This window comes from Lagopus muta, chromosome 2 (genome assembly GCF_023343835.1).
Source record: "Lagopus muta isolate bLagMut1 chromosome 2, bLagMut1 primary, whole genome shotgun sequence".
NCBI lineage: Eukaryota > Metazoa > Chordata > Aves > Galliformes > Phasianidae > Lagopus > Lagopus muta.
In genome coordinates this window covers 22844481-22915852 of record NC_064434.1, presented here as the reverse complement: position 1 = coordinate 22915852, position 71372 = coordinate 22844481, and the positions used below count along the sequence as shown (strand labels likewise).

Sequence of the window (71372 nt, the reverse complement as noted above, 5' to 3'; positions counted from 1 at the left end):
CATGCAGCATAGTGCATTTTGAAAAGCTGGCCTGTTTTTCTGTGCCTGAAAGGAATACAAAGAGTTCCTATTTTTTTTTTTTTTTTTCCCTCCAAGTAGTTTAGTAATTAGAAAAACAAAAAGTGAGGAAATGCAAACCACTGAACAGGAGAAATCTTTGTCGGGTTGCAGATCTGACATACTGGAAGTTGGATTCAAAATACAAAAGTTAAGAAACAAAAATATTGCAAAAAAGCCAAAACCTCGTATGAGAATTTCCCCCTGCAGCATCACATATGGTGCGTGTTTTGCCATTTAACTCCCAGAGCCAAATGAGTCGCATGACAACCTAAACATGACTAAACAGTGGAAAGTAACATCAGTCATCTTGTGTTGTGCAGTGGTTTCCCTGTACCACCTCACGGTGTGTTTTGGTGTTAAGCCGAAGAGTCAAATTGTGCGTTAACTGAGTGTCCTCTGGGATGGCAGTACCAGTCACCTTCTGCAATGAATCACAGAGAGGAATCAGCAACGCAATAAAACGCATGATTAACACTGAACTTTGGATGCAGGAAAGAAATTGCTTCCCGCAACCTGCGTACGTCCAACACATCACTTCAGAAAACACTTCCTCGCGCAGTAACTTCTAATGACACGCATGCACCTACCCGGCCATAAATGTTCACACCATCTGTTCTTGTTACAGTTGAGCTCTCAAGCCAACTTTCAAGTCAGGCTGACAACAGTTCACATGGCTCTGATCCATCAGCTCTTTTGCAGCTAGTAATTCATTTGCAGAAAGAACTACTCAGCCAGCACAGTATTTCCTTTTCACTGAGATCTGTCACAGACAGCACCAATCTCAGCCAAACTCAGTAGCCAAAAATACTGCACCAACGAACGCTCATCTATTTCTAAAATATTTTAACTAATGTGATTTTTCTGTTTTTCAGACCATTTCTTTCCAGTTTTCCTCTCTTCCAAGGCTTGCAAATGTGCATGGCATTATATGGTTCACAGATTATTTTTTTTTTCTCCAGAAACTGCCTAGAGACTCATTACGCATCAGTTATATTGTCAGATAGCATTAAAAGCACCAAACTAATAAAGGGTAGATACAAAATGCAGATAGTTACAGGGAGGTGAGGTGACAGCTGAAGGTTCTTCTGTGACAAAGAGTCAATGTGATATTACAGTGTAACAAAAACAAGGCTTCCTTTTGCACTATTTCTTCTCCTAGCGTTCAGTTACAGCCCTCTCCTATTTACAAGGCTGCACAGCCATGCCCCGGCCCAGCCCACCCGTCACACACCTCAGAGCGCATTCTGCACATATACGAGGAATACAAGGAAGCAAAAATAGCTGACAGTTGCTCTAATTTGTTAACACTGATTCACTCTTTCTAGACCACTGGGTCATAAGGCTGCTTAAAGGTGACCCAGCAGGCCCTGACCTTCTTTGAGAATTGCTAAGTTCACCAGGATACAAGAAAACAGCCAAAATCCAACCCGTTTTCATACCACCGTGGCTTAGGACAATATAAGCAGCATCAGCAACTTAACAACAGAATGACAAACCCATATGGTTTCTAACAACATATTTTAAACTACAGTTTCTCCCAGCATCCTTTTCTGAATTTCTCTCCATCAGTAACAAAACATTCATTTACTAGAAGCAAAATGAGAAACACAAGCATTCGGACTCTTGTTAATGACAGGCAAAGAGGGGAATAGAAAGAAAGAACTGGATTTTAACCCAGAGGTACCTTTTCTGGGACAGATAGGAGTTCTCTTTTCTCTCACTCTCTTTTTCTTTTTAAATTCTAAGCATTTTGGAGAGCTCAGGGAAAGAAATCAACATAGTGACAGAGAAAAAAATAGGGTTTAAAGCATTCTACAAACTGGAAAATAAAGCAGGCTCTCAGAAAGGCAGGACTAAAGCCCAGCATTACTTTATTGTTGTATTTCTACCACTGCCTCTCTTCTGCTCATTCCCTCCTGTCCATTTGGAACTTCAGCTAAATCCACGCATCACACAGAAAAGCATTCTGTGAGACACAGACAGCAGCTTCAGAGACAGAAAAACGCTACCAACCCAGCTGTGTAGATCCTGTGATACGACAGCACAAAAATCAAAGAAATTAACTTTGCAGCTCACCATTTCGAGACAAATCCAGTTCCACCAGCTGCATGAAATTCGCTATTTCTGGAGGGAGCCGCTGGATTTCATTATCACTTAGTCCAAGTTTCCGTAACTTCACAAGTTGGAAGAAAGGCTGAAAGAAAGAGAAACTCAGTGTCAGAAGACATTTGTAAAACTCACACGAATGCGATAAGCGATGAGCAACAACGCAACGTGGAAGTTACACTGGAAGCTGCTCACCTCATTTGAGCTGAAGTTATTGCTTAGAATTGGTTATGCTTCTTTAAGTCCTCTTTCAGAACTGCATCAGAATGAATGCTTTAATTTTTACATGCGAACACTAACTGCAAAGCTAGCCAGTAAAGATCATAGCAGATTTATGCTAGTGAAATCCAGAGTGCCTGCTTCAAAATCATTAATGGGGTGAGGTTATCCATCAGGGTAATTAAAAGCATCCTAATTACACACCAGGGCTCATTAGGAAGTTAATGCACAGAGACACTTCTAAAGGATGATCCAGAAAACCCACACAGAGGGGCTGCCAAGGTCTTTGTAACAGGCGACTGCAGGAACCAACTAGGTTATGGAGCTGCTCTCCCCCAGGAACACCTCCTTTCCAGTCTCATAAATCCCACGTTCCCGTCTGGAGACTGGCCCCATTTCAGAAGGACTAATGAAAGTTGTGTGTGATGCACATGACTTCAAGCCTCTCCAGCACAAAGAGGAACCAAATCACCATCTGGCTCTATGATCAGCTTCTCCAGCCTCTCACATAGGCGTATGTACAGCCATGTTTCTGCAGTCTATGTCCAAGGGTGACAGCGGATACTGCAACAATTGCTTACCAACTGCTGGCACAAAACAGGGATGAACAGTACACGCAAAGCAGGCAGGACACTAACTCACCCCCAAGCTACGTCCTGGCAGCCCTCAGGAAAAAGGAGCCATCAAATGACACCAGCCAAGTATGCAAAGGGCATCTTCACTGCACAGACTCATAGGCACTGCAAGTCACATCAGCCTTGCACTGCACTTATCAGGTGCAGAAGCAGCTGCTAATTGAGAGACAAAAAATGGTCTCTAAAAAGCTACTAAGACACAGGCATCTCTGGTGAGGGCCAAGAGCCCGTATCACAGCTTTTCTCTCTTCCAGACAGGCATTTGAAAAAGCCCAAAGCCCCATTCCTGGAGGTGTTCAAGGCCAGGTTGGATGCGGCCCTGGGCAGCCTGGTCTAGTATTAAATGGGGAGGTTGGTGACCCTGCCCGTGGCAGGAGGTTGGAGATTCATGATCCTTCAGATCCCTTCCAACCCTGGCCATTCTGTCATTCTGTGACTTGACAAAGTGACTGCAAGTGGTGGGGATCTGGGCAGAAATCCGTACTGTTAACTACACGGAGTCTTGATGTTGAGTTCCGTGTCCCTGGGCTGCACAGACATTTCTGCACAGCAGTCAAAACTGGCCCACTTGATTACCTGTGATCCATTCTTGGAAATGAGCATCTCCATTTTGTGGGAGGTTTTTTGTTTTGTTTTTTGTTGGTTGGGGTTTCTTTTTCTTTCTCTGTTGTAAGTGCTGGAGCGCACATAGCGCATATCACAATTCATAATTACATTTTCCTATCGTTAACATCTTCTAAACCAAAGGCATTCTTTTTTGCTGAATGTTCGTTAATGTGATAAAACCAACAGTCAGACAGAAGCCTAGAAAAGCACTTAAAGACACATTTGTTAAAACACAGCAGGATTACATTCCACAGAAGAGATCCCAATCTGTCCTAGTATAGTCCAAAAAATTCTTGGCAAGACCTACTGAAAAGGTGTCTCACTGCAGAGTTTTTTCTCAGCCAGTTTGTAGCTGCTGAGCCATGCAACAAACATCGATGTGCTGATAAAAACCTTCTCATATGCAACAGTTGTCCTTGCAAGAGATCCTTCACAATCACAAATGAGAAAAAATAGAAGAACACAATAAAAAGACAGAAGATTAAGAGACAAAATGATCATTAAAAAGATATTGAGAGGTGAGGATCCACTGGAAGGCTTGCAAGCCCTCACCTCACCCACTGTCAGGGATGGATGCATTTATTTACTGGACGTGCAAAGCACAACTGTGCAACAAACAAATTACACAACCTCTACCTCTAAAGGCACTCTTGGTTCTGTAACAGACCACTTAAAATAAATGCAAACCGGGAGCCCTGTTTCTAGCTTGCATGACAATTTCTAATGCATGACACCATTTTGTTGATCAAATCATAAAGTGCAGTTATGTGAATGGAGTTTCTTTGAACTTCGTGCTTTCTTGGCTTTTTTTTTCCTTTAAACTACAGAACATAACGACCCCTGCCTGCTCAGTACATCCTACTCCCTTGCAGTAACTGCTCATCCTTTATCCAAGGCACAACATGAATGCTCTTGAGCACTACTGCAGTCAAGCAATAACTCCTTTCTGCTGTATTTGTTTCACCTGTCAAAAAGTCCACAGGGAAGAGAGGGAATCAAGAGCGTGTGGAATAGAGTTCAGCAACTGTAAATATATATAGCAATATTTGTTATGGCTTCACCATTCAGAAATGCCTACACCAATCAGAAATGTTTTCCAATGTATTACATCAAACAGAATTCAGTTTCTATTTGAAAAGCTGTAACAGCTGAAACTCATTGCAGCTCCTGCATTGAGGCAATCCAGGGCACAGCAGAACATCCCCACAACATGCTGTAATAGCAGGGTTTGACTGCAGACCCGATGTCTCTATGGGTATCTTGGCAAGACTTTTAATACTGCTCAGTTAAGCCAGCCTAATTAACAGCGCTTCAATGAGACAAATAATTCCATGAGCATCAGCACTAACAGAGCCTACAACTTTCTATTTAGCAGCAATTTCCAGCCTTAAATTGAAGCTTTTCTTACTATCAAAGAACATATAGAGGTTTCTCTTATACATCTTGAATGGAGCCATTTTCTCACTGGAAAACTAATCAAGCCTCATCCACTCAGCCCTACATTTAAAAATAAATACAAAATAAAACCACGCCAACACTTCATTCTGGCAAAATTGGGTTCATGTCAGCCAATGGAAGAAGAAAGAAAACAGAAACAGACTGAAGAGATAAGCAAGCAACTCACAGAAAGAGCAGCTCATGTGAGCAGAGGGGTTTGTTTGTTACAATGCAAGTGGCACTCTTGATTCTACAAAGGAAAGTTAACAGAATTAAGCCAAACCGGCTGGATTGATAGAACTCAAGATTTTCCCTCGGGAAAGTGGCCAAAACGATGCTCACTCCTTGAATGAACACTTGTGCAACAAAAACATGAATGCCCAAAAACGCTGCCTGAATTCTTCAGCACCTTTCCTCAAAAAAAAAAAAAGATGGAAACAGCTGTCAACTGAAATCAAAAACACAGCAGGGCAGGAACACCTACTTGGAGCTACAGCTGTGTAAGGGGAGGAGCAGCATTTCAGTGCTAGAGCCTTCTAGTACTAGAGACACAGCAAAGCAAAACTCCATTTGGCACAGGTAGCACAAATAAATGATAGCAGTTTGAAGCAGAAGGTCATTACTAGCAGTAAAGACAACAAACATTAGAGACAAATGTAATCTACCGACTAATTTTCAGCAGAAGTGAGAATGAGAGGGAGAGGAGGAGCGCTGCAAATTATCTCCAGGGTTGCAGGGTTGTATTTACACAGGAGAAAGATTTATTTACTTACATATTCTGTTGTCGCATGCACTTGAGCTGTTGCTGACATGCTTAAAAGTTTTAAGTGCTTGCTTTTATGTCACATTTCCCTTTGACACCACGCTGTCTCTGCTTGTGAGAATTCATCAGTGGTACTACAGTACCTTACCAGGTCCTGATTCTTACTTTACACATTTTCCAAAGTTGTCAGTGACCAGCTAAAGGATATCTAAAAGAGTAATGCCTTTGCCATGAGGGAGTCAGCTTGTCCATCAAGGTCCCCCAGGGCCTTTTTCTTCAAAGCTGCTTTCCAGCTGATTGGCCCCCATACAGCCTGTACAGCAGCACAGGTGAATCCTCCCCAGGGGCAGAACTCTGCATTTCTCTTTACTGAGCTTCACAAGGTTCCTCTCTGTCCATTTCTCCAGCCTGCCAAGGTCCCTATGGATCGCAGAACAATCCACTGATGGATCAGCCCCTCCTCCCAGTTCTGTCTCATTTGCAAACTTGCTGATGGAGCACTCTGTCCCATCACTCAGGTTATTAATGAAGATGTTAAGTATTATTGACCTCAGTATCAATGTCTGGTTACACCACTAGGGAATTACCTCCCCCTGGACTTTATAGCACGGATGACTGTTCCTTGAGTCTGGCAAGTCAGCCCTTTTTCAGTCCACCTCACCGTTCACTTATTCAGTCCATACTTTCTCAACTTGTCCATGAGGATATGGGAGACAGCGCTGAAAGCCTGGCTAAAGTCAAGACAAGCAACATCCACTGCTCACCCCAGCCACCAAGCCATTCATCTCACTGTAGAAAGCTATCAGGTTGATGAAGCACAATTTCCCCTCCATAACTCCACACCATCTTCTTGTCCTTTATCTGGCTGGAGCTGGTTTCCAGAAGGATTTTCACCATTACCCCCATAGGTGAGGCTGATCAGCCCGTAGTTTCCAACTCCTATCTTCAAGAAGGAAGATGTGGTATTACCTTTATTCTGGTTCTCTGGAATCTCCCCTGATTACTGAGACCTTCTAAAGATAACCAAGAGTGGCTTTACAGTAAAACTAGCCAGCTCACTCAGCATTTGTGGGTCCATCCTGCCAGGTCCCATGCACTTGTCTATGTTCACACTATTTAAACGTTCCCTAACCTGATCGTCCTCCACTAAAAGCAGTTCCTCTTTTCTCCAGACTTTTCCCACTGATCTCAGGGACCCAGGATTGCTGAAGACCAGCCGTAACAGGAGACCAAGACAAAGATGGCTTTCAGTACCTCTGCTTTTTCTGTGTCCTCTGTCACCATTTCAGCATTCTCTTTGCCACACTCAAAAGCAAATTTTCCCTAGTCTGTCTTTTGCTGCTGATATACTTACTGATTATCATTTTGTCCTTATTAGCCCTTCCTAGATTCAATTCCAAATGGGCTTTGACCTTCTTAACTACATACAGTGTTCCTGGGGCACTCCCCTGTCAACTGTCAACACTCCATCCTCCTCTACGCTTCCTTTTTGTCTGAGTGTTTCAGGAGCACCTGTTCATCTACACAGACTTCCTACCACTTTTGCTTGTTTTCCTGCTCATCGGAACGGTCTTCCTGAGCTTACAGAAGGCGACCAATGAAAATTAACTCTCTCTCCCATACCCCGCTCCTGTCCAGGATGGTCTCCCACAGACTGTTCCAGGCACATTTCTGAACATGCCAAAATCTGCTCTCCTAGAGCCAATATTCATCCACTGCAACAGTCCAGCCATGTCAGATACCACACATCTCCACAATACCAATGAGATCTATCAATTTCAAAAAGCAAATAAAATTTACTAGATTTACACTTTGAGAAGGGACAGTTACAACCTATATACATACAAACCTAAAAAGAAGTTTAGAATATCAGTTCATTCCACACCAGAATACCAGCTGTCAACCAAGCTGCGTCAGGAAAGAAATATGGCAGAACGGTGAAATTCAGTCTAAGAGATATTTTCTAAAAACAAGGAGTGGTATGAGAAGAACAGAGTGCCCTTCTTCTTAAAGAGCTTTCACAAGATTCTGGTATGATAACAGCACCCTGGATTTCAACACCCCGTGTAATAAAGAGATGCAGACACTGCCCAAGCTGAACGCTAAGCGGCTGCTCACGTTTCTCCAACACAGAAACTGGAGCATGCGAGGTGGCCACTGTCTAACCAGGTCCCTTGTGGAAGTGGTCTCACATCAGTCGAAGACCGGCACAGAGAAGCACTGGCATAGAACAGTGAAATTGGCATAGAACATAAAATTACAGATACAGCTATGGGTAAGCTAAAAAAAGTGAAATGACTGAGTTACATCAGATTAGGTCTACAAATCCTACATATAAACAATCCCCAAAAGAAGAAAGAGTTCAGCAGACCTTTAAGCTAAACTGAGTGCATACATAAAATTTTGCCTCTTTTTTTTCCCCCCCATTGGAGTTTTCACGTAAGCAACATCTGCTCAAAGTCTCATGAGAAAGTGGTCTTTTTCCTTTGAGAAAGCACCACAGTTTTGCTGTTAGACAAAACAGCAGCAAAACAAGAGACAAATTACTTCCACTACTCACCAGTGAGAAGAACACCGATGATTTAAGATAAAAGCTAAAATAAAATATTGCTGTCATGGGTTCTTAAGAAACTTCAATTTTCTAGGAAATAGGAGGAAAAAAACAATGCTGAGGTCCAGTTTGCTACAGCAAATTCAGAGACAGAGAGCAATTAAGCTGACAGGATGTACTGGCCCTTAAATTCTGATGCTCAGGAACAGAAGACAACGCTTAATTGACCACGGGCTGATCTATAGAATTGAAAGCACCCCATTTTTACCTGATGCTTTTCATCAGGTTAGCTATTGAAATGCATTGTGCAGAATGTGTTATTTTCTTCTATCAAAGCAATTTGCCAGAAAGCTTATTCTTCAGTGAAGTATAGCTCTTGACACGTAGCAAATGATATACTACACATTACAGCTTAGCCTTCAAGTTTTCACTCACAAGGAAAATAAAAATGGTTTAGGTTTAAAAAGAAAAACACAGACTACATTTTTTAAGTTGCTCTGAGCTCACAGGTGCCCACACAATACGTTTTTCCCAGTCAAATTAGATACAGCAAATATTCACTGGAAGGCTCTTGGATGGAATACTGCACACCCAACACAGGAGGAATTTTTTAACAAGAGCCATACTCTTCAACTGGCCCTAAACAAAGGCCTTATTTTTAAGTCTGAAGGGTGCAGCTCTTTAATTTTTCTTGTAAAGCACAAGCAGTGAGAAGCATGTTGACAGCTAGAAATTGCTGTTCTGTGGGAAAATATCCACAACTGCCAAGAAAGGATATAGAGACCTCAGTATTGAGGAAAACCACCAGAAGCTTAACGGGCACAGCCTGCTCCTCCAGCACATCCCACCAGGCTGGCTCATCCTGCAGGAAGGGCAAGAGGAGACGATGGAACCTGCAAGGCGGCAGAGGAAGGGGAGGGAGCAGAGGGAGAGAGAGCAGAGCCCAAAGAAAGAAAACATCTTCAAGGGCAGTCAAGAATCAGGCACAGAAGGGATGTGAGGGAGAGGAAGCAAGGAGCAGAAAGAGCGTTTAGACTGAAGGAAGTAAGCAAGATCCTGGGACATCCAAGGACATGGCAGGAAGGGAAAATATGCGTGGGCAGGGCAAGGAGCCTGAGACACCAGTGGTAGCAGCTAAGAAAGGTCACTGTCAACACAAACATGGGCAAGTTCTCTAGCAGGCTGCTGAGTAATGAAGCAGAACGGTTAGGGAGGCCTGGGAAAGGAAGAGGAGTGCTGAAATGGGAAACCAAAAGGATCCCTGTGCAACAGCAAGATGATAATTATTTATTTTTTTTATTGAGTTGCTGTAAAAATTATTAATTTGTGTTCCTGGGAGGATGATGGGTATATATTTAAAGAAAAAGAAAAAAAAAAAGTAGGGAAAAAGGGGGTCTCATCTTGGTTCATGTGTGCCTTAATACAGAAAAGGAGAAAACGAAGCAAGGAGCAGAAATAATGGGGGGGCATTCAAAGTTGTAGAACGGCTCTGGGCGGAAGGGATGTCAAAGATCACCTCGCTCCAACTGCCTCCTGTGCGCAGGGCTGCTGACTGCTACACCAAGCAGCAGCTCAGGCTGCCCAGGCCCCATCCAGCCCGGCCTCGAGCAGCTCCAGGGTCGGGGCACCCACAGCCGCCCAGCGGCCCGTGCCCGAGCCTCACCGCCCGCTCCGTGACAAACTGCCCCGACACCTGATCTCCATCTCCCCGCCTCTACTTTAAAACCATTCCCTCCCCGTGTAAAAAGCCGATCTCCCTCCTGCCAGAAGCTCCCTTTAAAGTACTGGAAGGCCACAACGAGTTTTTCCCGAACCCTCCTCTTCTCCGGACCGCACGAGCCCAGCTCCCTCAGCCTCCCTTCACAGGAGCGGCGCTCCAGCCCTCGGACCATCCTCGCGTCCCTCCTCCGGACCCACTCCATAACTCCACGTGTCTCTCGCTCTGGGCGCCCCACACCCGCACGCAGCACTCCAGGAGGGCCCCGCACGGCTGACCCTCGCTCTCCCGGCGCGGCGCGGCGGCCACCTGCCGGGCTGCTCACCTGCGCCCTCCCTCCGCCGCGCTCGAGCGACGCGGCGGCTCTGGAACCGGTTTCGTCCCGCCCGCCCCTTCCCCTCCCCGCGCTCACCTTGGGCAGCTCGCGGAGCTGGTTGGCGTCCAGCAGCAGCTCCTCCAGGCTGCGGCTGTAGCGGTAAATCTCCTCGGGCACGGCGGCCAGAGAGCAGTGCCGCTTGTCGATGGACTCCACGTGACGGTTGCACCGCCACAGGGGGATGCAGTGGAACATCGCCGCGGAGCGCGCCGCCCCGCCGGGGGGACGGGCCGCTGGGGGCCGCGGGGCGGGCGACGCCGCTCACCGCCGCCCCCTCCCCGCCGGCCGCTCGCCGCCGCGGGTCCCGGCGAGACGGCGGCAACGCGCATCCAGCGCGCCCCGGCGGAGGGAAGCGGCCCCGGGCGAGCGCGCCGCCGGCCCCGGGAAGCGGGGGGGAGAACGGCGGGCGGGAGCCGGAGCGCGGCGGGAGCAGCCCCCTATTGTCCCTCGGCGAGCCGCTGCCGGCCCCGCAGGGGCGTCGCGGGGCGCCGGGCGCTGCGCTGCTGGCGGACGCCGCGCATTCCCGCGCCTGACCCGGAACACGGCGGCCGCTCCCCCCTCCCTCTCTCTCTCCCTCCCCTCCTCCCCCGTCCCGGCTGACATCAGCGGGGCCGGGCCCCGCCGCCCCGCCCCGGCTCCGGGCCGCGCCGCCGCAACTTTCCGCGGTCCCGCCGCCCTTATCCCGCGGCGGAGGCGCAGGACGAGCGGTGCGAAGGAGCCGCGGTGCCCGCAGGCCGCCCCGCCCGCCCCCGTTGCCCGCCTTTGGCCCTGCCCGCGGCGCCCGCCAACCTCACCGAGCGTCTGTGGGTCGCGTCAGTTTTCAACTATTCGAGCACAGAGTTATGAGGAAAGCGGTGTAGTAAAAGTGGAAAGTGGTGCACTGAAAGTACGGGATGCTGTTTGGAGCCATGGCTGATCTTGTTCAAAAAAAAAAAAAAAAAAGAAAGAAAGAAAAAAAGAAAAGGCAGAAATCAAAATGCTACACTTAAGGCTTTCTGAAACAAGAGCCCTATCCAGCCTAACTTGGAATGACTCCAGGGACGGGGCACCCACTGCCTATCTGGGCAACCTGTTCCACTGCTCACACCCTCACTGTAACAAACTTCTGCCTTATTTCCAGCCTAAATCTCCCCTCTTTTAGTTTGAAATCATTTCACTCACCCTATCACAACAGACCCTGCTAAAGAGTCCTTCCCCTCCTTTTAGATACTGAAAAGCAACTATCAAGTCTCCCTGGAGCTTTCTCTTCTCCATGGCCTTGGAGGGTCTCCATTGTTGGTTCTGTAATGCCAGTTTGGGAACGCACACGGTGATGTAAAATAGACTTGAAAACATGCATCTGACATCAGAGCTTCTCTTGAAGTAGTTCTATTTTCTTGCATAATGATAACTGCATGCATTTACAGGAACGGGGCGGAAGGAGAAGTTTATCATAGCAGCCTCTGCCCTTCTGCCCCTGTGTGCTATTGCAATAAGTAGTCATAAAATCACTCTTTTTTTTTTCCCTAAACAAACTGATAAGTCTAGCAGGCTACGTTTGTTTAATTTCTGTGGACACTGCAGTGATCTGCCTAGTTTAGGGCATTTTTGGACTGCGTGTACTGTTCCAGTTTGCTGTCCTACAAACCAATGAACTTTTCAAAAGTTACCCTTTGTGTGTATTATTATATAATAATATCTGAACCAATATAATCAGTAATTAAAATAAATATGTGGAAACTCCCTGTGTATCTAAGTAAAGAATACAAAAAAGTCAGAGTGGAAAGGACTGTGAACATCTCTGACTTGATAACAACTAAGCTGAAGAGCTGTTTAGAAATCAGCAGGAAGTGATCAGCTGTACTGAATTCTGACCATGCTGCGATTAAAGATGTGTGTTGGAGAGAAAGGGTCAGTGTTTCAGCATACATTTAATCCAATGTGGGTGCACAAATCGTTTATAGCACATGAAAACGAAAGCTGTGATTGATCTTTCTCATCCTGCACGTGAAAAGATCTTCACCTGCGGACTTTGAGAGGAGTGTGATCCACTGCAAGTCTGTGGTTAAACTCATGGTGTGGAAACAGGCATCAAGGAGGCCGGGAGGCAAACTGTTGTTGAGGAAGCAGTATTCTCACAGCTGAAAGCAACACCCTGAATTTCAGCTTGCAAATAAACCCATCCAGTTTGGGTAGGTGTAATGAGTTACTGGTCTCTGCTGTTCTGAGAATCAGCAGAATCAGATTGCCCCAGTGAGCAACCAGAGGATGACAGTACATTGACAGGATTTGTACAGGCACATATGTGACAAACTTCTTCACAGGGTAATTGTGCCCCGCAGGGATAAGAGAAGCACTGCCTGCTCTGACAGCAGCAATCCTGCTGTTTTACACAGATGAGTGGCACACCAAAGTGTGGCTCACCTACAGAAGGAAGCATGGGCTGTCCTCTCCCAGTTCTGCCTGGCTCCAACTGCCATTTGATAGCCATTTGGTTTGCTTCCATTTTATTTTAAGGTTTTTTTAATCTAAGTCCTTTTCTTTCTTCTCCAGTTCTCTCCTCTTTTTTGCTTCTTAGGGTACTTCCGTACTTTTATATATTGTTTGCCTTGACTTTATTTACTCGAGACAGCTAGGTTTTGTCTTACAACTCTCCCAGCAATGCCCTGAGCCTTTGAGGTGTATGGAATCTGTAAGAGAGGCAATGCCACAGACATTTTTTGGTAGAGAAATGAATGCCTGCAGCAGGTTCTTTCTCAGCAAGCTGCTTTACTCAGCCTCAGGAAGACACGATCAGACTTCTCCAAACTCAGCTTTGGAGGGGAACAGATGAACTCTGGTTCACCATGATGCCATGGTTCACATTTTTTTCTATTGTTCACACTGCAATCAGGCAACCCACACCAGGTTTTGTGTCCATCACCGTTGCTCTGCTAAAGTGCATGAAGGTGCATATAAACATAGGAGAAAAACATCCTTTTTCTTCTAAAGAGGATGTACTCCTGAGGGCTGGCTACACCCCAGTTACTTACAGCACATGTACAAGGAGCAATCTCACCTACACAGGACTGCCAGAAGGGCTGTGCTGCGTGTAAGGGATCACCTTCACAGCTGGAAATGGCAGCAGGTACTTGCTGCACGTGCTGTCGTGTCAGAACTGAAATCTGGGAGACAGGTTATAACTGAAAACTTAATATCTTTTGGAACATCAGACAAACATCCTACAACCACTACCAGTTTGGTCTGGGAATATGGGTAAGAACATCAGTCCTTGTATGTGCTTGCCAACAAATATATATATATATAAAACTACTTTTCTGTGATTTTAAGGACCTCAGACAATGAAATGTAAAATACAGATAAGGTGAAGCTGACCTCAGGAGCATTCTTCCCACTTATCATTCAGGAGAAGTGAGAGCAAAGTCACACTGCAGATCCCCTCCTTGGCACCGGTTATGCACAACTGCTCTCTGATTTTCCAAAAGGAACACTCCTTTTGTTTGCAATTCAAGCAACCATCGTCAAGTTTTGAATTCCTTATGTTCCTTGAGTTCCTTGAGGCCCTGGTTTCGGTGAATGTGAAGAAGATGACTGCTGCTACAGCAAAAGCAGGAATAACTGAGTCAGGACACTAAAGAGCATTTTGGAGTATGGAGGGGGAGAAAAAAAAAGAGAGAGAATGGAGAGAAATAGCTTTTAGCATCATCAAAGTTTAAGTAGTTCATAAAATTCAGAGTTTAATACTCACTTAAATTAACAATAAGAAAATAATGAAAAGGAAAAAAAAGCACACCAAGTTCCTGAAGCTACTTCTGCATTAAGGCCTTCTTCCCTCCCGCAGCCAGGTGTCCCAGTGCCCTCAGAGAGGAGGAGATGCAATTACAGAGCATGAAGAAGCAGGGGCCAAACAAGAAAGGCACAAAGAAAGGAGAAGGAGAGACTCACAGACTGCATGTGATAGCAGCAGTCCAGGCTGCAGTAATCTAACCAGCGACCTCAGTACAGACTTTAATGCCACTGGAGGAGGAGTTAGCCACCTTGTGAACATCCAACGTGAGTACTGCTAAACTGCCAGCAAGCAGAGCTGCTGTGCCTAAAAAGAGCTGCTACAGTGCTGCAGTTCTCTAGCACTGACATACTCCTCTCAGTTTTGCTGGGTGAGGACTCCAACCACACTTATTCCTCGGTTTTTGTTTGAACTGTTTAGAAGGGGGCTGTACAAGCAGCAGGTGGGTGGAAGTACGAAGCATTCCTGTGTTGATGGTAGCTACAAAGACCGCAATGAATTCTGGTTACCTCGTCACAAGCATCACATCCACAAAGTTTTTGTGCGCCTGAAATAATTGGTATGGAATAATGTTAATGTACCATTGTTACAAAGATATCCCTATGAGTTCCAATGAATTACCATCTGCTAATGCAAAGCCTCAGTGGCACATGCTGCCAGCGGTGCATTTAACACATTCAGTGTGTTTTTGTAGTGCTATAAATAGCAATCACTTTGAGCAATAGCTGCTGCATCTCTTCTCTCCTCCTCTCCACTCCCACCCCCAAACAAATCGCTCACGTCACCTTTTATTTGAACACAATGAGCTGTAATCACATGAGGTATTACTTTGCTTTAATCCTATTTGCTTCAGTTTGGTTTGTAAGGAGTGGCCAATAATATGCGGTTCCATTGTATTCTATGGTTTCTTATTTCGCACCAACTTTCATCCTCTTTGGCCAGAAGAACAAATTAATAGGTTCTGGCTGGTAAGGAGAAGCCTGTGACTGGGGATATATTTTTTTTTCCCTTTCATTCTTTCTTTTTTTTTGTCCTTTCCTTTCCATTGCTCTGCTGTCACAGCTGTTGGCTAGATTGTGAGCCCCAAATATTTCTCAGGCTTTCACTATTTTGCTTTGTCCAAGAAGAGGTCCAAACTCTCACAGCAAATTTTTACTTCTTTTAGTGCCAAGCAAACAAGTAGATGCACAAATTCAGACCTGTGTTTGATTTTTTTTGAATCAACACCATAATTTAATTAAATATCACTCCACTGTGTGCAGTTTAGTGCTCCGTTTGCCATGCCCGACAGAGACAACCAACCTGCTGGGTTTGGGATTAAAATGAAATAACAGGCACCAGGAGGAGGTAAGTCACCCTACCCTGCATTCAGACCTGACAGGGAAACTTGGGGTGGGCATCAAGCCACACGTTCATCCCATACTCTTCATCCACTGGATGAGGAGGAACCCAGCTCCCAGTGGGGTCAAGGCCAGGTTCATTCAGCATTACTGCACAGGAAGCTGCAGCATTACCGTGCAGCATTACTGCCTGCTGGGGAGCTGGCCCAGGCAGGCTTCACAGAATCATGGAATCAAAATACTTTGAACGGAAAGGGACCCAAATGGATAATCAACCTCAACTCCTGCCTCCACACAGGACCATCCAAAATTAAACCCTACGTCTGAGAGCATTTTCCAAAAAGCTCCTTGAACTCTAGCAGCCTGTTCCATGCCCACTGCCCCTTAGCTTCCTCTTCTCTGGGCTAAACATACTAAGGGACTTCAGCCGCACCCCATACATCTTCTGTACTCATCACTGTCTTCGTCAGGGCAGAACTGTGCTGGCAGCAGCAAGTAACTTTGCTCATGCCAAAACCATCTTTATGGGCCATTACTTTGGTACTGATCAGTGGATCTGGAGAATATTTTACTGAGTGATGGGAAGCAAAAGCAGCTAACACTGAGGGTAGTAAAAATTTGACAGCTTTGAAAAAATATTTTAATTGGCTCATAATATATATATACATTGTTGTTGTATGGTTCATAATTTCCTTCTTCCTCTCATCTTAGCTGGAAGGGAAGTTTAATGCCCTCAGGGTAATCACATGGGGTCTTATCTGCAATTACAGATGCACATACAATTCCACATTTGGAATTATAAAGGCAAGTTTTAATGTTGATTATACTCCCCACTAATTTCCTATAATAGCTGTTTAGCTCATAGAGTGCACATTAATTAGACTGTTGTACTTTAACTATTTTTGCCATAGATTTCTTCTTCAAATCATAAAACACATTAGAAAATGGTTCCTGATCTTCAGTAAAAAGAATGAAACATCTGACATTTCTCCATAGAAAAAGAAACAGATAGAATATGAAAGTGACTTATTTAATGAATCAGATCAAGGATAAAGGAAATATAAGCAGAATGTATTTAGAATGCCCGATAGAAAAATATGTTACCTGGTGCAATTGAGTGACTAAGTGTTATGTAGCAGAGCAATGAGAAACACCACTGTCTTCAGATTCAAATAGCTTTCTGAAGATATATCATGCTGAATACCAAAAGGTAAGTTAGCAGTGCAGGACATGTATACAACAGCTCAATCTTCTAGTTGTGAGAAAATATATAGTTGGAAAATAATTAGCTACCATTAAAAATAAGCAAATTGTAAAATAAATACATAACTAAATCCCATGAGCTTACTGTTTGCAGCAAAATGGTAAAGCACGAATGTCCAGGTCACCAGCTATCTCCTTCTCTACAACCTGTGTTAAAACTGTCACAAACAATAGTTATCAAAAGAATTCAGGTCAAGTAAATCTTGGCAAACAGACATACTGTGGTGAATTAGAAAGTTTATGGACACTTATCAAATGCTCTGCAGGCCAACAGAAAGTAAACAGAGAGCAGGATGAGATGGAGTGGGACTCTGGCATACCTTTCATGAACTCCCAAAGGCAAGGAACTGCTGTCATTATCTGTCATGCAATGTACACTTGCTCTTGCCCGTTGGTGGGAATCCTCACATGGGAGTACCATCAACCAGAGGTGAAGGTGGATACTGCTCACTACAAAGTACCACTGTTTATTCACCTCGCATGCACACACAGACCTTACAGCTGAACATCTTATTCAAGATTTATAACATTCATTTATATTTTCAGTTTTCAGTGCCTCACCCAGATGCCCCACAGGCCTTGTAGACATATGGGAATGTGAAACCTTGGCCTCCTTCCTGGCACATGCTCCTTGCAGCCCCAGCTGGCAGGACGACACTGGTAGTCCTGCTGCCTGCACATCCACCATCTTGTTCCGTACAGTGCTAGTTTTTTTTGGAGAGAGCTGGGTTTGCCAGCCTGATGCTGGATACTTGTTTCACCTAAGGAAAGCCTGCCTGGTCCCAGCCCAGAGCTCCTTACTGCATCCCTTGGCCCATACATGGTGATAGGCTCTGTTGAGACTGTATGGCATGAAGGCAATGCCTCAAACACATCCCAGTCATCTCCATAGGGATGTCTTTTCACTCATGGAAATCATTGCCTGGGTGAGGAAGAAGTTAAAATCTATTAACATCCATGCTTAAAGGCACCAACGTTTTGTAACCTGCTCAAGCTGCTGCTACACTGGGACAGGTTTGAGCTCTCATCTCAAAATCAGTTTAGTGGGCTCACTTGGTTGAGACCTTTTAAATATCTTCAGTTTTCAGCCTGAACCCATACAGACATGGTTCACCTAGTCTTGGGTCCAATGCAGATGTGGCTAGATGATGCAGTTTTTGTCTTAGCCTTCCTCTCTCTTCATCTTCTACAGGACCCTTGTGAGATTAAGGAAGTTCTACACTACACCATGAATGAATCTCAGGGCTGAAAAGTGAGTAGAGGGAAAGATGGAGAGGACAACAGATGTAAGTGAAGCCAGAAACAAAACTATTTGGCGCTTTCTAGCTTTTGCAGAAACACGGTAAATCCTGCATGAGTCTCTTCTTCCCTCACACTGATATCCAAATGCTAAAAGTTTCTGACCTTTCTGTGCTTCCCTGCTCGTCTTCTTCTGCTGAAATTCCCTCAAACTGAAAACAAAACCCTTCTTCACATTTTGAAATCTGTCTCAGAAGTAAAGGGAGCCTTTTCTCCTTCTGTCATCACAAATGATGAGAGGAGCTGATAATCTCTATCACAAGTTGGCTCAGCACCGCCTTTTTTGAGATCTAGTTTCTACTTGCTCACAGTCTCATCAGAGATGTTTTCTACCTCATGAGTCTGACTCAGATTCAGATATTTTCAAGAAAGCAGCAGCTAAAATGATCACATCTTTCTGATAATGTGTTTGCCAGAGAATATGGTATGCAGTACACTGAAAAGACACACAGTAATCTTGCTATCCAGACCACCTTGCTTTAGAAAAAGTCTTTTTAGCAAAGAGAGTTGCTTAGCAGAAAGACCACCAATGCACCTTTTGCTGCAACAACCATGAAATTTGTACAAGATCCCTCTGGGCAAAAAAAAAAAAATAATCAGTTTGCATACATTCAGCAGTACATGTGCCTAACAAGTCTATTATTTAGCAGCTAAAAATCCCACATTGTCCATGAACTCAGTGAACACCAGTCTGAACATAAGTCAGCAGTGTGCCCTTGCCACTAAGAAGGCTAATGGTGCTGTGGGCTGCATTAGGCAAAGTATCACCAGCAGAGTGTTCCTTCCCCTCAGCACTGGTGAAGCCACATCTGGAATCCTTTGCTCATCTGGGGGCCCCTCACTGCAGAAGAGACATTGACATACTGGAGAGAGTTCAAGGCCACAAAGATGAAGTGGCTGCAGCACTCTTGTGAGGAGAAGCTGAGAGAGCTGGGACTGCTCAGCTTGGAAGAGGCTCAGAGGGTCACATCAACACTTACACAGACCTGAAAAGAGAATGCAAAGAGAATAGAGCCAGCTTCATTTCTATGGTGCCCAGTTCCAGGACAAGAGGTGACGGGCACATAATGAAACACAGGGCATTCCCTCTGAGCACCAGAAAGTGCTTCTGTGCTGCGCAGGTGACAGAGCACTGCCACAGGCTGCCCAGAGGCTATGGAGTCTCCTCCTTAGATGTCTTCAATCTGGATGTGGTCCTGAGCACCCTGCTCTGGGTGTCCCTGCTTGAGCAGGGGTTGGGCCAGGTGCACCCAGAGATGCCTGCCAATCTCAACCAGCCTGTGTTTCTGTAACACTACTTGTTCCTTTTCAGGAAGGTGGACAACTTGGCTCTGCAACTTGGCTCCCCTGACCCAGGGACGTGCTCCTTGTAAGCACTGGTCAGAGCAAGGTGCTTGCTCATTTACCAGATGAAGCAAAAGTGAGATTCCTCTTTAATTTGTCATAACACAGCACAGATTTACCTCTATATAGGGAACAAAAGCATGTGATCTGCACTGGCTGCACAGTCTATGATCTGTGGCACTAAGCAGCAGAGAGAATTACAGCATGTTTGCTGAGCCTCAGCCCATGCCAGAAAATCTAAAAAGAAAAAGAGAGAGATTTATTTTGATTTCAGCCCTACACTGCTTGTTGTGAGGGAGAATGGAGAACTGTTATCCGTAGAACTGGCTTTGTGGATGGCTGCTGTTTTTCAAGAGGTAAATCCTGGTTCCACCTCAAGCTTTAAAGGGCTCTGCACTTACCTAACAAGCTGTGTAGCAGTTCGGCATTGTCAGTCCTCTTATTGGCATCTGGCAGAAAAAGACAGCGCCCCAGCTTGCTCCTAGAAGGAACCAAGCATTCCCTGTGTGATGAGAGCAGATACATTCACAGGCAGCCCAGGAACAAGCTGCTTAAAAGCAAAATGTGCACACAGGGATAAGGTTTTTTCAGCCTACATAAGTGTTGATGCATCTGTAAATGGATGTAGATCAATTATTGATTTTCATTGAAGCTGCATCAGAGTTCTCATACTAGGGACAGAAAAATCCTCTGTTCACTGTAAATCGAGGGTTTGCTGCTTGTAAAACCTTTTACTTCTTTTTCCAGCTTTCCAAATCAATTCTCCAATTTTGCAGTGGCCAAAAGCAACATCTCTCATTTTCCAAAAGCCACCCAAAAATCACAGTGGGCTCCAGTTGTTAAGGGATGGCCATGGGTGCAGGAGGAAAGGCTTCCACCTTGCTTAGGGACTGTTATCAGAACAGTTGTGATGGGTTCCAGCTCTCTTTCTTCTTCACAGTTAGCATAGAGAACACTAGGAAAGAACTGATAAATCTGTTCCTTCAACAGGATGGCAACTGGATGCTGCCCTTGGCACTCTGCTTTGGGTGTCCCTGTTTGAAGAGGGGTCAGATGGACCCAAAAAGTCCCTGCCAGCCTTCGTCAATTGGTGATTTTGTGACTCTTTCCTCACATAGCCTCTTCTGAAGCTGCTCTCCTTCACTCAGTGTGCACAAGGCAGTATGTTCCTACCACGCTCTGCTAGTTTCCCTGTTAGAGAAGCAGCAGGGTGTACTTGGAGCTAAGACAATGACATTGTGGTGAAGCACCACATCACCTGTACCTGCCACGGGTGTTTTCCTTCTGTCCTAGCTATTTTCTAGCATTCCAAATCTCCCTCTCTGCTTATCTGAATATTAGGTTTGGTTTAGAACCTGGAAACCAGCATGGTTATTGAGTGGAACAAATATCCAGATTCAGAGTCTTTTGGTGCCTCTCAGGTCTCTATCCACATGGGAAGCTCTGGGCATGGCTCCTCTTCTGACCTGTGAGAATGAGTCTCCACAAAGATCCACCGGTCTTGGAGAGCTGTGTTTGGAAAGATAACATATCAGCCTCTTTCTGAAGCACTCATCAGATGCCATGCCACCTGAAGGACATTACAAAGTAGAAAAATAAAGGCACGCTTGGCCAGTCACCTTAAAAGACTTCAGCAGCTATGGGAGATTGATCTTTATTGGAGAGATGCCTCATGCACCAGCAGGAAGAATGGAACAACCATGCTGGTACATGAAGCGAATGCGAATAGCATAAATATGTCTGTTTATAACAGACGAATCCTTTATAAGGGAAAGATGTCCAGCCTTAATTTTTCTACCGAGTTTGTCCTCTGGCAAAACTCGCTGTCATGATTTCAAACGTGTTTACATTGCACAGGCTTTCCATTGTTGGAAGGATGAGGTGGTTTAACAGAAGCTTAAATTAAATAAAAGGCTGAAAAAGCTAAGTAGATTTTTTTTCTTGAAACTTTAGACTGAAAAAAAAAACCCAACAAGGTAGTTTTTCATGAACACGTTCACGTTTCATGAACAAACATGAAATTCTCATGTACTTACAGATATCCTGTTGCCAGCCTTCCCCCTAGCTCTGATTTTTATAAGCTGTTGGAAAGCGTTTGACAAACCATATCAAGTAATAATCAAAAGATAGGAATGTTTGGCAAGGAGGATGATACCAACAGACCTACAAGAAACAGGCCTAGCTGCAGGGGATGCTCAAGCATGGGAGCCTGCAGCAAAGGGAAGGTGAGCGGTGATTGTTCACTTGCTGCAGGAGTAAGGAAGCTTTCTTCTGAGCAAAAGGGAGGGCCAGCTTTTAGGGCAAGGGCAGCAGGAGCAAGTCATTACCTGTATGCTATGTTGCTGGTAATGTCCTTGGGCTCACACTGCTGCTGATGCTGTTGTCAGCAGAGCCAGCCCCTGTGGTCAGAGGGGTACAGCCTTCAAAAAGAATATGAATTTGGAAAGATCAAGCTCCGGTCAGAATCCGCAGCAAAAACAGTAACCAAGTCTAGTAAACATAGCATTGCAAGGAGGAAGAAATGTAGTGAGCTACTCTGTGCTTTAAGTATGCAACAGTGCAGCAATGCAAGCTTTTACAGAGATAAATAGTTCAGTCAACAAGAAAGATGGAACAAACTACACGTTCTGAATGCTGTAGGAGTTTAATAGCCCTAAAAAGTGAAACCAATTCTGTTGCTGATTCTCTTGCTTTATGGGTGGCAAGCTTGGAGTTTGGCAGTACACAGCACACATAGAACATCTTTATGCAACACTCTGCAAACGTCAACATGTTTCTTTCCGGCTGATCAACCTTTGCAGACCTTTGAAAACGAGGACATCCAGTGGCTAAACGTTGCAGCAGCGATTTTCACGAAGGATTTGTGTTTGTAGCAGAAACACCTGACCCGTTATGTCAAACTTCTGCACTTCACAGAGGCCTAAAATAGGTCGTGCGTGGAATAAAGGCTTTTAGATAAGCTTTCCACACTGGGATAAATTCCATATAATCAAGGGCTCACAGCTGCAACAAACTGGGGGCAGCCTCAGTAAGTTTTACCCAGTAATGCGTAGCCAAGAATATTGCTTCATCTTCTTCTCTCTGCTTCCCTGTGATGATGGGCTCACTATTTTATTTGCATCGTAAAACAAATAAAAATTAACAAACCCCATCACATTTCTAGGTTAGCCTCTAGATATCTTATTTAGCTGTAGATGGTAAACATGGCTGTGAGTTTTAAATGCCCTTTGTTTCCAACCAGTCCCTTTGGAACCAATCAGTACAGCAAGCAACCTGCACCATACCATCAGAAGTTTAACCTTAAATGCCCCAGTTGGAATATTAACTCCTAGCTCTTGTTACTGTAGTACTGATAGCAATTAATTGCAAGAGATAATTTAAAACAACATTCTAGGATGCAAAAATTGCACCTTGTAGAAACCACAGTAGAAATAAAATGAAAATACATAAAAATCAGAATCTCTTCTGGAGGAAATGGGCCACTTTTGTACATTTACAGGCTTTGATTTTCCCTGGGGACTGGCTGTCCAGTATCACAACAAGAACTAACATCTCACCTAAAGCCAGACATCTTGCGGAATGATGAAACAAGAAACCCTCACCTTATTCAAAAGTTGCTTTGAATTAATGTCTCTTAGGATGAGAAGTAATGGCCTCAAGTTGCACCAGAGGAGGTTCAAGTTGGATATTAGGAAAAAAATATTCTCAGCAAGGGCACGAAGGCACTGAAACAGGCTGCCTGGGGAAGTGGTGGAGTCACCATCCATGGAGGTGTTCAAGAAATGTGCAGATGTGGCACTGAGGGACATGGCTAGTGGGCATGGTGGGGATGGGTTGGCAGTTAGACTAGCTGATCTTAGTGGCCTTTTCTAATCTTAATGATTCTGTGATTCTTTACTTACCTGTTTCAGAGCAATCCCTTGAAGGTTTGTCAGGTAGCTCTTCATACATCCACCATAGCTTTGCACCAGCAGAGCACTGAAAGCAAGGGAATAAGCTCCAGACCTTCCATTAGTAACTTCCAGCATGGCATGCATGGAACAGTCAGAGAACAGGGACCTGTGTAATCTCTATCTCCTCTTTTTCACTTTCATTAAATCTCTGCACCAGAAACTGAACCCAGTGCTCGTGGTTAGCAAACAGAGAGTGCAGCTCCAAAGTACCCAACCCAGCACTGCTCCCTGGCAGTCAAGTGCAGACAGAGCAGCTCCCAGAAGGTTTCAAGTCACCTGTCCATCCCAAGCCAATCTTCAGCCTAAACCTTTCAGCTGCTGAGAAAACACTCTTCTCCTTCATCTCCTCTTACCCTGACTTTCCTATGCATTGGCTGCAGCAGAGAAATAATCCAAATCGGTATGAGAAATACAGAAAGAAAGATTTATCTTTTCTCAATTATTATTGACATTGTTTTTTGAACCAATGCACCTCTACTTACAAGAGCACTAGATCTTATTCCAGAAAGGAGCTGGAAATGTTTGCTCAGCAATTTGGGAGCCTATTTTTACGAATGTGTCTCGCTGCTAAATCGGGAAAAAACTCAACTTGGTGCAATGAAGGGTTCAGGAACATAAGGCAAGAGAGGAGAGAAGCTCTGGCAATGCCAGTTGTGATGAGCTCACACTGCTATGAGACTGTAAGAATTTACAGCTTTCACATTTGGGAACTATATTTAGAGCTCAGGGGAAAAAACAACAAGCAGAGAGCATGGTGAGCGCTCCCATTACTGTATTTAGTGGAGAGTTGTAGTTTTCAAGACTGACTCTTTTTCCAGGATTACAGCATACTTCTCTTCTCTCACTGGAAGCAGGAAGAGCAGGAAAAAAATCCCATCATGGATTTCTGCACTCTTAAGTAAAAAGTTCCTGTATTATAGCGCTATCTGGGGCAGCCGTGCCTTTTGGCTAACAGCATACAAGCTCCTGCCATCTTTCACTTTGCAATGTGAAATTGAAGAGCAGGAGTGAGAAATTCAGGTTATTTTATTCTCCACTACTGTTGGGCTCTTTGTCACTCTAGTATGTCACAGCTTTTCTGGACCATCAGTAACATACACGGATACTTATCTGATTTTACTTATTGGTAAAGTCAATGATTTTTTAAGCAGATGCTTAAAACTATGCACTAGGCAAAGTCAAGTCAAGGTTCCGAGTTAGACTGCATTGCCCGTCTTTTCTCTTTGTTCCTCCGCAGATGTAACTTTAATTACATAAGCTTCATAAAGCAGCTCATGAGAGCAGCTAAATTACAGACAGCAGGCAGGGACAGGTGTGGAAAAGTAGTTTGGAGCTCTGAGAGATGTTGCAACCTGTGCTGCAATGCAGGGGATTTGTCAAAGCGAGTGAATATCGTCAATAGCGGAGCTTCAAGGCTCTATACTTCCTACAGTGGCACCGTGATGAGTTTTTGACACAAAGCCCCTACCTGCTTGCAAGATCTTCATCCCAAAATTAGAGACATCTTTTCAATTAGCTTAATTTTGCGGCTAAATTGTTCTGGCTTAGTACAAGGTATCTGCGTTTCACTGAGTTCATTATGAATGCAACCGCAAAGCATGTACTTATTTCTCCGGAGGCTGACTCAGATTATATGTTGACAAGTTATACATTGACAGATTACATGGTGACAAGCAATTCATCCTTCCACTCCTCTCACCAGTCCATCAAAGACTGAAACCCTACTGTACACAGACTGAAAGTGACAAAACAACCGCATTAGTTCCTTCTCACGCGTTTCATTTGGGTTCAGATGTCTGCTTTCAGCTGTGAGGCATAAAGGCAAAAACATTCCTCTTCTCTCTCTTTCAAGTGAAAAAAAAAAAAAGTTGTTTAAGAACTGTAAGTAACAAAACAACAGCAAATACGTATTTCAATATTTCCAATGGTACAAAACTTGCATAGACATTGTTGTCACTAACATCAAACTCACGCCTGTACCAAAATACTTCTCTTCCCTCTGCTCTGTAAGACATTGAAAATGTTCTTTTCAGTCAAAGGCCTTCAAAAAGTTACACAGCATCCATGCTTCATCTTCCACAAATTAAAAAATGTACACATCCATATCATCAATTTTCAACAAACCGGATGCTACAACATTGTCATTTTCTCCTTATCACCCTGAGCCCATGATCTGGATGGAAACCTGCTGTCTGTAATCAGAAAAAAATATATGGCAGAGAATTGCTGGCTGGTTCTTGCTGGGGTCTGAAAATAGCAAGGCAATGTCTGCTGTGTTTTGAAGAGATTTATCTAGCTTTGACCAGAGTGCTTGCAATTTTGAAGTCTGACTACAGCTATCATTATACATTGAAAAATAATAGGTGTGTATCACAGAGGTTTGTTTTTCCAGTTTGGTGATAGTGGATTTTTTGTACAGCTATTGGACTCCACAGACCATGAATACTGCAAAACAATTTATCTGACAGTCTAAGTGGCTGTTATTGTTCCTGTATGTCTCAAGTTCCAGTATATATGCTATAGAATAAATTGCAAAAGTTAAATATTAGCAGAGAAAAAAGTGGTACAGCTTGCGATCCAGGCCTGCACATCCCCCATCCGCCCACAGCAGTGCTTAGGAGTCAACCTCTCCACTCACATTTGCTCTTCAACATCTGGGAGTTTTTTGTGGGTAACTCCTACCGATGTCTCCATAAAGTGAGCACAACCACCCCCATGGCCTGCCAGCATCAGCTTTCTCTGACTTCCTGAATCCCACTTTGCCAGAAGCATTGTCTCACACAAGCGGGGGATGTTCCAATACTATTTGCCTTTCAGACAGGTAAAGAGGAAAAACAGAGAGCCAGTGGGGCTTCCTGCAAAGAGAAGCACAAGCCTCACAGTCTGAACACAAATGCATGGTGGCATGTCTGGCAAGCAGTGTCACTCTCCTTCAGCCTCCTGTGCTTACATTCTCCTAAGCGGAAAGTGGCAGTACACCATCAGATGCCCCAGGAAATGCTGCCTTGCCCCTAAGGAAATGTGACATTTCCTGCAAATTGCAGGGTGCCAAATGTGGCATTTGAGGAACGTGAGCATGATTTCAGGAGGTTGGTGGTCCTTCCTGTGGCAGAGCGGTTGGAAATTAATGATTCTTGGGGTCCCTTCCAACCCAAGCCATTCTATGATTCTATGATGCTCAACTGAAGTGAGGTCGGACCTCTGCTCACGGGTGCTGCTGTGTGCCTGAAGAAGAATAGTCCACCAATAGGCCACCAAGCCTCCTGGGAGAGATCACCAGGCCTCCATACAGCTGTCTGTGACCAGCCTTGTGCCATCAGCACGGCTGGTGCTGCTCTGAAGCTCTTTGTCCCCACTAGATAAAACAGCACAGAGGACAACCTAAAAAAAGCAGCCTATCTAAAAAACTGTAAGGCACCAGAGTCGCAAGGTGGGGTAGGGGCAATGCTCAATCCTCATGCCTCACCCACAGCTCCAGGTCCCCTGCAGCCCACACATACAGGCTTCAGAGGAAAAGTCCCATTTTCAAGCACTAAATTGGACATTCTAAGCCTGAGTTTGAGCTTGGCATCTGTGCTCGGGAACACAAGCACCTATTTCACACCAAACGTCAAATTGGTCAGTCAAAGTGTGAAGAAAACTTATTTAGCAGCCTGAAAAAAGTATGAGCAAGCACTCAGAGATAGCAAACATACCCTGTTTTTGAGCACATCAACAGTATCCTGATTATTTTGGGATCCATTATGCAGTAGGCAGCTACGTCCCTGAACTGGGAGGCTGCCTCTAGGAGCACTCTGCAAAAGGGAAATGCCACTGCAAACACATTTATAACATTATTCATGATTCAGAATAGGGATTGGTTTCAATGTGGGAACTAAGGGGACGCCCTGAAAATGAGGGGTATGAAAGAAAAATGTGTGCACAACATGAGGAAGGTGGAATGTACACCAGGGTATCCCACAAAGGTTTTTCTTCTGTAGCATTAAGTTGTTGCACTGCATCAGAGCTGGAGGATGAAGGGTTACAATGCAAGGGAGAGGCAGGCAGGCAGGCAGACAGCAAAGCTAGGTGGAACAAGAAGGGAAGGGGTAAGGGCACCACAAGGATTAATTCCCATTTCAGCTCCTGAAGAGAGGCTGGAAATGACAGCAGGCTTTAGCAGAAAAGAGGTAAAACATCTTAGTGTTATGGGGAAAGCTGGCAACACTAATAGCTCCATTAGCATGTTGGATGGGAGACCAGAAAAACTGAGTGTTATTTTTAATCTCCGATTAGCCTGATGTTGCTCTGATTTTTAAGTTGCCCACACTTGTGGTTTGGCATCCATCTTGAGGAAAAACTTGCAAGCTGCATATCAGCCTGCTCATTAGGCAGTTGTTGTGAGGAAATGATCCAGACCATCATTTTTGTAATTGCTGGAGGGAGCTGCAGATTCAAACTGTGCTGAGCTTCAGGAGGAAGCAGGAGCCCAGATCTGCTGAAATACTCAAGAAGGAGACAATACAAGCCCTGCTGTCCCAGAAAGGACAACGAGAGGCAGTAGATAGGATTCATGAAGTTATAGAGGTGCCTACAAGGCCCCAACCACCTCTGAACTCTCCTCAGGACCATACTCACATGGTGATGTGGTCATCCTCCTGCTGGCATTAATGCTTGCTGCCTGGAAATCGGAGTGCAGCCTTCAAAAAAGCTAAACAACCTCTAAGGTCAGGTGAGCAACAATACCTGAGGCAGTAGGAGGGACAAATCAGCCCAATATGGAGGGCAAGGGGCAGCAGGGCATCTGTGAGCAGGATCAGCCCCCAAACAAAAGCCTCCACTCTCCTTTGGGCAGGTCAGCTGGAAACTACCACTCTGAGAATTAGAGCAATTCTTTCCTGGAATAAAGGATTTTTTTTTTTTTTAATTAAATTTAATTTAGCAGATGAATAGATGATGGATAAAGAATGAAGCTTCCTGTTCAGAGCCAGGAGAACTTCAGTAGGGCAAATGGTTGCCCTGTCCCATGCAAACTCAGCATCTCAGTGGGTTGTAACAACTACCAGGAACCATGAGGAATGCTAAACACTGTGCCAGTCACTGCAGCACCAAAAACACAGTCTGTCACATACTTGATTTTTTCTCACAAAACTCTCTCTGTGCTATAAATGCCATAATTTGGAGAAGATTACACTGTTTTCAATGTTTACTTAAATGCAAAATATAGCTCAGTCTTACTCAAACAACTGAGACAAATGCTTAACACATGATGCATGAGTTCTTCCACAAAACTGTAAATACAGATTATAATCAAGACACACTGTCATTATAGCACTGAAAGTTTTGATAACACTGAATGATTAAATAACTCAACAGTAGAGCCAGTCTGAGCTTTTGTTGAGGAAGCTCTTCCCTAAGCCTCTCCTGTTAGGCAGGCCAAAGAGATGTGCTTTTCGCTATTCAGGCAGGGCTCACGCTGCTGTTCATCACTGCTGTTAGCTGTGCGTTTTCAGTGGTGACTACATTGAGAAATAGCATTTTGTAATTGAGAATTTGCTCTATCAGTGTGACTGTGCTCTTTGGATCTATTGAACTTTCCATGGACATAAGTAGGAGGCATTACTTTGAATGATCTATGCACATCACCCCAGTTCACTAGGCCAAACAGTGGATGGGGAAGTCTGAGAGGCAAGGCACGCCTTATCTCCTTATGTATTCCTCTCCCCCTTAAAGCATGAGATCATTTTGCACTATGACAACAAGTTCAGTATGGCTGCCAGCCTCCTAATGATACCACATACCCTAATAAAGACAAGAATTTGAAACACTGCCCACTTGATTACCCGGGCAATGAACACCTAGAAAACAACAAAACCTCATGGCACAGGGTTCCCAGCTCCTTGGCGTGAGGAGGTCACTGCTCACCTTGCATTCACCTTGCGGTTTCAGAGCAGCACCAAGGATTTTAACCAGAAGGATGTGCAACTCTGCTTGAGGTCAGCACTGTTCACCTCTCAGCAGCACAAGCAAGCTGAGGCTTTCTGGAAACCTGCAGAAGCTGCTTTGTGCTCAAGCCCCTGGAACTATGCAGCATTTCATTCTCCCCTTGATTTCCTGAATGCCGAAAGCCAGAATTCAGCTGTCAGCCCCAATCCCGCACAATACTAATGCTCTGAGAAGTCACACTTTAATGCACCACTTTAGCGTTTATCTAAGTTTCAGACAGACTAATTGTCTAACTTCCAGCCTGAAGGGTCTGAAAGCACTGAAAAGCACAGCAACACAGGTAACTATGGGAGATGTGCTCTGCAGAGAGTTGTCTAGAGCACTTCTGTGGGAGAGAAAAGCAGAGAATGTACTGTGTGTTGTAAAGAACTGCAAGAAGGGAAAGTGCCTCATCAGGAAAAAGAAACTTTGAAACTGTAAGGAGCAGGGTAGCAGGAGGACAAGGCTTCAGCTTCTTCCCCTCAGAGGTCAGCATTTCAAGGAGAGAGATCATCTCCCCTGCCATGTCTCAGCAGCTTTCTTGCCTTCTGCAGAAGAGACTGCTTCCTTCTCCCAGAGGCAGGCAGCAGCATGCTCCTCCTTTTCTGCCCAAACAGCTCATATTCCTGCTTCTGCAGGCTTCAGCAAGCAGCATCTCCTCTCATGCAGGCTCCACCACCTTGCAAACAATTAAGAGATAGGGACTGGAGAAGAGGCAAAGAACTTTCTCTCCTACTTGCATCTCTGCAGAACAACAGGTATGTAAAAACTTCCAGAGCTGTGCAGCCCTTTCCTGAGCTACCACTTTTTCTAGTCTTGTCGTCAGGGACAAGAGGAGGCAATTTTATCTGTAAACAGAGTTCACAAACACAATGTGGCACACGTCCATAGGCCCCACCACTGCTCACAGCAAACGCACCATCTAAAGTTTAGTCTACAAAGATGATTTTAAAGTCTTGGAGGGAAAAAAAAAAAGGGGGGGGGGGGGGGGAGGAAATAACTGAACACCCCATAGAGACTGTTCTCCACTATTCTGACCTGAATATTTTCTTCATCCTCAGCAAGCCTGGAGATAACATCAGGCTGAGTGATGCAGCTGATATGCTAGAAGGAAGGGATGCCATCCAGAGGGACCTGGACAAGCTTGAGAGATAGGCCCATGCCAACCTCAAGAAGTGAACCAAAGCCAAGTGCAAGGTCCTGGATCAGGGCAACCCCAAGCACAAAAACAGGTCAGGCAGAAAATGACTTGAGAGCAGCCTTGAGGAGAAGGATTTTGGTGTGCCATCTGATGAAAGACACAACAACGTGAGCCAGCAATGGGCGCCTGCAGCCCAGAAGGCCAACTGTATCCCAGGTTGCATCAAGAGAAATGTGACCAATTCTGCTCCTCTACTCTACTCTCATGAGATCGCTCCTACAGTACTGCATCCAGTTCTAAGTCCCCCAAGACAAGAAGGACATTGAGCTGTTTGATCAAGTCCAGAGGAAGACCATGAAGAGGACCTGAGGGCTGGAGCACCTCACCTACAAGGACAGACTGAAAGTTGGGGCTCTTTACCTGGAGAAGAGAAGGCTCCATGGGAACCTTACAGCAATCTTCCAGTACCTGAAGGGAGTTTACAGGAAAGCTGGGCAGGGACTTGTTAAAAGGGCAGGTAGCAACAGGACAAGGGAAAATGGCTTTAAACTGGAAGAGAGTAGATTCAGACTACAAATTGGGAATAAATTATTTAATGTGAAGGTGGTGAGACACTGGAATAAGCTGCCCAGAGAGCCTGAGAGCCTGTGGATGCCCCCTCCCTGTAAGCTTTGAAGGCCAGGGTGGATAGGGCTGTGGGCAACCTGGTATAGAGGGAGGTGCCCCTGCCTAGAGCAAGGGGTTGGAACTAGGTGATCTTAAAGGCCTCTTCCAACTCCAATCATTTTGTGATTCTACTGAATCCAAAAGTCATTTGGATGCCAAAACTAGATTTCTATTCCTTTAAAAAAAAAAAAAAAAAAAAAAAAAAAAAAAAAAAAAACAAAACACAAACACAGCATTGATCGCTTGAACACTGGAATGATTTTTTTTTGGCCAAAAAGGCCAATGGCTTACTGGGGTGCATTAAAAAGAGCGTGGCCAGCAGGTCAAAGGAGGTGATCCTCCCCCTCTACTCTGCCCTGGTAAGACCTCATCTGGAGTACTGCGTCCAGTTCTGGGCTCCCCAGTACAAAAAAGACAGGGATCTCTTGGAAAGGGTCCAGCGGAGGGCCACAAAGATGGTGAAGGGCCTGGAGCATCTCTCCTATGAAGAAAGGCTGAGTGAACTGGGTCTGTTCAGCCTTGAGAAAAGGAGACTGAGAGGGGACCTGATCCAGGTCTATAAATATCTAAGGTGTGGGGGGCAGAATGGCGAGGCCGGACTCTTTAAGGGGTGAGTGGAGACAGGACAAGGGGAAATGGCCAGAAACTGCAGCATAGGAAGTTCCGCACAAACATGCGCAAGAACTTCTTTACAGTGAGGTGACGGAGCACTGGAACAGGCTGCCCAGGGAGGTGGTGGAGTCTCCTTCTCTGGAGACGTTCAAGACCTGCCTGGATGCCTACCTGTGTGACCTGGTGTAGGGAACCTGCTTTGGCAGGGGGGTTGGACTCGATGATCTCTGGAGGTCCCTTCCAACCCCTACAATTCTGTGTTTCTGTGATTTATTTCTGGACAACTATGATAGCCTTATGCTGTATTTCACTTCAGAATCCTGGCAGTTCTGAGCTCTGTTTTCAGTTTTTCTTATCTAGGACCACGTTGGTTATGCCAAATCCTAAGCCCTTTCCCAGCTCTGGGACAGGATTTAACCTAGAATATGCACATCTGTGGTCCCTGCTCAGCTCCTGGAGTTTCACATTTCCTCTGAGGGCAGTCTCATAAGAAAGACCACTTCACCTCAGAATTTTGCTGTTTTCTCCTCCTACCCTAAGGTAGGAAGCACCAGATCATACACCCTTTTATAAACAGAAAAGCAGTCAGGCTGATGTTTTCTTCTTGGGCTCAACCACTAACAAGACGGAAAATAATTCTGAATGCTATGAAACATTGGCAGGAAGTAGAACGTGGGTTTTATCCATGAAATGGACAGTTTAAGACATCTCCTTCATTTGTGGTATTTTCCACAAGAGCAGGGCTTTCCTTTTGCAAACGTAGTTTTCTCCCATTACTTATTTCATTTGCCAGAAACAAACAGAGCTTGCTCATGGCATGGAGAAAAGCAGCTAGACTGCTGGAAGAGAGAGGCAAGAAGTATTTACTACGTGCAATACAAGCCTCCACTTGATTTAAACTTCTGCCACTGACTGATTAGCAACTGTATGATGACCAGAGTCAGACTCATGAATGACATGTGGTATACTGACTGTTCAGCCAGGCTTGAATCCTGAACATTTCCACTCAGAAATATATTTACAGACATGGAAGACAGATACTGCAGTCCCGTTACACTAGTCAACACTTATTTGAGACAGTCAGAACTCCTCCCCCAGGGGTTTTCACATCAATATTCCAGCTCTGATCTCTCATTCCTTTCAGTGCAACAATGCACAAAGAGAATCTACTAGGGCTGTTCTGAAAGTAATGCCTCCTATTTTATGATGTTGGCCTCGTGACATCAGAGGCAGATGGTGGTGGTATGGCAATAGAGGCTGAACATATCCCATTATATTCTGTTGCTGTGTGACAGATGGCAGCAGAGGGGCAGTTTGGCGAACTGGTGTCTGACAAGCATATGAAACAAAGGTATGGAAATGAATTTTCCTCCATGCAGAAAAAAAATCGCACCCATTGACATTCATTGACACTTGCTGAACATTTATGGAGACCAAAGTGAGGATGTGAGCACTGTGAGGCAGTGGGTGGCACATTTCAGTAGAGGCAACAATGGGTCACCTCCACTCGTGCAGATCGTGAACAAGCACAGAATGCACACTCTTGTTAATGGATGATGTAAATGCACATCTAATGGTAGCAACTGTGTTGAAAAAGAGCATTGTGTAAGCTGAGAATTTGCTCTATCACATAGCATTATTGTGCTCTTTGTACCTGTTGTCATTTCCATGGAAATACATAAGAGGCATTCATTTTGGAGCAACCTATTTATGTCTCTGTTCCTTTGACCAATAAACCATGACACACTACCTATGTGCTCACTTAAAATCCTAGTACAGAGCATTTGCACAAGCTTTTATGCATAGGTGAATACACACACCTTATCAGACCGATAAGATGCAGTTGGAGCAGTACTTTTTTTTTTTTTTTTTAATCAAAAAAGTTACAGGATGCTGAGGCAACTCACACAAGGTTTCCTGAGAAAGAGACAGCTGCTAGTTTCACAACAGTCTTGCTATGTGCCTCAGAATGCAAAGACCTACAGAAGAACCAAGTTAATAGCAAAACTATCTTGTATCTAGTGACTGCAGTCAGCCTCCAATCATGTGGAAGCCATGCCATGAAGGCAAAAATCAGACTTTAAATTCATGCAAATAAACTGTTTTAAGAGCAGCAACTAGGAATTCTCATTCCTAAAAGCAAGTCCGTTCATAGATCAGTCCCAAACTGCAGCAGCTTGCAGCTCATAAGAGGACAGCCATTTAAGACCCCATATCTTTTCTCTCTGAACACAAAGGGCCCATTCCTCAAGGTCTTGAGTTAGGCCTCTTCACAGCAGAGTCAGAGTAGCAGATTAGAGTAAAAAACAACTTTTCACCAGACTGCCCAGACTTAAAGAAACTCTGAAGCCAGTAAGATCCCAACAAGATGACCTTAACATCAAGCTGACAAAGTTCTTGGCTTCTCTCTCATCTAATTTGTTCCCAAAATACTGACTACTGTCATGGCTTAGCACCTTTAGAGTCTCACACAATGAGAATTATATATATTTTTTATAACTTATACCAATAACATCCCAACTAGAAGCAACTGCTAAATGGTGAACAGCTTTTCATTAAGTCACTGTTGCAGTCTACCTTATTTGCCCCAGAAGTATATACAGCCTCCTTTAAAAAAAAAAAAAAAAAAAAAGAAATTCAAATTTAAGACATTCTTCTACCTCTCCTTTAAAGTTCATTAAAAAAAAAACAAAACCTAACACAATTTTCTGTCCTAAGTAATGAAATATATTAAGTTTCCCTTTCTCAAATGCTTGTGCTAACTAAACCTCGGCAAAATATATCCATGGCTTGAGTGCTTCCATCAAAAGCTTATTCAAATTCATACAAAACTGATAAACACAATCTATAGAAGTCCATATGAACCAATTTGTTACTAGCAAACACTGACCTTATTTCAGTTCAGTCTTCCTCATTCACGAATAAGGAAGTGGCAATATGAAAGGAGACCAGGGTTTCTTTTTTATTGCAAATCATTTGCTCCTGCAACATACAACAACTACTTTTGCAGAGGTAAATTGGGAAATTAACATTAATTTTACTTCCATTAACTGTAGCACAATATACAAACATTTCTATAAGCTTCCCATATACATCCTCGTTTTATCGCCGTGCAGCTCTACACTTCAATGCTTTTAAAGTTTTCTTCATGATTGGTGCAATCTCTTCAATAACAAGAAAACAAGAGAGACCAGTAAGGATTACAGCATAATACAAGTAATTTATGTGATAGTAGCATAATATTAAGCATATATTAATAGCCAGCTAGTTAAAGCAATTATTTTGATAATCTCTCCACTTACTTTTAATAGGCTTCTTTCCATCTTGAGTCATTCCATTTGAGCTAGAGCTTCCACTGCTGCTAGCACAGTTCAGATTTGATGAATTATTGTTTCCATCTCTGCTTTCTGGAGACCTTTTTCTTTTAAAGCCAGGAAATTAAAAAAATAAAATAAAATTTTAATTAAGTTACTAGTGGCTTTGTCTCATCTGGAGAAAAATGCTGGCAGTGTTTTAACAAGTTTGCTTCATCATCAGTAGTGTGGTTATATATACAGTCATGGGATAACTCAGGTTAGAAGGAGTCCCAAGTGGTCATCCAGCCCATTTACACCCTTGCATAGATTTTCTGTTAGATATGCCTCTTATTTACCCTTAAAATTAAAAGATCAGACTATGATGGATCAAAATATTTAGCAACACCATGATAATTCATGATGGTCCACATTCAATTCTTTCCTATTTGTCTTTCTGAACACAAGTGAACTAGCTCTCTGCCAGAAAACAAGAGCAAAGTGACACTGTGAGTTTTCAGCTGTGCTTTGTTGTTGTTTTTAAGTTAGGAATGCCTAGAAAAAGGCACAATAACCCTAACCGTTAGGTTAGATATACCAGTCAACAGGACAAGGCCTGAGGTAACCACAGGAGGCATCAGCTCTGTGCAGGACAGTTAAACCAACCCAGCATTTAGCTGCCAGCATGTCAGCAATCCAGGCAGCCTTGTATGCCTCAGGGCCAGTCATTAACGCCTGCTGCCAGTTAAACTACCACATGGCAAAATGCAAACAGCCTGCTGGGGATCTGCATGCATGCCTCATGGCCCTCATAGCTCCTGCAAGTGAAGATTTCAGACGTACACAGTAAAACTGACGGAAGATTTTCAGAGAACGTGCTCAAAGAAGTGAAGTTAATACATCTTGCCTAAACAAACTCATGCTTCTTAAAAAAGCAAAGCAGCAACCCTACTTACAGCTTCTTTCACACAACAGCAGATCCTCCTAGTTTATGATATGCGAATACATCGTTCAGTTGCTGGAGCAGAAAGGACATTTACATTACTGTACCTGAAGCACCAAACCAGAAGGCTAATCTGTCACAGGTGCAACCTCCCACAAGTTCACTGAAAGCAGAAGCTGCATTCACAGTGCTTCAACCTACTATATTGGTGGCAGGTTATCTTCTCACTGGTAACAGGATTTAGAAAGAACCTTCCTAATTTAATCACCCAAAGGTACAGCTGTGAAAAGGTCATCTTTGGTATAAAAGCTTGTTTTAATAATTTCATACATGTGGGCTTTTGTTCCTGCCCCATGTCAGCACCATCTCAAACAGTAAGGCAGACGGCTCAGTAAATCAAGTTCCTGAAATCAGCAGACTTTGTTCTTATATACTTTCCCAGTGTTCTGTAGGTGGCTTTTTTGTTGTTTGGTTTTTGGGTGTTTTTCTCCCCTGTAAGCCTAGGTCAGTTTGCTTATCTAGTTCAGAGTCTTAGGCACAGAAACAATTACTCAGCATGACTACAGGCCCTGCAGCACAAGGACAGAAGCTATCTGAAAGCAATTCTGCTGACACTGTTATAGTAAGTTAGAGCAAGCCTTATCCTTGCAACAGCTGAAGTTTTATACTCCCAATTCCCAGTTGTCACTTTACACTCACATATTCAGCAGCCTGCATGACTGTTGGCAAATTCAGACTAACCAAGAACAATTAGAACAGTTTTCAAGCAGAAATGATCATTTTGACAGAGCTAGTTGCAGAACAGTTTTGTCAGCATGGGAACACCCGGACACTACGGAGAAAAGGGAGAGTGCAATGCTCAGCCACAGGCACAGCAAAGTAAGGGACCACAGCGCAAGATTCACACTGCCTGAATACAGGTATGTTTTTCCTCTTGGACAAGAGCAGATCAAAGCAAAAAAATGTCTTCATATAGTTGAGAAGGCAGTTGAGGCTGGTGCCACAGCTGGTGTATCTCCCTATTACAGCCATTTTCTTGGGTGTAAGAGGAAATCATTAGGCCAGGAGAAATGGCAAGACAAACCCCACAGCTCTTTTTTAGCTGTAGAACTGCCATGAACTAAGAGGTCAGAAACAAACAACAGAAATATTTGAGGAATCCTAATTTCCTGTTCCTCCAGAGATTAGTGTTAGCTGCTGCTACTGGACAGTCTGTTCCAGAGCAAAAGCCCAGTCAAGTGTGTTAATGGCTGTTGAGATTCTCTCTGGTTAGCTCCATCACTCTAGGACCTTATGCTAATAGAAGAATATGCAAGACTACTAAGCAGGTTTACAAATACAAAACATCAGCGCTGGGAATCTCCCTAGGGATGTCAAGCAGCATTAACGTAACCTACAGAAAAACAGTGGCCACTGACTCTTCAGCTGGGAGGATGAGTTCATCAGCAACACACAGAGAAATATGCAATGACAACGCATACACAGCAGAGCAGCAGACCAGACTTAAAAGGGAGTTATTTTCTAGCCACAAGCTGCTTAAGGAAGTGAACAGAGAGCTATATATAACTTCAAAAATATTTTGCCAGCAAGTTTTTGTACTGGCATAGATGTCTCATCTCCAATTAAAAGCGCAGTACAGAACACTTACTTCCACTTATCTATGACATGAAGTTGGGTGACAGATCCTGCTGTTCCATGGATTCCCTGCTGCCGGCGAATGCTTCTGGGTGGCTTTGCTGCACTGGTCACATAAGCCATCTTTACTTGCCGGCCTAATGCAGAAGCAAGGAACAGAGGAAATGTGACTTCCCCCCCCATTTTCTATGTTCAAAACTCAGTTAAGAATATGACTGTGAGCCAATTTCTAAAAGTCTAACCAGTAAACTCAGGCTTGTCTACAACATGCTGCACATATTACACATTAACACGCTGTATCAATGCATGCACTCACTTTGTGTGCATCCTTACTTGATGCCTTCTCCTAGATATACAGCATCAGTGATTAGAGCAAACATGTCACTAAGTCTCACATAGTAAGTCTCAAGAACAGAAGAGAGTGAGCTTTGAGAACTGAAAAGCTGTCCACAGATATTACCTTTCGGTTTCTCAGACTGAGCTGAAAGAATGTTTTTTGTAAGCATCTTCAGCTTTTCTTCTCTCTCATTGAAGAGTCTCAAGTACATTTCCCGCCAACATTCATATTCCAGGAGGCTCTCATTTTTAAAATCCCTCTGGCAGTGTTTCTTCCACAGGTGGTCAGACTCTTCTGTAAACGTCTTAGTTTGAACACAAGGTATTTTAAATCAAGATTTTTAAAGCAACATTTCTAAGCATACCTGCTTAGCTGAGACTGTAGACAAAGCCAGATCACCTGATGGAGTGCAGAACAGATCCCACCAGATGTGCTCTCGCATGACATAGAGTGCCATAGAGAGATGCCACCTTCAGCTTAGACATCCTGTAGCTCCAGCAGGGCTCTCTGGGTTAATGAGCTGTGCTTTCAGACTACATTTGTGTTTCCAGCACAGGCTCAGGCCATACCAGCTCTCAACTTCAGACATGCAGAGAAGTGACCAAGTTGCACCACAGAGTGCTACCCACTTAGAACACCTATGTCCAAACACATGACGGAGCCAAAAGCTTAGCACTGTACATGAGAGACCGAGCACATGCAAACTGGGAAGTACCTGTGGTGACATTTCATATGTGCTTTGCAATCTTTGCTGCTTTTAAACCTGAAAACACTTGGCTACTGTGCCTGCCAAATATTATGTCTTTGTTGTTGTCTTTTCCCCCTTCCCCCTCTTATTTTCAGGAAATAAAAATACTTTTATTACCCACAGTGACTTTCATTTAGACTTCAGTAATAATTCTCTCAAATGCTTTAAGTCCTAATAGTTGAGAAAGAAATAAGTATATCAGGCACAAAAAAAAAAAACAAACAGTGTAAGCCATTGAAGAACCTCTATCAAAAGGGGTGCAGGGAAGGCAGACAGATGCCCAGTCTCCTCTGTGATTCCCTGAAATCAACAAGGCAGAATTTACCGGATTACATTCCTCTACTCGAAACAACTGCTCTGGTGTGCAACGTGTTAGCACAGGCTCGAGGATCTCAAAGGGAACACCTCCTACTTCGTGCAGCACTACAACAGAGGACAGCACTCAGAATAGCTGGCATGTTTTACTCGGTGTGTAGCACCACTTACCAAGCATTTAAAAGATAAAAATAAAATTGTAGCAAAAACAGAAGAACTCGAGTTTTTAAGTCAGAGTATGAAAATACTTGACTTCAACAGACCCAAACTGACTGGCAGCAATACATGAGGATGGAATAAGCATCCTGGAATAGTTGCTGCCCCATCTTTACTGATAGGCATCACTCCCCTCTCTGCATACATAACAGAATGAACGACTTCTTGATCACTCATTCTAGTTTACATAAACAGACATTTTGAAGAGAAGTCAGGTGCTGTGGGGTTTTTTTGGCTTTACAGGACCTCGTATTTTAACACACAATTGGATCTTTTTTTTGAAGTTAAGCCTTCAAAACAAAGTTACATTTCAACATGATTACAAATCCAGTTTTATAAGTGCCTTTTGGTCTGCTCTGCCATTGTCTGTAGGGAGGGACAACGTCTATCTTCTAGAAGGCCAGCCTGGGCACAGAGAAAGAAAATAAATCAGATACTCATTCAGCACAGCCTGCTACAAAGCTCTTAAAATACTCACAGTCAATATTATTTTGAAGCACACGGATGCACAGCTCATACAGTGTAAGCATCTTTGAAAGACAGACTGGTTTAGAGCCAGAGTAGACTTGCATCTTGGAGTTCAGTCTCCGTCCTGTGAATTGAACTATCTCACTGACTTGCTGGTGTGCTTCCACAACAGGCTCTAGGGGAGTCACCAAGAAAACATCAGCCAGGGTTTCCTTTACCTTCAGGCACATTACAAGGCTTTAACTATCCAGCTTTCAGAAAAATGGCTGTTAGTACATACAAACATTCATGTTTGTTTTGTTTTTAATAATGTACCTGTGTTGTAGTTCAGAGCCCTCATGACAGCAACTAACATCTAACAGCAAGACAGCAACTATGCTGAAAGTGCAATGCAAAGTGTAATTTGTGCTGCACAAACTCACATTAGGCTCATGTTACTTAGCTCAGGACAACTTGTATCAACTTTTGCATCTGGATGCTTAGAATTACATGAGATGTACTGATATCTGGGTAACTTCAAGCCACTAGTGCATCACATTCTATTGACCCTGGCAAGCCAGAAGGTGTAACAGCAATGATACTTCAAGACCACGGGGATGTGAAGTTCACTGAAACTTCACAGGAGCTGTGAGGGGAAACCACTGGCTCTTTGTGCCACCTACAAGTAAGGATGCAGCCACCTCCTCTGCTGAAGACAGAACTGGTTTTTCTCAAAGACAATTCCTACTAGGGCTATACCCCCATGATAAGGCATAGATAGACTGGAGCAAAGATAAATGGAGGCTGTAGAACGACTACCTGACCTACATCTCCTGTACCTCCATGGTAATCTTTTACAGCATTTCTTCATCTAGAAAGCTGTAAGAGGGAAGCCATTATATCTCCCTTCAGATTCAAAACTAGTTTTGCAGAAAAGTAATTGAAAGAAAGGTGGTTCTTCATCACAGAGAGAGGAGCTAACACAGCTTATTAGGAAAGGAGATGAAGACAGCCCTAGCTAGAGATGTAAAAACGTGCTGTTTCAGATTTCTGAGCATTGCACACTACTTACCTTTAAAGTCAGCAGCATATGGGGGAGAGGAGATTAGGATGCCTGGCAGAAATTTAGGCAGTGGAGTATTAAGAAGATCTTGGAGGGATCCCACCTTGGCCTGTGCACAGTCAAGAAAACATTGCTTTGTTGTTACAAATTTGGGTTTACTGAGGCTTAAAATAAAGTACAGAAAAAGATTAAGTGAGACCAAAAGTTACCTACAGTAACCAAAACTACTGCTTCTCTGCACTAAAATTCACTCACTGCATTGCTTTTCAGCATATTCTTCCATGCTCTACCACCCATACTACATCACTGAAGGAACTTAGTGGGATATCTGCAGACAGTGCATAATCAGCAATTAAAGAAAGGAACAAATGTGTTCAGCTAACAGGCTTACAGATAAATTGCTACTGAGGTTACAGGCATGCAGTGAATGAGACAAAACTGCAAGATGACAAAAACAGGTTAGATGCTTAAAGGCAAGCTAAATGCCACGCTGGAGAAAAAAGCAAGAAACAGCTTTAGAGCTGGTACTCCCTAGCCTCCAATACTGTGCTTGATAAGCCACATAGTCTGAAGTCCTCCTGGATGTACCCCTTAAAAAGGTGATTTAAAAGCTCAGGAATCTGGTAAGTGCTTCCACCAACATCCACCATTTTGGACAATCCCTAAATCAGGTCTTGGGCATCTCCTGGTTGTAAGCCAGGCACTTAGAACCCAGATGCTGCATCCCCCCAAACTTTATTGCAGCTATCTTTAATAACTTTTCAAAACAAAAGCAAGATTCTTTGCTCAACTTTCCCTCAATTCCCAAGCTTATGCTGGAGTATCATGCACAAGCCTCTATATTTCTCTCTGGCATAGAAGATGTCACATTTGTACTGCCGATCCTTCACAAAACAGACAACCCCCAGAGCTTTCACATCACAGTCATGATAAGAGATCCAAGAGACCTCAAATTCCCTCTGCACAAGCAGCTTCTTACAAAAGACCTAAATCATAAAGCATGATTACTTAGTTTACTTTAATGCATTAGAAGTTTGTTTGTTCCCAATGCAGATCTAACTAATAAAGAGCTGCAGCTTCTTACAGAACAGCTGTGTCACGCACAAACATCTGCTGCAACCATAAACTAAGCCAGTCAAGAGTGAAGCTGTGGGTAAAAAGCAGACTAGCAGATATTGATCAAAGACCGCTGCCAGATAGGAAACAGCTGAAAAATGAGACAAATTGATTAAAACTGTCAGTACACAACAAATCTTTTCTGCCCAAATTACCCATAAATATTGGCCAATACAATGCAATTTATGTCAAAACCACACAATCTGTTCTTGAAATAAACATAGCTGAATTTCACTGAAAGAGGCTGGAACACTTATTTGTCTGCAGTTGGTCTGCTTTCATCTCAATTGCACAGTGGTTTACCTTTTTGCTGGGAGTTCCTGACTGATCATCTTCAGAGTTTTGTACTTTTTCTTCTCCCTCATTTGCGTGAGAAAGCGTTGAAGTCTTTTGTGGTAATGAGCTGCTCTTCTGTTTACTGCACTTCTGTGGACGTTCACTTGTAGAACAAGCTTTCCTCTTTCTCTTTTTCATAACCTGATCATAATTCAGGTAAGATTCAAAAGACATAGTAGGGGGCTCAAATTCCTCATCACCAGATAATTCAGCTTTGCTTCTCACAGCAAGTTTTTCTTTCAATTTCATCACAATCTTAGCATCTCTCTGTTTGGAAGCATCCTTAGGCTTCTGCTTCTTTGGGAAGGAGTCTTTACCAGCTATACAGGAACGCTGCTTTTCTGGAGCTCTCCTGTCCTTGGAGGCTCTCTTTTTACAGTCACTCTCTTTAGCTTGAGGACTTGTCTCCAGGAAAGCATGTTTAGAACCACTGCCATGACATCTTCTGTTATCACGGTCTTTTTGAGACTCAGAGTCTTTATTTCGGTGCTTTTCTTCAATACAATTATGCTGCTTGTTCAACTTTCTAGATACAGACGAGCTACTGGAACTTTGGGAGGCTGGTACAGATGTTTTGGACTTCTCTGAAGGCTTTCCTTCCTTGGAAACTGAAGATTTTGTCTCATCTTTTTCAATGTTTTGTTTTCTTTCTCTGTGACCATTGCAACACAAAGGGAATTACACCCCATATACCCCAAGCAGATGTTAAATCCTTGAAGAAACAGCCTTTTTATTTAATAAAACAAAAGCATTAAATCACATCACATGGCATAATTCTTACAGGACTTGAAGTTTGAGTGCTGACTGGCTAATGGATCAAAGCAGCCACCGGTTTGTTCTCTAGTTATTCTGTAAAAGTAACATTCATTTCTGTGATTCTGTTTATGGGTTTGTCACAATGTATATTTGTCATTCCAAATACTTTTCTAACATCTCCAAGTTCTACTGTATTAAATTACACCGCAGTATAATTAACCCCTCAAAAAAAAAAAAAAAAAAAAAAAAGAAGAAAAAAAGCAAGTTCACACCTACCTTTTGTTTTCTGGAGGAATGAGCTTTTTCCATTTCTTTACCAGGGATTTAGCTGCATTTCCAGCAGTGGCATGTTTCCTAAAACTGTTAACTGTTTTGCCTATGCCAGTTTCCTGTTAGAGAAAAGAACAAGAAAGATGAGTGAAACCAGTCACAGAGAGCATCCCAAGTAAAACCACCTCTAAAACTGTTACAAACCATATTAGCATGGAAGTCTCAGTAGTCTTATGGCAGCTAAATAAGCACAGGCACTGCACTACAAGCAGAACTGAAAGCAAGGGATATAATTACAACCAAATATGGGGAACAAAAAACAGCCTTAGTTTATAAAGCCACTTTTCTCCATTAAATGTACGTATATCAGAACTTTCACTTGGTTTGAACACTTATGCCCACAAAATGATTACTGCTAAAGTAAACTAATTTAATCAATTCAGGTCTTCTTCAGACTTATATATGTACAGTGTAGCATATTAGCGCATATGAGCACTGTATTGTAATCAAAAAACAATCTCAGAGAGGAGTATTACAAGGCAGAGGTGCCTGAGAAGCAGAGTTCATATGAGTAACCTCAGTCACAGCTACAGAATAAACCCTTGATATTTAAGATCCACCATGTTCACTGTTCTACACTTCAGTTATTTTCACATCATTGTTGAGCCTTCAGATCTTGCTCTGCTGAGTTCTATGCTGTCTGAGCAGAACTATCCTGCAAACTTTTTGGGTATATAGTCACCACGGGTGAATTTTTCAATCCTGTGCTATCTCTGATTCACAAGCTCTCACTTTTAAGATGCATGCAAACTCTGGAATTTAAGTCAACAGCAATCTAGTACTGCTCCTGCTTACTAGTTAAGGGATGCTCCTGTAAGTTGTGAAGGGTGGTAGTTCACCTCTCTCCCATTGCTCAGAGGGCTAGCTGGGCATTGGTTGGGGTGGTGAGCAATTGCTTGTGCATTACTTGTTATATACACATTTATATAGATAGATAGATTAGTTATACATTTTTATTTATATAAACACTCAATTATTTATCCTTTTCCTTTTCTCTGTTTCCATAAACTGTTTCATCTCAACCTACTAGTCCCATCCCACTGGGAAGAAGGGGAAGAAGTGAGTGAACGCTCGTGTGGTGCTCAGCCACCTGCCATGTCAAACCACAGCACCATGCCAGTGCACATTTACATTCCTAGAAGAGCTTTAAATAAATACATGGGACCTTCAATTGTTTAATAACTCTTTCCTCTACTTCTCTTGAAGGCTTCCATCACAGTCTATCACACTGTAGCACGCAAGCATGCAGGAAACATCAGTTGCCTATGGAAGTCCTTTGTCATTTTAAAAAAATTTACAATTCACATGAAGATTACTTCATTTTCCAAAATAAATACCAAAATATTGCTGTATCCTAGCAGAAGCCATCTGCCCTTAGGCAGGTGAATGCCTTTGCCCAAATAAGCTGGCCAAATAGTTACCATATTTTTCTCTTATTCTGCAAGGAGCTCTCTCATAACACACATTTTTCCTCTTTCCAACTACAGACATATTGCCAAAGTAACCAGGAGCTTCCTAAACCAGTGTGAGAATTTCTAGTGCAAAACCTGACAGGATGTAGTTTGGGTAAGGACACAAAAGAGAAGTATTACTATAACTTGGGACACCTGCTCTTTAAATGCAAGATGCTAACCCAGGGCAGCTAGTTAGAGACACATTTAGGCAACTGACCTAATCAATCACCCACAATTGTTTCATCTTAAGCACTGATCTGAAAGCAATTGTAAAGCAAAAGGAAACCAGCCTTAAATAGCAAAGTTTCCTCTAGACATTCAGATCTGCTCAGTACTAACACTGCTGCTCCAATGCTGCATTTGTCAAGTTGCACAGTTTCTGGAGAAGTCTCCAGAGCTTGTTATACAGAGTTCTAAATGAACAATGGCTAAGAGTCAGAACTACAAGATGTAACACTGCTCACTGCTTCTGGGACAGCACATCCCTGAATTTTGAGCTCTTCCATAGTCATTCACTGTGTAAGGTTATTACTGGTCACTTACTGTTAGAATATCCAGTGATATATCCAAATCCTGTAGTAGCTCAAGTACTTTTAGAATCTGGAAGGAAATATTCAAATTTTATTATATTTAGACATACGACTGTAAATTCTGTCCTGCTTTTCCTCATCCCCATTGCTGTGTTTAAACAATAAAGCTTGAGTAACAGCCAGTAAAATGTGAGCACGTATGTGTAGTATAGGAGTGCAATATAAGAAGTCTGTGCTGTGAACCAGTGCTGTTCTGCTATACCCCAAACTGCAGTAACACCAGAAAATCAATAAGTATGAACTTAGTACTACAGCGATTACATTAGAGATCAATAACACAGCAGCACATGCTGCATACACTCCTGTTATGTCAGTGACCCTGCTCCAACACAGAGCTCATTCAAAGGCTGCGCTATGGAGAAACAGGACCTTGCAGAAAGCAGGGAGCCTCCACTCTCCTTCACCATTCAAGGCCAAGAGGAACCAAGCCCCCAAGGTATTCAGTGTGAAAAACAACAGGTTTTGAATCCTTAAATGCTGTTTGTATGCTAATAAGACCAAATCAAGCTACAACAGCTGTTGTTTCACACCAGCAGAGCATGTAGTTTTGATTAAATGCTGCTGTTGTGTGTTTGCTTTTTTTGTTTTTATAAGTAGGAATGTATTTTTCAAATACATACTAAATGGCCCATTTTCTTTTGAGAGGGTTTTTTAAAAAAAGAAATACAGAAGTTCCATTTGTAAACAGAGTATGAATTTCTTTGATGATGGGTCAGCAGCACACCTGAGTCTTGTATTTGAGTACGCACAATTTGCCTTATCCTTCACAAACACCTACGAAGCTGTGTTATGCAATGACAAAATTAATGTGTTACTGAAATTACAGGATGTTGTAGGGCTCCAGCAAAGCCTGGAACACTTATCTGGGTTTTTAGATCATTACCACTTCTAAATGCAATGGCAGGAGCCTGCTGGAATGCAAAGATAATAATCCAAAAGCTTTTTGAACTTCAGTAATAGCAATGATGGTTTAAGTAACAAATGCCAGAATAATTGCCATTTAGCAGATTAGATACTGCTTCCGAATAATAGCAGGAGGCAAAGGGTATTAAAAATAAGTGAGCAGCACTGTTTATGAAAAAGTTACAAACTATATCACAGGGTTGTTTTTCTCTGCAATGATTCCCTGTTCATCGCAGGGGAGTTGGACTCAATGGCCTTCAGAGGTCCCTTCCAACTCTAAGGATTCTGTGATAAAGCTCACTATTCCTGGAGTACACTGGAAGCAGAGTATCACTGAACTTCGTTGTGCAGAGGCTCTATCAGCATATCTGGCATGCAGTTCTTCCTCTCACACACCTGTGCTGCAGTACAGTTACTGAAATCTGAAGAACTTCAAGAGAAATGTTGCACAGCCTAGCAAGAAATTAAAACCAGTTTTCCATCTCAGGAGAATGGCTCATCCTCCTCAGGATGTTACAAGCTTGATGGTTACCTTGCCCTGGACTCTTCACAGATCCAGCCCACGAGCTGAAGACCTATCCTAAAAAAACCCCACCAGGAAAAAAATGTATGCTGCAAAGATGCTTACGAAGTTAAGTAATTGCTGACAATGCTAATTACAAGCATTAAAAACTAAGTTATTAGTGTCAATTTTAGCTAATTTAGTTCATTATTAACATTATATTCATTCAATTTATTTTGCAACCAGAAGGAAGTAACCCATTGCTGAGCAGGTACATTTCACTCTGTAGGCGGACTAGATAATCAAGCAGTACAAATCACTGGGAATAAATCCCACAGAGACACACCACAATGCTAAAAGATGTTGTCATCAAGCTACAGAGACAATGGGGATTTGGAGCATTTTCTCTCGAGGGGTTAATTTATAGAGCTGAGTTCATTTCGGAAGAATCTCTGAAACAGATTCAGGAAGCAAGCAATTACTACTCATACAGCTTCAGAATAGGCTGTGTTGTACAAGTACCCAGATGATAAACAAGTCTGAAAACAGTCAGCACGTCTTAATGAAAGACAAAACTTCCAGTGTTTTCTAAGACAAAGTCCACACTGCTCAGTTTGCTTTCCTGAGATGTATATCACATTTGCAAAAGTAAGACAAAACACAAGAGTTTCATTAAGAAGAAAACACAAAGCAATTACCAAGTGCTAAAAGTCCCTAGATGAGAAGCACTGGTCTCGTGAGAGCAGGGCACAGCTCAGCCTGCTGCAAGACCTGCAGCCACACACCTGAGGGACTGCTGAAGGAGAGAGCTCTGCCTGCCTGCGTTCACAGCATGAATGGACAGAAACACGGCCTCACAGACAAACGGACAGCCAGCACACACATGCCAACAGAGCAAGCTGTGATGAAGGAGAGGAGGCATCTGGCAGCAGAGGGCAAAGGCAAGAAGCACGTGACCAGTTTTCCAGAGTGAAAACTGAAAGCAGAGCAGTGATGAGAACAGGGCCAGGTGCACCAGGCATGTCTGCTCCCAGCAGACCTCCTGCACAGAGCCCTGGCGTCACCTCCCTTCTGGCTGAGCCAGACCCTCAGAAGGATGGGGCCCACTACAGGCCTCCAGGCCACCAGTGCCCAGTGACTCATTTCATCTCACCACAACAACTACTTTTCTTTTCCTCCCTCCTCTTCCTCACGCCTTCAAAGGATTCCTTATGATTGTTTAGCCTGTTCTTCTCACTAACAGAGATCATCACATTCCAGCAAGTTGTGAATCTACATCAAGACCTCCTGAAAGAGCACTGCCCAAAGAGCCTTTGGATGCTCCCTCTCTGGAGGCACTCAAGGCCAGGCTGGATGGGGTTGTGAGCAACCTGGAGGTGTCCCTGCCTATAGCACAGGGGTTGGAACTAGATGATCTTCAAGGTCTCTTCCAACTCAAACCTATGATTCTGTGATTAAAGATGTTAGAAAACCCAGTGCAATCCCAAGTGAGGCACTTGTATGATACGCTCAGTTGTCCTCACTAAATAACCCTGTTTCCAGATAAATAAAAAGTACAGCTTTGCTTTCCACCATTGACTCTCATTATCTTTCTGCTAACTAACAGGGTATAAGATTACCTTTTCCACAGCTTTAGGGCCAAACAGATTGAGTTCTCGAGCTTCAGAAGCTGTGCTAGCCATAACTACAGCCATTCTGTTGCCACTGAAAAAAAATCTTTTCAGCTTGAAACAGTTTTTTTTTTTTGTTTTTTTTGTTTTTTTTTAATAACAGCTCCCAGAGCAAGACATAATATTCCTGTAATATTCCTAAAATTATATGGCAGTAGTAACAACATAAACTAACAAATGCTAACTACCCAAAGATAGCATTTATTCCATCAGCCACTGCATTGTACTGCAATTTCATGCTCAAGCGTTAACACATCAGAGCTCCAAATCATTTTCTGAGTCAGTGCTTTCCAAAATACAGTCTCCTATCTGGAATGACCTATATTCATGGCTTCTAGCTGTGACTTTCCACTGAGCCATGTTAAAATGCATGCTGCTCAAATGAGCACAGCCTTGCACGTGATCAAGGCTGCTCAAATTCTTCGTTATTTGATGCAAAGTTACTTTTGTACTTGTAACATTTTACTGCAATGCTTGCTGTCTTCTAAATTAAGAAAGATTTGAGTAAGGTCCAGTCAAGAAGAGATGCGTAATCACTTCCCCCCCTAAAAAACATTTCTTTCTGATGAGGGCTGTCACTTATTTTCGCTGAGAGCAATTTCAGTCCATTTTACGTATTGCATCAGGTATGTAACACTGCTACAGTAACCAACATCATAGCAGCAAGTCAAATGCTTTAAGAGATTTTACGTATATTTGTGACAGGTAGTATCAGCTGAATACAAATGAATTCGGTGGTACACATCTACACTAACTCTCGTCAAGTGGCACTGATCATAGCACCAAGCTTTAATTTTACACCAGTTGCACCTTACATGCAACATTTCACAGCTGCTCATTATGCTTCACAGTCTTCAGTGGGACAACAGCACAAAGAAACAGTTTTGGTTTTGGTTTCTTTTTCCAGACCTGATGAACTCCTCTACTTTCTTAAGGCTCATTCAATATCTTAATCACCAGTTCTGCACGTTTTTTGGTCAGTTATTTCTCTCCAGAATAGCCATCAAACCTGACACACTGCAAAGCTTTTAAGATGAACAGCTGATGTTCTGAATCTTTCCTGGTTCCTATCATACCCAAGTACTTGGTAGTTAGTAAGAACAGTGACAAAATCAGACAAAGAAGCATGGAACAGAAATATTCAGCGACACCAACACCTACCTGCGATACTAATTTATTAATCTTTCTGCACTTATTTAAAACATTCCTCTTTACCTTTAAATATGCCACAAATGTTTTCTTACTAGACTTACCTTTTATTACTAGCACAGTTCATGCCTGCCAATTTCCAGTTATCAGTTTCTCCCTTCCCTCCTCCTTATCCCTTGCTACTTATAGCTATTTCTATCTCACCAGACACAGCTCTACCAAGGCCTGCAGAAGTGCTACAGCACCACCATTAGACCCAGCTGACACAGCACTTGCTTTTAGCTCATACAAGGTAAAAACTATGCATCTCCTCACTTACACAGCCAAATCCACCTCACCAGGACCATCCACATTTTTGTCTCTTAAGCTGTCTGTGCTTTAAAAGCCCTTAAGAAGTTACTTCTGGAATCGTTTCTCTCTTCTCCCTTCCCATCTTCTGTTCAGAACTGCATATCAACACTACAGTTTAGATATAAGGAAAAGATTCTTTTACAGTGAGGCTGGTGAGGCACTGGAACAGGTCACCTCATCTTGTGGCTGATGCCCCATCCCTGGAGACTTTCAAGGTGAGGTTGGATCAGGCCCTGGGCAACTGGATCTAGCTGTGGTGTCCCTGTTCATCACAGGGGAATAGACGGCCCTCAGAGGCACCTTTCAACTCTGGGATTCTATCAATCATAAACAAATTGTAAAGACTAAAATCTGATCCTTTCTGTAGCACAAGAACTGCAAGGTCAAACACCTGAAGTACCTCCTGCACACAGGTATTTCATTTGACAGAAAAAGCTTATAGAATCAGCATTAGGAAGACAAATCATTAGTGGCTAATAAAAACATTTTTCAACATATATACACACACACAGTAGATCTGAACATAGTAATGAAGATTTTTTAAGTTTATTACCCACCAAGGACAACACAAATTAAGCACTCTTCGCCTCCAAGTACTTTCACAAACTTGCATCAACTTCCAACACCCCACAAACCGACCAACCCACCACCAAAGCGTGCTTTTTATTTTCAGCTAGAATTCAGCCCATCAAGAAGTTCTGGTTTGGTTGCTTATCTTTACAGTCCCTTTTGAGTACACTATCCTTTGTCAAACGACATTCACTAGGAAACAGCCTGCCAGATTCCTGCATCGCTCCCACAGGGAGTGCCTTCTCTCCTCCGTGCCTCAAAACCTGAGGAGGGCCCATCTTACGTGGCCCTGAACCACTCTGAACGGATGCCTTCTTAGTGCAGGCGCCCCTTATCTGCTTCCTGCAGCTACAGAGCAGCCCTGCTCTCCCAGAGGTAGCTTAATTCCTCCCAGGTAGGAGGGCAGCCCTATTCTCCCCGTACCAGGGCCACGAACGCAGGATGTATCAGATCCCACACTGCGCACCATCAGAGCGCACCCGGAACGCTTCTCTCACTGCGAGAAGCCCTTAGGAACACAGCACGGAGCAGCGCCGCAGCCCAGCCCTGGATCTCCAGCCAGGGCAGGACCTGACAGCACCGCTGCCGCACAGCGCGCTCCAGGCACAGCAGCGCTGTACCCAGTATTCAGCCTTTCTCCTTGACGCCGCCCTAACACGCTCTAACAGGCCCAGCAGCCTCGACTCAGCTACCTCCGCAGGCTCCTCCGCGCGGCTCAGACGCGACTTGAGCACCCGCACGCTGCTCCGCACCGCGCTCCGCCCCTCCGCCATCGCCGCGGCCCAGAGCCTCGTCCCTCCCCCGCTCGCCCCACTTGTAGCCCAAGGGCGGTGCCTCCCCGCCCCGGCCTCGCCCTCCCGTCCCGAGGTGGGGCCGCAGTGCGCTGCCCGGCCCGCAGGGGGAGCGCCCGGCCGCTCCGATGCTGCCTGCAGGCTCCCTGCCCGCCGGATGCTCTGCTGGGCCCGGGGATTGCTTGGCCTTGGGGCGCGGCGAGATGGATTCTCCATGAGACCTCGCAGAGAGAGATCTCAACACAGTGGAAGGCTTGCAGCCACTCACCACATGGAGTTTAGCACGAGTGAACGCTGGATTCTGTGCCTGGGACAGAGCAACCCCAGATATTCATACGGACTGGGAGCTGAGAGGCTGGAGAGCAGCCCCATGGAAAGGGAGCTGGGGTTCTGGTTGGTGATGAGTGGGACAAAGCCAGCAGTGTGCCTGGCAGCCCAAAGGGCCAACGCACCCTGCGGTGCCCCAGGCCCAGCGCTGCCTCTGGGAGAGGGGAGGAGTTGTCCTGCTCTGCTCTGTGCTGTGCGGCCTCACTGTCTTATCGTCATGATCTAAATATGGGCTTTGGAGAAGCATAATGCTTGGCTGACTATACGCAAAGGGTTCCAAGCCAACAAACCAATCAGGATCTAAAGCTGAGCCACAATTTTGCTAACATTTTTAGTGGAACAGGGCAGATCTCCACATAGCCGTAGCTGTGATGCTAGCATTCCGCCAACAGAACAGAACAGAACACACTAACTTTAAAAACAAGGCTTTACAGTTACCAGAAAGCATGCAGCAATGGTGCTGCATGGAGTAGAAAAGATTGCCTTGAGGGTTGCCTAGAAGTCCCTATTTTAGAAGTCTTCTCTATTGCCAGTTCTGGTTCATGCCTGTGCAGATAACAGCAGTTATACTGGTTTACTGTTCTACAAACAAATCTCTTGAAATTTTTGAGTTTTTTTCCCCTAAAGAATGTTAAAATCTTAACACAGGACCTGCTGCATGGATTGATAGCATTGCCCTTAGCCGCTCACAACTGATTATGGAGAAAATTAAGTATTTTTTCCCCCAACATTCACTCATAGCTAAAAGGATATATCTTTACAAACTTAACATCACTGCCAAAATGCACCATCCTGTCTCTTAAAAGGCCATAATTCGTAACTAGTTTGCTAGGATTTACATTTTCTATGGAACATTATCAAACTATTTGTATAGTAATTAATTTCTATCTCATTGGAAAGGAAATAATCAGAATGACAAGAGATTATTATCAAGATATCGAGGAAATAATGTGAAGAATATTTGAGAATTAAAAAAAAAAGAAATCTTAAAGTTTGAATTTTAAAGATGCATCACAACCCGCAGCCAACGCTGCTACTATTTGCTTTTGAAGAGACTTTGTGTGTGCAAATGAATGGAAAATGAGAATGACAGTTCCAAGATCAGCTTGGATGCTACATAACAGCCTCTGGTCTGGAGGCTGAGTGAGTAAGGGTCTCATGGTTTTGCCCTGAGGTACAACCAGAGTTTCAGAACGATGGAAATTATTTGACTGTGTCAGCATTAATATACATAAATGCTGAGGCCTGCCCCCCCATGATGGTTATCCCTGTCCTGCACAGCACAGCTCAAAGCTTGTTCAGCCTTTTCTGGAAATAAGAACTTAGTGCTGTATTGTATTCCTCATTGTAGTTTGTGTGATATTTCTACTGCAGCAAATCATGCAGGGATATTGGAAATGTATTTTAAAGACTAAATAAGAGTTGAATTTATTTTACTGTTTCCAAATACGTTTTTCAGAGCTGGTATTAAAATTAGAATATTTTTTCTACAGAACATGACAGAGTATTCTTCCTGGAGAATAAATGTCCTCGTTATCAAATAAGCTCACCAAAAAATGTCAGATAAGAAATTCTTTCTCTGAAAAATGTTGGCTTTTCAGAACTTCTTTAATTATAAAAAATGATGGAAGTCTGAGTGCGAGCTGTTAGAACTGGTCTGACAACATCCAACTCCTGCCTCTGTTTTTTGTCTTATAACTTGGTAACTACGCTGACACAGAGATGTGCTGTTGTTTAAATGTGCTATTTTGCAGCAGTTGCTGTAAAAGCCCATCTGAGTCAGAGGCTAATCGAACAAATCTACCAGATGAAGTATTTCACCAAGTCTAGTCAAAAGAAAGTCTTCTCTTTCCGTGACTTCCACACCCCCGATGCCTCTCCCTTCCCATGCAGTCACTTCTACCTTTTCTATCTCTTCCTCTCTCTTCTTTCCATCTCCCATGGTATGAAATTCCTCTGGGATGTAGAGACCTGGCTTCAAATTAGCCAAATGTGAAGGTAAAATACTACAGTGTATTTTCCAACCCACAAATAAGGTTCATATGGGTTCAAAGGATTCAAAGTTCAAACCTTTGTGGAAATGTATCAGGAGATGTGAGCCAGCATCCTTGAAAGCCAAGGCAAGCTTTCGTGGGAGCAGTGACCTACCTGATAAACAGGACATGACTGTGAATCCCCAAATCAGTCCATTTCCTTCCCTTTGCCCAGAGGTAAGCAGCTCAGTGCAACAAAACATGGAACTGAAGTGTGCCAGCTTCTTTCTGTTTCCCGCTGGTTATTTCAGATGTTTGTTTCACAGAGCACACTGGCTTTTGCACAGCCCACCCTCAGATGTCACCATCGCCAAGCAGTGCTCAGGGAGCCCAGGCACCCAAAGCAGGGTAATCTGATGGTCTCCCTACGCTTACCTGGCACGAGCATTACCTGGTGTGGATATGTCATCTTCACCTTCCCCTCCTGCCTCGACCCTGAACATGACAGTTGTCCGTGTTTGCCCCCCTGGTTTCTGAAGGCTGGGCAGACTGGGGAAACTTAATGCCTGTGTCTGGGCAGAGGCAGGGAGCGAGGCACCGAGAGGAGGGGTCATTTTAAAGAGCACTCGAGCTCAGGCTGCGGTCTCTTTTGCTCGCTGTGACAGCAAAGGGTCACAGTAGAAACCACAAGCTGGGACTTACCAGGTGGCCTCTGATCTTCCTCTCTTCTTTTTACCACCTTTCCTGTCTTTGTCTTCTCATTTTTCCTAGGAAGAGTCAATTTCACTGACAGCGTCTTGGACAGCTCTGAGACAACCTATTTCTGAGGAGGGTAAGGGGTTTTTAACTCCTCACGTTGATAGCGTTTAGAAGATAGCATATTAAAGGGGGGAAGGTCGTGTGTTTGAGTGTGCTGTTTGGGGACCGTCAGCGTCCTTTGGCATGAGTTGTTGTTAATCTAAAGTAAATCAGGTGAAGGCAAACAGCTATAGGAAAGAAAATCATCCAGGGCTTTCAAAGCTCAGCAACAAGGAGTTGTAACAGGTTTGTTTGGTTTGATTCGCTGGTTCTGAATTTCCTGTTGCCTGTGCGTTTATGCACTGAGGTAGCCAGTGCAATTGCTGCTGATGGAAAAGTAATTTTCAGGAAAAAAACTTTGGAGAGTGGACTTTTTTAACAAATTAAACACATGCTTTGAATATTTAAATAAGGTCTACAAGGAATACAGTATTTAAATAAGCTCTACAAGTGAAGCAATAAACATTAAGTGATGTATTTATTGGAATGCTTAAGTTATGGGCCTCTAAAAATTTGTAGAACTACAAGTCTGTCTGCCAAAATAATACATTGCCTTGCCAGCAATAAACCTGTGGCTAATAGTATGTCCAAAGACACCCAATGGTTCTGTTTTGCTTTTATTCTATGTCAACGATTATACATTGCAGGGCAGACAGCATAGTTTTGTTGCAAAAAGTTGCATTCAACAACCAAGTGGACTAAAGCACCAGATGCACCTCCGATTGAACCTGTCTTAAAATGGCAAGCTGCTGGGAGGCTGCTATTCCTGGAGGTGACTCTGATAGCTCTCAACAGATGCAGCTTCTGGAATGCAGCCGGAGGGGGGGAGGCGGGGAGCAGCTGACCCCAGTGCTGGCACCCAGACATTTGGGGACTGCAGCTGACGTCAGCACGCGCTGACACTGACACTTCCAGCACACATGGCCTTCTCCCTCTCCTGCTCTGCACGCAGTCGTCACCCAGCAGAAGAAGAAAAAAATGCCTGGTACTCACAGGCAGCAACCATTCCTTTCTAAAATTAAATCACCATTTTTTTAATGTGCTGTGCACTTAAGGGAAAATCAGTGTGCTGAGACTTCAGATTGAAATGTGGTCAAACTTTTTTTAAGTTGATCTGAAACGATCCAGAATGTTTTATCGTGAATTAGCATTTCTCTGTGCTCTGTCTGCTATGAGCACAAAGGTCACAAAGAAAACCAGCTTAAGTGAGTTGTTTTAAAATCAATGGCTGTATCAAAGATAAATGTTATACCTGTTGTATGTATTGGAACGCTGATCTCAGCAATTCCGTTTTAACTCTGTTACTGAAGATCAGCACTTTCCTTCAGTTTGTGTTTGCACACATAGATATATATTTAGGAAGCTCCTTTGAGAACTGGTTAAGGATCACATCGCTTGTGTTTGACAAAAACCAGGCTCTTCATTTCAGCAAGAACTGGAACTTGTCCAGAGTTGATAAGTGTAATTCAAATTCAAAATATGCGTGACTTTTTTTCAGATAAAAGTTAGACAGCATCTCTTCTCCCTCAATCTCCAGAAAATCCTAAAAATAACATTATAGCCATTTCAAATTACAGACAACAAGAAGCAGAGAGAGGGTCTGTGAGTAGAAGATATTTGCAAATCTGACATGGGAAATAGAAGATCATCAGCCTCATAAATTATAAAAAGTTGAAGCAATTTGGAACAGATTTTAAATTTAAAATCAACATAAGATCTTACCTGTAATTCACTTTATCTTTTATGTTACCATCTCCTTAAGAATTTCCCCACTCTCAGTATTTCCTGGTTACACTCTGAATTCACTTACCTGTAAATCTATATTAGTCCTGCAGCGAGGATGAACAGAAGTAGGGGCCCATATTTTTCTTATACTTCGGATCTAGAACCTGGCTCATTTCAGAACTGTGCACTCTGGCATACTCATTTAATGTTTATTAGGAAGAGAGTTTAACTCTTTGAATGTGTTGACGATAATTACTATTTTCATCTCATTATTAAAAAGAAAAGGGATTGTGTAATTACTTGTGATGTATTCTTTATAATTTGAACGTGCATTGTTACAGATAAGCAGCTGCATTACCATCCAGGAGAGTACAACAGTTAATAGGCAGATAGACTACCCTGTGTATTTTGGTTTTGTGGCCTTTGTATGTATTGACAACGATTAGATTTGTTGCATAATCACTCGGGTATTAAATTTCACAACTGCAGTGCAGCTCTAAACATTTTCAATTTATTTTTAGCGAGCTCTTGGCTGTAATATTTCATTGCAGTCATGGCACCTAAGAAGAAGAACGTGAAGAAGAACAAAGCAGCAGGTATCAGTGAAATGACTATCATTGTGGAAGATGGCCCCCTCAGCAAACTAAATGGATTGAATGGACTCCTGGATGGAGGCAATGGTTTCAGCTGCGTCTCGTCTGAAGTTTCTGACCCGTCATACAGCCCAAACCTCTTGGAAGGTCTAAGCAGAATGAGACTAGAGAATTTTCTTTGTGACTTGACTATCAGTACCAAAACCAAATCTTTCAGTGTTCATAAGGTGGTGATGGCTTCAATCAGTGACTACTTTCACAACATCTTAAAGAAAGATCCGTCCACTCAGAGAGTAGACCTCAATGATGTATCTCCATTGGGTCTGGCTACTGTTATCACCTATGCTTACACTGGAAAGCTCACTCTCTCACTTTATACGATAGGTAGTATTATTTCCACAGCCATTTATCTTCAGATTCACACCCTTGTAAAGATGTGCTGTGATTTTCTAACCCAAGAAATCAGTGTTGAGAATTGTATGTACATTGCCAATATTGCAGAAACGTATGGACTGAAAACAACCAAGGAAGCTGCACACAAATTTATTAGAGACAACTTCATTGAATTTTCAGAAACAGATCAGTTCTTAAAACTTACTTTTGATCAGATTAATGAACTTCTTGCAGATGATGACTTGCAGTTGCCTTCTGAAATTGTTGCATTCCAGATTGCAATAAAATGGCTGGAATTTGACCAAAAAAGAGTAAAGTTTGCTGCTGATCTCTTAGGTAACATTCGTTTTGGTACTATCTCAGCTCAAGACCTTGTCAATTATGTCCAAACTGTTCCAAGAATGATGCAAGATGCAGATTGCCATAAGCTCCTGGTAGATGCCATGAACTATCACTTGCTTCCCTATCATCAGAATACACTTCAGTCTAGAAGAACAAGAATTCGTGGAGGTTTCAGAGTGCTAGTTACCGTTGGGGGACGCCCTGCTCTAACAGAGAAGTCTCTCAGCAGAGACATCTTATACAGAGATCCTGAAAATGGATGGAAGAAGCTTAGTGAAATGCCCGCTAAAAGTTTTAACCAGTGCGTGACGGTGATGGATGGATTTCTTTACGTGGCCGGCGGGGAAGACCAGAATGATGCCAGGAACCAAGCCAAGCATGCGGTCAGCAATTTCTGCAGGTAACTCCTTTGTTTGTTTGTTTGTTTGTTTGTTTTTAACAATACTTATTTACTCCACACAGTGCAGGGAGATAGGCCAAGCTGAACTGTGACGTGCAGCGCGATCAGATCAGACACGTGGAAAGATGGGGTGGAGGAGCTATAGGTGCTATTCTTTATTAAATTTTGAGTGAACAAAACAGTGCAACTGAAATGCACAATAGCTTCACCATGATGCACAATGAGAAGTGAGGAAGTGAGAAATTAATAAGGGAGGTTCTGAAGTAGCACTGCAATGCATTAGATCAGATGAGACTTTAAATTCCAAGAGCTGATGATGCCTCACAGAAAACTCTGAAAAATATTATAATTCTGACTTTCTATGCACCACCACTTGTATTTTTAACATCTCTCACGATGCATTTCATATCTTTTAGCTTTTGATTTATGAAGAGCTTAGAAACAATGAAGGCTGAATGTCTCTTGTACAAGACACTCCAAACAATACCTTGCTTACAGTTCTTATCTGTAGTCATCCAAGAACTGCACAAGCGATAGCAAATACTATCACTTGTGCATAATCTAACACGTACTAGTCAAATGAATGGTGATGGTTTTTAAATAGCTTAGCCTAAAAGTTAGTGGCACATAGTAGCTTGAAGCAGGAGTTGAAAAAATTCACCTTCTATCTAGTAACAGACTATGGACACACAATACAAACATGCAGCCCAACAGTGCTTCCTTTTCTACTCCCAGAAAAGAACATTCCATTCAGATAACATCTCCCAAAGAGGACCACCAACATATAAAATTAATGAAAAAGGGAAGTTATCTAGATCATTTCTATTGTAATCTAATTTATCAGAAGAAAATATATTACCTAAAGGAGATTACACTGTTGCTCTCCAAGCTTCTGCCTCTGAGCTATGCCTCAAATTCTATCAAGTCATGTGCTTGGTGCATACCTGGGTTGTGTGGAGGAGTGGTGGAATTCTTGTGGTCTGCTCAGTGTTCCAATCCCTCTTCTGCCATTAACTTTGGCAATGCTAATTAATATGAATACGTATGTGCACTTGCTTTCAGAGTTTTACCAATAATAATGTATAACAACTAACAGTTATTGTTTGCTCTCCCATAGTCTTTTCCTCATTCGCTGATCCACTCAGCACGCAACAGGAAAAATGTAAGGGTCTACCAATCTACCTTACAAAACCCCTTGCCCTAAGGAAATGTAGTTTTCTATTTGCTACTTCACAACTGCTTACTGAATAGTCAAAGACAGAGGATGTTCTTTAAGATAGATATAGTGTTAGGAAGCAAAGATGTTCTCTCCACATAGATCTTAATTGGCAGAAGTGGCAGAAGGAAACACCATTTAGAAAGTACTAAGAAGGTGCTAATACAAATCACCGCTCAATGCTTTTTAAAACTCTGAATCCATTTTGACAGCTTTTCAGTAGGCTTAAATTGCAAAATTTTACAATTTCTACTGTATTTTAAAAGTATCACTTTCTGATTACGAAGAGTTTATTACACAAACTCAGTTTTCAGAAGAGTCAGATTTGTTTTATTTAAATAATACTGATTGTGAATGGCATAAACACATTTTCCTCCAATAAAGAACTAAATGTATTTGGAAATTTAAGCAGGGATGGCAGTTTCATTCCATTGACTTCTACCAGGCTAAAAACGTAGCTGCACATTATTGATTTAGCATTCCTCAACCACAGCAGTAGGGGGACAGACATAGGACTGCGGAATGTACCAGAGCTGCACATGAGATGGTCACTCTCTGTTTTTGCCCTTGTAGATACGATCCTCGTTTCAACACCTGGATTCACCTGGCAAATATGAATCAGAAGCGTACCCACTTCAGCCTGAATGTGTTCAATGGCCTCCTGTTTGCAGTGGGCGGTCGCAACTTGGAGGGTTGTCTCTCCTCGATGGAGTGCTACGTGCCTGCAACTAATCAGTGGCAGATGAAGGCACCCCTGGAGGTGCCCCGGTGCTGCCATGCCAGTGCCGTGGTGGATGGTAGGATCCTGGTCACGGGAGGGTACATTAATAATGCTTACTCTCGTTCGGTGTGCATGTATGACCCCAGCAATGATAGCTGGCAGGATAAGTCCAGCCTTAGCACCCCTCGGGGGTGGCACTGTGCCGTGTCCCTGCTGGAGAGGGTCTATGTCATGGGTGGGTCACAGCTGGGGGGGAGAGGGGAAAGGATCGACGTCCTTCCTGTGGAGTGTTACAGCCCTTACACGGGGCAGTGGAGTTATGTGGCACCCCTTCAAACTGGAGTTAGCACAGCCGGCGCTTCAATGCTGGATGGGAAAATTTACTTAGTGGGGGGCTGGAATGAGGTAGAGAAAAAATATAAGAAGTGTATTCAGTGCTATAACCCAGATCTCAATGAGTGGACGGAGGAAGACGAGCTGCCTGAAGCCACTGTGGGAGTATCCTGTTGTACTATATCCATGCCCAACACCAAGACAAGGGAGTCCAGAGCAAGCTCAGTCTCTTCTGTACCAGTCAGTATTTAAATCTTGGTCAAACCAGCAACCAGTACAAATGTTTACCAGCATAGCAGTATAATTAACCCTTTAAGTAGCATTTATGAGCTTATACAGAAAAAAAAACCAATTGACTTTGCAACAGTATTAACACTGCAAATTTGCCAGTTTTCATGACCTTCAGGACATGTGCTGTAAAACAACCTATTAGGGAAAAGATCAATTTACTTAGCAGGAAGAGAGTTAAGCCATAACTGCAGAGAGAATTTCATTCTGCTCCTGACTTTGCCACTGACTCACTGGGTAATCTGTGGCAAATCACACTTTCTTTGTGCCTTGATTTCCTTAACCTGTAAAATAGAGATAAATTTGCTTCAGAAGATTGTTGTGAGGCTTTTTTTAATACTGAGTTTCAAATGCTTTCTGAACTCAAAATGAAAGTCAAATGTTGGTAGCAATAAATCTCAACAGAAATTAGAAATGTGCCATGTCAACATAAAATTGGTCAGTTTTGTTATTTTTTAAGCTTTTTATATTTTGAGAAACAAAAAAAAAAAAAACAAAAAAAAAAGAAAAAAGGAAAAAAAAAACAAAAAAACTGCATATAGCATGTGCATACTTTACTTTTTGGAGCACTGATATTCACAGAAAATTTGTCAAAACTTTTTCTTCTTCAGAAGCTAGTAAGAGATCCCTATCTTCTGCATGAGAGCCTTTAATTCTCTTATCTGATGCTGTGACATGGCTTTCAAGACCAGAATCCACAAAATACATGAGCTTCTGTAAGCATTATGTCCAGCCCCGAGGTCTTCCTTGGGTGCTACGTTGCTCTCCTGGCCTCCATGTGTACACCGTGGAGCAGACAAACACCTCCTCCTCCTCCTCATGCCAGGGAGACTCTCCTGTTGCTCCGGATGGAAGACATGAAGGCCATCCAGTGTGTCTCCTTTTCCCCTATTCTACCCCACCTTTGTAGAAATGTGCCTCTGGGTTGTCTTCTCTTGTGAGAAGGCCCATGCCAGAAGCCAGGAGGTGCCACAACAGGGACAAAATCTGGAAACTGAGTTCATGCCAGGAGGCACCGAGGGCTACATGGTATCTCAGGATGGAGAAAGTGCATGGAGCATCTCTCCTACTCTACTGTTCTGAAAAAGAAAATTTCCCTGTGAGGTGATGAACAAAGATTAAATGAAGACTGCTTTTAAGCGTAGGATAGATGTGTGGAAAGCCATGAATCACGGGAAGCTGGATGAAATCAATGAGACATTCCTTAATAGTAACCGAGAGATCTTAACACTTTTCTTACCAGGTGTAGGCACAACATCACACAAACATTTTTCTTGATGTATCATTAAGTATCTCCTTTTGAATTCTTTGCTAGAGCCCTATTTATGTTTTGAGGAGCTCTTAGGCACATTTTCCAAAGGCTAGATTAACTCAGAGTAATTTCCAAGAACTTTTTTCCTAATCTCAATGGACACTGGAGGTATTTGTGTAGTCAAAGGGATATGCAGCCCACAGAGTCCCTGGTGAATTTGATTCTAAAGGACTGCTGTCAGTATAATATGCTTACATCCTTCTGTTTGAGAAGAAGTAAAGTTAGATAATAAAATGATTTAGTATAACAAAAAGGGTAACAATTCACTCAACATGTGCAACAGTTTATTTCATTTGCAAAAGAGAAGTGCTGTAAAATTGCCTGTGTGTACAGACTTTGCTGAGACAAGCATTTAAAGGACTCTCCTACTCAGTACTTTGTAGCTTTGTTACAACTCCATACTGAGCATGACACAGTTTGTTAGGGATGAAGTAATTCATGCTGTCCTTTGCAATTACACTGAATGGTACTCGATCCTGTTTTCCAATTCTAACTAAGAATCCACATCTGCATCCTGCAGACTGCAGAAATTTAAATCCCAAATTCAATTTCTGAGTATTGCATGCTATTAGAATACACTGCATTACAAAGACCTGTAATCAGAGTACCAGTCAGTTTGTTTTGGTTAATTTGATTTGCATATAGTTATCCTTGTCTAATTCAAATGAGTAATAATTCAAATCCAGTCGCAGAAGAAAGCATGGCATTGTGTAACAGAGTAGGATTACTGTGTTTTAAACACAGATATACTGGTCCTGCCCCCTCTAGTCAAAAACATTCTAATGGATGAGAGCAACATTTCTCCTTTCTCAAAGTCATGATCTCGTGTTCCATATGAAAGTATTTAAGATGCTCTTTGAAAAATCCTTCTGCTCCAATAATTTTTTTGCCAAATTGTAATACTATAACTATAGTTGCTTAGACATCCAGATCAATGAAGAGACAAATTCATTTATATCTGTATATATATGCTAGTTTTTTCATGCTTCTACGGTACCCATTAAGAAGGTATTTAAGAACTGAATAAATAATCATTTTGTCTCAGATAAATATGGGATAAAATTCTGTCATGCAAGCATCTCTTTTTTCCCTTTAGGAACTCAGGTCCCAAATGATGTTAGTAGTCAGATGTTGCTGCATGTTTTTCTCTTTTGTGAACCGACGCTTTCTGTACTTCAACACCAATCTTCTGGTCTTGGATATAAACTTATTTGTGAATGATGGGCTAAGTGCAATGAAACCACTCTCGTACTACTTAAAGGGTTAAAAACACTGGGGGCCAAATCCTTTTCATCTTACTCACAAAAAAAAAGTTCCATTGACTTCACTGGGACTATTGAATAAGATGTATAGGATTTAAAACTCTTGGCCAAATTCTGGCAGAACAATACATATAGATGCCTGCAAAACTGTCATATCCAGAGGGAAGATTGACCTCTCAGCCCTCACCGCCCTTGGCCACAGTAAATCTATAGGGAAGTGTCCTAGGACAGGAGTCAAGCACCGCTGGCCACGTGTTTCTTCCATTGCACAAACCAGGTACATACCATAGGCAAAGAATCTTAGGTAGATGAATAAAAGACACTGTTGTCATTATGGCACTTGAGTGTGGCTTTGTATTTTCATTGTTTTCTGTAAACATCTGTTTAGGCTTCAACTGCACATTGAGCCAGGATTTGGTCCTTAGTATGTGACAGTATCAGCTGAACTTAATATTTTTCTGATCATACCAACGTACTGAGCTAATTGTGACATTTTTATGTACAATCTCATTTTGTTAGAACTGTAAGAAGTGGTTTGTATGTTACGTGTTATGGGACGGTGTTCTTTCATTGTTCGGTACCATATTTTCAATCTCCAAATATTTAATAAGAAAATCTCAGTTGAATTTGAAATATTGTGTATCCCAAAAAGAAAACCTTAAATGCAGTTTAGGAAGTACTGTTTACAGTGATATTAAGTATGGTAGAACTTCCGACTATACGAGACACAGGTTGCTAAAACACTACAGGGATCTTCTTTAATGCTATAGTAATGGTATATATAGTAATGTATGGAAGAGTGTGTTGTAAGGTTATGAGTGAGGAGCTTACTGCTGAAAAGCAGTGCTGAAAGGGAGATTTTGTGCATAGTTCTTAACCACTATGATGAGACCATGACCATTCCTGAAGTTAACCTGTAAGACCATCTGTGGATGAGTCAAGAGTCCACTAAGCTTAAGTGCCAACTTCTAGCTGGTCAGAGAGGGGAGTGGTGAAAATTAGCATCAACCAAAACTACCAGGTGTTAAAAAGTGCTGTGTGTTGAGATTTTTAAATGGCAGTTCTTGAAGGAAAAAGTACGTGATTAATTAAATGACTGATGGCCATCCTTTATATTATTCTTAAGCCTAGATTCACTGATCCTACAGCTTTAACTCTTTCAAAACCCATGATGGGTTTGGGGGCACTTTTTGCATAGTAACAAAAATAAGTTTGTAGCTGCAAACCTGGCAATCATAAATATAGTTGTATGAGTACATATCTCATTTTGAATACAGTGGGGCCTCTTATATATGTGTCTATATATATATATGTATGTATTGTATATGTTCTCATGCATTAATGTTTGGAAACATAAATTACAAGAACTAAATGCATGAGTACATAAGAATTAATATATAATAAAGGCCAACATGGAGGTATCAGGTCAACATTCTATATTACCATTCAAATACCTACATTGACCATACACAGACATGATTTCCCCAGTGAAATCCTGTGTAGGCTTTGCGTTTTTTTGTGCAACACACAGGACTGGAGATGCAAGAAGATCCAGACAGTGGAAAGCAGAAGATGGAGCCCCTTAGCACAGTCAGGAGATTTAGATTTTGATGCCATTTCTCAAGGATGTGTGAGAAATACATGCTGAAAGGAAATATCTGCTTCAACACACACCTTTCCACAAGCAGCTTTTGTTACATAACTGAAATTGGCCAACGTTTCTTATGAAAACCAAGTTTCAGTTTTCTATTGACTGTAATTTCCATTCTCAGTGGAATAGAATTTTCAACTTAGTGTAACCTGGGCTTACCCAAGCCAGGAAATATTTTTCAAGTTCTGAATCTACCTGCTTGGAGAATGCAGCTGAAGCCAATAGTCCTTCAACAGTTTCCTGGCATTTTTGCTATGAATCTTCTCATCCTTTTGTCAAAGATCTGCTTTGTGTAATTAATCAAAAATATTTTCATGAACAGATTTGTACTCTGATTCCTCCATGCAGGAGGAGAATCTCGTCCCTTTTTATTTTCTTTCTTTTTTTTTTTTTTTTGTCCATTATTGAGTGGTTCTCTCACAAGCAACCAAAGCAGCTGCTTATGGTGCACAGATGCATACAGTTCATAAAAGCTCATCTGCGAATCTAATTAAAAAAACAAAACAAAGAAAACCTCTTTGCTGGTGGCTGTGGTAAAGAAAAGGTCATAATCTGGAATGCCTGTTGGAAAAAGAGGGGTGAACAATGAGTCACAGGTGCTTATTTTTAAAATGTGGCACTGCTAAGAGCTCTATTCCCAGTAGTTCCCAAAAAGACAAATGAAAATACATGCAATTCTGTACAGCTTGAGTGAGAGATTCAGATAACATCAGATGTGTTTTGCCATGCAAAATACTGGTGTGTTCATTGGTTTCTCAATGGAAATTAAATTTTCAGTAAAAATCTAGACAGTAAATTTACAAGGAATACATCATAAATCTCAGTTGGTAAGAATGGGAGCACACACTTTTAGATACACTGGGTGTTACACTGGCTGCTGCCTTGGCAGTTTTGTTGTCAACAAGTTAAAAAAGATAATTTATTTGTGTAAAACATTTCCCTGGCTTGTAAGTGTTAGACATACTGCTATACAAATAGGTTTTCTAATTATACACTGTAAGGATGAACTGTGATAACACATGGGAACATATTTCAACAGAAAAATCTATATATGTAATGTGAGAATGTTACTACTTAAAAATTAAAATGTGTGGTGCAGCAGTTGTTAAGTGGAATAAAACAGCATGTCAGTATTTTTCATTGTATGCTTCAAATAAAACTGTTGACACATAGAATGAATTAATTTTGCTGTCAAGTCCGTTTGTATCTCTGCGACTGTCTTTCTATCAGGCTAACCCCTGGCTGCAGTTTAAATATCCTTTGTATTCCAAGCCCCATGCCGATCACCTCTTCCATACCAGCTAATTGGTAATTGGTAACATTGGCATGTTTGTCATACGCTGGCTGTCAAACCACGGTCATGGTGAGCTACGCAGGATGACGCTGGTACCACTTGTATCCTATCTTTTTCATTTCTTTCACAAGGAAAAAAACCTTTCTTTTTAACAAAGCATTTCACAGTCATTTTTCATCATTCAAATGCCTTACAAGAAAAGATAACAGAGTGGATGCGTGATGAGCAATCTGGCATATTTTCCTTTTCATTGTATGAGTAACATCAGAGGAAATAAAAGCATCTAAGTTTTGAGGGGAAAAAATTAGTCACAATTCTAAAAGGCAATTAAGTTGTACCTTTTGAGAGGTTTTGATGTATTGAAAAGTGTTCCCTGAGTTTTGACAAGAAGAGTTTTCTTCAAAGCATGATTTGCCATTCTGTGGATGTCCAAGACAGCTTGATGAGACTGCTGAACAAGAACGTGACCTGCATGCAATTTTGGGCACCAGAATATAAGAAGAACATAAAGCTATTACAGTGTCCAAAGAAGGGCTACAAAGATGGAGGAGGGTCTGGAGGTCGAGAGGTGTGAGGAGTGCTGAGGTCCCTCGGTGTGCTCAGCGCAGAGCAAGGAGCTGAGGGAGGCCTGATGGCGGCTGCAGCTCCTCACCGGGAGCCGAGGGGCAGCGCTGAGCTCTGCTCTGTGTGACAGCGACAGGGCCTGAGGGAACGGCATGGAGCTGCGTCAGGGGAGGGCAGCTGGGGGTGAGGGACAGGGCTGCACCAGAGGTGGTGGGCATGGAACGGGCTGCACAGGGCTGTGGGCACGGCGCTGAACTGCCAGAGTTCAAAGAGTGTTTGCACAATGCTCTCGGACATAGGGTTTGAATGGTGGGTGATCCTGTATGGATCCAGGTGTTTGACACGATGATCCTCAGGAACTTACATTTATATGTGCCCAGGGAGGTGGTGGAGTCACCGAGCCTGGGGGTGTTCAAGGAAAGGCTGGATGTTGTGTTGAGGGACATGGTTTAGTGGGAGCTATTGGGAATAGGTGAACGGTTGGACTGGATGATCTTTTAGGTCTTTTCCAACCTTGGTGATTCTATGATTCTATGATTCTATGATTGTGTGATTCTGTGGATCATGCACCTTTGGAGCATCAGCAAGGTTCCTAACATCTGACAAGATATCTGCCTTCGGTTATGCTCACCTGCACATCAAGTCTAAAAGTCTGAAAGCCAGGACTCAAGTGCTTTAATGTACCTCTCTAGTGTTAGTTGACATGCTCTGGACTCATCTGCTGTGGTTTTTCCAAAGGTCCCATGTCCTAACAGCCAGCCTTAAGCAGCTGTCCCAGGTGGTGTAAACACCATCTCAACTGATGTGAGATGTTGATCTGTGAACAATCTGTAAAAGGGGATTAATTGGCCTAAATATAGCATTTTATGCCATTTTCAACACTGCGGGGCACCCCAGATATCCTCTGCCTGACAGTCCAAGAGTAGGTGGCCTTTCTGTTGGTATCCCAATGTACCAACAAGCCCTGGCTGCCTCAAATTTGCTGAAGCCCTTATCCAAAAAGATGCGCTGAATTGTAAATTATAATTAATAGAAATCACTGTACTTACCCTATATAAATCTATTATCCAAATCTACATTATCTCTTCTTAGCTCCAAATTTACATTAGCCTTCCTAATCTCAAATCCTCATAAGAACACAATTCAAAAGCTAAGTATCAGCATCATTTCCTTCAGGGGAGAGGTCTATTCAAAGTGGTGATGTCTGTCTTTGGCCCAGTAGTAGGATATAATGTTGTCACCTCTCAATGATGACCTGGCTGGTAATTTACCAGTGCAAGTACAGTGGTGCAAAAGTTCTTAGGGAATAAGTAGATCCCTAGAGCATGCAACTTATATTTCATCTCGTTAATGGTGTGAAGCAGAAGGCAAAAGATTGAGGGATCACAGATGCAGAACTTCTGTCTAGAAAGCATGGAATGTTGATGGTTGTCTGTAAAGCATTTTCCAGCGATCCTCAGGTATTTAAAATCTTTAAGTACTTAAATCTTTAATGGTGTCAGATTTCTTTTTTTCGTGTGATTAGTGCTGCTGCTGAAGAAAAGGAGAGCATTGCTTTGCTTAGCTTAAGGAAATTGCTTTGTATAGAGTCATAAGCTATAAAAGGAGACTTAATATAGGATATGTTATTCACCTACTCAAAGCAGAGTTTGGCCATTTTTTTGTAAGGAAAAACATAATCAAGTTCACAGCAGCCTGTGAGGGATTATGACCTGTTCCTGTTGTGCAGAATGGGAAGAGCAAGTCTCTCCCCCGACCCCTTGTCAAAGCTCATAGCACATAGGTCCCCACCTCAGCAGCAAATGAGGCTGCTGTGGTATTGCTGAGCCCAAGCCATAAAATGTGCTACTGCCATGTCTCACCTCTAGATGAGTTCTCCCTGCATCCAGAGAGGGGAACAGGGAAGAAATGTTAAATTTCCAACTTAGTCCTTTACAGCTACATGCTATCCTTGATCTGTTGAGAGCAGACAGCAAAATGATCATCTGTAGCTTGTCTGTAAAAAAAAACAGAGAGAGAGAGAAACTAACAGAGTATCACTACTTTGAACTTGTCTCTGTTCCAGCAAATCCTTCATGATCTGGCTGGAATCTTCAAAATAGTCCATGTATCTGGAGTGGAAATAATAATGCTAAGTGGTGATAAAGGGTTAAAAAAAAAAAAAATAAAGAAATATGTAAATGATTGCTGGGAGCTAAAGTAGAGCAGATAAAAATTATCAGGGGTGTTTTTGCGGAAGCAAAGTACAGGAGTCAAGTCATGAATCTATGTGTAAAAAACTGCTAAAAAGTATTTCTAAATAAACCATGGTGTAAAAAGCAAAGATTTGAAGCAAGTCTTGCCAAATGCATTATTTGGCAGCATAATTAAAGTAAAAAACAAAACAAAAACAAAAACAAAAAAGCCAGAGTAAAGTAAACGTTGCTTGTGTTCTTTCTTACTGCATTTGCCTTGTTACTTAAGGGTCCAAAAAATTACTTATTTTTCTGTATTCCAGATATATTCTGTATTTCAGAAATGACTATGCCATCATTTTCCTTCAAAACCAGTGAAGCAGTATGAATGAAATATTCACTTAGGGAAAGCTTTTTTTTCCCCTAAATTATCCAAAATATACCTGTAGGACTTGCACAGATTTATGGTGTCCGTTATGCCAATGTGTAAAGGTCTATAAATCAATGTGTTTCTTTTTTTTTGCAAAATGCTCCCAAAATAAATACAACCCAAACCTATGACATTGCATTGTGTCTCATCTGAAGGACATTGTTTATCATTAAGCAGAATACCTATATAGCAACATGAACACAGCCACGAAAACCCATAGGAAATGAAAAAGACTGATTTTGTCTTCTGCCATTTGTATATGGGATTATTCTGAGCCAAACAGTGAATTTGTTGAAGGTACATAGAGAATCACAGAACTGTGGGGCTAGGAAAGACCTCAAGAGATCATCAAGTCCAACTCCCCTGCTAAAGCAGGTTCCCTACAATAGGTCACACAGGTAGGGATCCAGATGGGTTTTGAATATCTCCATAGAAGGAGACTCCGCAACCTCTCTGGGCAACCTGTTCCAGTGCTCCATCACCCTTACCATAAAGAAGTTCTTCTGCATGTCAGTATGGAACTTCCCACGTTCAAGTTTTAGGTCATTGCTCCTTATCCTATCAATACATAGTGCTGAGAAGAGCCTGGCCTCATCCATTTGCCTCCCACCTCCCTTTAGAAATTTATAAATATTAACCAGATTCCCCCTGTCTTCTTTTCCCCAGGCTGAACAGACCCAGATTTCTCAGCCTTTCCTCATAAGGGAGATGCTCCAGACCCTTAATCATCTTTGTCACACTCTGCTGGACTTCCTCTAGATCCCTGTCTTTTTGGAATTGTGGATCCCAGAGCTGGACGCAGTACTCCAGATGTGGCCTCACGAGCGCAGAGCAGAAGGGCAGAATCACCTCCCTTGACCTGCTGGCCACACTCCTTTTAATGCACCCCAGGATCCCACTGGTCTTCTTAGCCAGTGGAGCACACTGCTGGCTTATGGCCAATCTGTTGTCCACCAGGACCCCCAAGCCCATTTCCACAAAGCTCCTCTCCATCAAACCACCCTCTAACCTGTACTGATGCATGAGGTAATTCCTTATAATTGATCTAAACAAAAAAGAAAAAATCTGAATAATGTTGCCTTCTGCAATATCCCCTAAAGCAGAAAAAGGACAAATAACAGAATGATAGAGTCATGGAATTATTAAGACCTCTAAGAGCATCTAGTCCAACTGTCAGCCCATCACCACCACGCCCACTAGCCACGTCCCTCATCCGGTACGGCTATCTTTCAAATGAAGATGATTGCACGGTGAAAACATCTTCGATAAGGCAGCGCTCCAGAGCTTCGATAAGGCAGCCGAGAACCCCTTCGGCTTCTCTCAGCCGAGGTTGATGTCAGCGATGCGCTGCTTACTCCAGCGAACTGAAATCAAACCTGAGGAAGAAGCCGGAGCGCTGCTCCCGCCGCGCGGCGCCATGGCGGCTCCGGGACGCAGGAGGGCAGCAGCAGGAAGGACACGAGCCGCGTGCTGCGCTGTGCGGGACATGGCGTGTCCTAGCGGGACCTCGGTGACAATAAAAGGGGCAATCCAGGAGGGAAGCCGGAATCCTGACACCCTGTATTGTACCAGGAACGGTGTGGTGAGCAGCACTAGGGAAGTCATCCTGCCCGTGTACTCGGCATTGGTGAGGCCTTACCTCGAGTGCTGTGTTCAGTTTTAGGCACATCAGTACAGAAAGGACTGGAAGGTGCTGGAGCAGATCCAAAGAAGGGCAACAAGGCGGTGAAGGGCTTGGAGAATATGCCCTATGAGGAGAGACTGAAGGAACTGAGGCTGTTTGGTCTGGAGAAGAGGAGGCTGAAGGGAAACCTTACTGCTCTCTTTCATACCTGAAAGGTGCTTACAGTGAGAGCAGGGTTGGTCTCTTCTCACTGGTGACAGGTGACAGGACGAGGGGAAATGGCCTCAAGTTGTGCCAGGGGAAGTTTAGGTTGGATAAAGGAAAAACTTCTTTACAGAAAGTAAAGTGCTCAGTTGTGAAGCACTGGAATAGGCTCCCCAGGGAGGTGGTTGAGTCACCATCCCTAGATGTGTTTAAAAACCATTTGGATGTGGTGCTCAGGGACATGATTTAGCAGAGGGTTGTTAGAGTTAGGGTGGTATGGTTAGGTCGTGGTTGGTCTCGATGGTCTTGAAGGTCTTTTCTAACCTGAGCGATTCTGTGATTCTATGAATAAAACTCTTATTTCAGACGGGAAGGCTGGGGTTGGAAAAAGAGGAGGAAAAGCAAAGACGACAGT

At 43.0% G+C, this 71372-nt stretch overlaps 3 protein-coding genes across 9 annotated transcripts in view; 1 reads left to right on the top strand and 2 right to left on the bottom strand.

The window, feature by feature from the left end:
- The window catches only part of LRRC1 (leucine rich repeat containing 1), a 64368-nt gene extending 53655 nt beyond the window's left edge, over positions 1-10713 (bottom strand). Inside the window, exons 1-2 of one of the 5 annotated variants that reach the window (XM_048935622.1) lie at positions 10507-10713; positions 2137-2254 (exon numbers count right to left, since the gene is read on the bottom strand). In XM_048935622.1, coding sequence (XP_048791579.1) covers positions 2137-2254; positions 10507-10665 — 277 coding nt within the window. In that variant the 5' untranslated portion in view covers positions 10666-10713. Of the gene's footprint in view, positions 1-2136; positions 2255-2361; positions 2999-3596; positions 7907-7944; positions 10271-10506 lie in introns of those variants that run through there. The other 4 variants (XM_048935623.1, XM_048935625.1, XM_048935624.1 and 1 more) reach the window with 4 other exon arrangements.
- Positions 10714-34482: 23769 nt separating this feature from the next.
- On the bottom strand, positions 34483-51324 carry LOC125689200 (elongin-A-like). Of its 3 annotated transcripts, XM_048936088.1 has the most exons (11): positions 51235-51324; positions 45351-45407; positions 43300-43412; positions 42235-42919; positions 40825-40924; positions 39784-39948; positions 39100-39197; positions 38150-38330; positions 37703-37826; positions 35121-35239; positions 34484-34982 (listed from the first exon to the last, which is right to left on the bottom strand). In XM_048936088.1, the coding sequence occupies exons 1-11, from the start codon at positions 51313-51315 to the stop codon at positions 34921-34923; spliced, it is 1785 nt and encodes a 594-aa protein (XP_048792045.1). In that variant the 5' UTR covers positions 51316-51324; the 3' UTR covers positions 34484-34920. The 3 variants fall into 3 exon arrangements, with proteins under 3 accessions (XP_048792046.1, XP_048792045.1, XP_048792047.1); XM_048936089.1 differs by lacking the exon at positions 45351-45407 and having other exon boundaries at positions 34483-34982; positions 51235-51316; XM_048936090.1 differs by lacking the exons at positions 45351-45407; positions 51235-51324 and adding an exon at positions 43498-43557.
- Positions 51325-54268: 2944 nt separating this feature from the next.
- KLHL31 (kelch like family member 31) lies at positions 54269-65850 on the top strand. Its single transcript, XM_048936087.1, has 3 exons — positions 54269-54465; positions 56678-57884; positions 59674-65850. The coding sequence occupies exons 2-3, from the start codon at positions 56710-56712 to the stop codon at positions 60404-60406; spliced, it is 1908 nt and encodes a 635-aa protein (XP_048792044.1). The 5' UTR covers positions 54269-54465; positions 56678-56709; the 3' UTR covers positions 60407-65850.
- The last annotated feature ends 5522 nt before the right edge of the window (positions 65851-71372 follow it).

Coding starts and splice junctions, on each gene's coding strand:
- LOC125689200 (XM_048936088.1), bottom strand. CDS start 51,315: ATGGCGGAGGGGCGGAGCGCGGTGCGGAGCAGCGTGCGGGTGCTCAAG. Junction 43,413..45,350: donor TATCACTGGATATTCTAACA/GTAAGTGACCAG, acceptor TTTCTCTAACAG/GAAACTGGCATAGGCAAAAC. Junction 40,925..42,234: donor CAGGAACTCCCAGCAAAAAG/GTAAACCACTGT, acceptor GACTGTGCACAG/GCCAAGGTGGGATCCCTCCA.
- KLHL31 (XM_048936087.1), top strand. CDS start 56,710: ATGGCACCTAAGAAGAAGAACGTGAAGAAGAACAAAGCAGCAGGTATC. Junction 57,885..59,673: donor GCGGTCAGCAATTTCTGCAG/GTAACTCCTTTG, acceptor TTGCCCTTGTAG/ATACGATCCTCGTTTCAACA.